This window comes from Monodon monoceros, unplaced genomic scaffold (assembly GCF_005190385.1).
Source record: "Monodon monoceros isolate NGI ecotype Baffin Bay Population unplaced genomic scaffold, NGI_Narwhal_1 Super_Scaffold_5, whole genome shotgun sequence".
NCBI classification, from domain to species: Eukaryota; Metazoa; Chordata; class Mammalia; order Artiodactyla; family Monodontidae; genus Monodon; species Monodon monoceros.
Genome location: NW_021703782.1, coordinates 67,172,623 through 67,244,711, shown reverse-complemented (window position 1 = coordinate 67,244,711; position 72,089 = coordinate 67,172,623). Strand labels below are relative to the sequence as shown.

The 72,089-nt window shown below is 37.6% G+C and overlaps 1 protein-coding gene and 1 long non-coding RNA gene across 5 annotated transcripts; both read right to left on the bottom strand.

Annotated features, from left to right (window-relative positions):
- Positions 1–22,984: 22,984 nt before the first annotated feature.
- ANXA1 (annexin A1) lies at positions 22,985–43,688 on the bottom strand. Of its 3 annotated transcripts, none has more exons than XM_029204023.1 (13): positions 43,676–43,688; positions 33,879–33,955; positions 33,676–33,784; positions 33,065–33,159; positions 32,108–32,221; positions 31,602–31,692; positions 29,935–30,014; positions 29,687–29,743; positions 28,044–28,137; positions 27,082–27,177; positions 25,891–25,949; positions 24,361–24,483; positions 22,985–23,331 (listed from the first exon to the last, which is right to left on the bottom strand). In XM_029204023.1, exons 2-13 carry the CDS (start codon positions 33,942–33,944, stop codon positions 23,275–23,277), a joined length of 1,041 nt encoding a protein of 346 aa, XP_029059856.1. In that variant the 5' UTR covers positions 33,945–33,955; positions 43,676–43,688; the 3' UTR covers positions 22,985–23,274. The 3 variants fall into 3 exon arrangements, with proteins under 3 accessions (XP_029059856.1, XP_029059858.1, XP_029059855.1); XM_029204025.1 differs by lacking the exon at positions 43,676–43,688 and adding an exon at positions 34,192–34,207; XM_029204022.1 differs by lacking the exon at positions 43,676–43,688 and adding an exon at positions 40,611–40,783 and having other exon boundaries at positions 22,986–23,331.
- Positions 43,689–51,933: 8,245 nt separating this feature from the next.
- LOC114884746 lies at positions 51,934–66,099 on the bottom strand. Of its 2 annotated transcripts, none has more exons than XR_003790890.1 (3): positions 65,970–66,099; positions 65,684–65,768; positions 51,934–52,024 (listed from the first exon to the last, which is right to left on the bottom strand). It is a non-coding gene; the product is annotated as an uncharacterized LOC114884746 (long non-coding RNA). The 2 variants fall into 2 exon arrangements; XR_003790889.1 differs by lacking the exon at positions 51,934–52,024 and adding an exon at positions 57,938–58,043.
- Between the last annotated feature and the right edge of the window lie 5,990 nt (positions 66,100–72,089).

The window sequence follows — 72,089 nt, the reverse complement described above, 5'->3', positions numbered from 1 at the left end:
GCACCCATGTTTTATATACTGTGCTCAGTGCTGGAAATACCAATATAAATAAATATAAATAGGACATACAATTCCTGCCTTCAAAAGTTTATAGTCTCCGGAGAAGAAAAACTTATGAACTGATGACTACTAATATTAAATGCTTGAAAACCCTTAATAAATAGTTCCTGAATACTTGAATAGACATCCTTCATGTCCCCATAATTTTCTTTTTTTTAACTGTTGTCTTCTTCTTTATCTCTTCATACAGCATTGTCAGAAAAGAGCAAAAGCAGTGGGTATAGGTCATAAAGTCACATGTTAGGAAAATCCCCCTTTTTTGTTTCTGCAGTCAATGTAGGGTCTATTTGGTCCATTTGTTTAGAATAATGCATTGTGAGACCAAGATTATAAATCTCACTTTGGGCAGACATATGGAAAAGAAATCATGAAAGAATTAACACCAATCCATCACCACTGCTAAAGAAGCAGCTTAAAAATCACTCATGGTGGGATGATAGCATCATGCTTATTAGTAAAGGAGACTGAGTCATGAAAAAATCACGTGGAAATCTTCCCCCTTTCCCAAATTATCTCCACTCATTAATAATAAAGGTCCCTTGGGAAAGTCCTCTTCAGTGATCAGAGATCAGTAAAGTGCTACCTAGGTCCATATACATTAAGTTGAGCAGTCCTTTGCCAGATTACCCATGATTCCTCATATGGAATTAAGTTAAACAGCTAGCTAGCTAGATAGACATAAAGATATATATTGAAGGATATTATGAATTCTGAATTCCTTGCTCCCCATCAACAACAAAGATAAAATAAAATGACTTTAAAATAATTAGGAGTGGGCTTCCCTAGTGGCGCAGCGGTTGAGTCCGCCTGCCGATGCAGGGGACACGGGTTCGTGCCCCGGTCCAGGAGGATCCCACATGCTGCGGAGCGGCTAGGCCCGTGAGCCATGGCCGCTGAGCCTGCGCGTCCGGAGCCTGTGCTCCGCAACGGGAGAGGCCACAACAGTGAAAAAAAATAAAAATAATAAATAATAATAATTAGGAGTTATTTTCAATTTAGCTATATTTTCACCAAAGGTCTAGATAGGTCTTGTTAGGGGAGTAGAAGGAAAATAAATATACTATTACATACAATATCATAAGGGAAGTTATATAGTGACCATGATCTCAACTAGTGATCACAATTTGAAGCCATCGAATATCAGGAGTTGGTAAGAGAACAAAGAAGCTGCCGCAATGAGGGCTTGAAAGGAAGGCCATACTTCCCTTGAACAATGTAATACTCCGTTGGTCTGATACAGCCTGCAATTTATGCCCTGGAATTAGGCATTGAAGGAAGGAAGACTTGAAACTCAACTCAGAGGTTTCTCGAATGAATCATTGATAAGGAGATACTGTGTTTATATGGTTATGGTTGCCATGTTGCTATGGCTGCCCTGTCTAAACAAGGGACAAGGTAAACAGGAAGCTTTTCATTGCCCTCCCATCTCCTTCAGCTTCAGACAGCAAGGAAATTGAGTTATCTACACCCATGAAAGCTTTCACACAGACACATACACAGCACACACACACAGAGGCAAGAACATTTTAAACCCCTATAGTACCTATGTCCCTGACAATTTTCAAAGGCTGTCACTGGTTAAATACCACAGATTAACAAGTGGAGATGAAATTTGTATTACATCATATTCAATAACTATGCATCATTGCCAAGGACAAAAGGACAGGAATCTTTTTAGAAAAATACACTTTAATTTTTTTCTTAATTATTTGTAATGACCTTTTAGAAAATAGTAGTAAATTAACTGTCCCTTTCACCTCTTTGTTAGAATCAATATCCCAAACTCAGAAACACTACACATCTTACATTTTGTAGTATCTTCTGGTAGTACTTCTAAAAGGAAAGAGGTTTCGGGTTTTCTGTGTTTGTATAATTTGGGGGATTTTAAATGGGTGCATTGAAGCAGGGAGAATAAATAATAGGTTTAGCAACCCCCGCCTATTTTGAACTAACTAAAAGGGAACGTCCTGAATTAATGACCATGTTGAAGTCAATGCTATCTTTTTCCCTCCTGAGTATGTTCATTACCTCACACTAGGCTAATAAAATGTTGCCTAGAAGCAGTCATTAGAGAAACTACTTTACTAAATAAGAATGTAAATAAGGATAAGTCACAATTTGTAGTGTATCGATTGTTTTAAGGGAATATTCCGAAGTACAATTTACATAAACCAATTAAAGGCAACCCTAACAAACTAGTTTACATGATAAAATCAATCCATGGGCTCTTATAACTAGAGAACTAATAGTCCAAGTGTCGTTAGACATTTACATAGCAAGCCTAATACAAACGTTTCATTTCAATAAACACTATACATCTACAATCTTGATATTACACCCATTTTACTTATATTGGCCAAAGAAAAGGAGCACTGACAATTCTCCATACACAGATATATACATATACCCATCCTTTGTTGATATTTAGCGCAGGAGAAATGAAAACCTCATGCATATTTTCTCTTGTTATCTAGGGCCTATAAGAATACCATAAAGGGTGAAAAGTAGAACATCTAGAAAAAAAAACCTAACATACTGATCACAAATAAATGGCCCCTCTGGAAACAAAACAAAGATAAATAACAAAAATAGTCTTTTTATCTCCCAGGGAATAATAATTTAAAATACATTTTTAAGATGTAAAAATCATGATATCAAAGACCAAACCAAAAAAAAAAAAAGAAAAAACTGTTGCAATTGATAGTTATGGTCAAATGCTGATGAATCAATTCAAGGTAAAGTAGAAATGAGAAGACAATTAAGACAGCATCTTTAAAAACACGATTCTACTAATCACACTAGGAGGCCAGACAGCAGGCAAATGCCAAGAAATACGGGTCTGATGTCTGCTCTTTCCCGGACATTTGTGTTCAAGAGTAATGTAATTTTTTAAATGTGAGAGATAACAGTGCCTAGTCAAAGAAAACAATACATTTTAGGTGTGTAAGGAAGACTTTTCCTTGACAGACAAAGATAGCAAACACTGTTACTGGACTGATTCAGGATAACTTACCACCAATTCTATAAAAAAGATAATTTTTAAAATCATACAAAAATATATAGTTCTTTATTTTAGTTTCAGCCAATCTCTATTCATCAGTTATCAATAAGGAAAACACGTGAATTATTTTTGTCATTAGAAAACACTTAAATTTCCTCCACTGCTCCTTTTACTGTTTTTTTTTTTTTTTTTTTTTTGCGGTACGCGGGCCTCTCACTGTTGTGGGCTCTCCCGTTGCGGAGCACAGGCTCCGGATGCGCAGGCTCAGCGGCCACGGCTCACGGGCCCAGCCGCTCCGCGGCATGTGGGATCCTCCCAGACCAGGGCACGAACCCGTGTCCCCTGCATCGGCAGGCGGACTCTCAACCACTGCGCCACCAGGGAAGTCCCCTTTTACTGTTTTAATTGGAATTTCAGAGGATCGTATGCAGCCTCCAAGCCAACATCAAAGATGCAAGAGGGGAAATGATTTGCTCGTCTCATAAATATTTGGAAACAGGGCTTCAACTAGAATTAGCTATCTTGATTGTATCTTTAAGAGAACTTAGTGGAGTGCATGTTTCTTCGGTGCAGAGATAGAACAATAGCTGACAGAGACAATAGCAGCTCCTGTTTCCTTTCTTTTTCTCATCAATGTCACAGCATCGTCAAGAATTAAGTATCGTGACACAAACCACATTACAGTAATCAGCTGCCCAACACGATGGGTCTCTTACTCAAATGGAGAGAGTCCGAAGAGAGTACATCTTGAGCCTTTCAGAGTAGTTAGTCCTTGGCTTCTCTGCTAGGATGGTAAAGGAGAGTCAGGCTTCATTAATGGCAACTCTGATAAAATTGCTGGGGACATGGGGACTTCAATTGTAGAGACGTGGAGTAAGTCTACCAGTTTTTTAAAACCAACATCTAACAAAAACCAACATCTAATTTCTGAAAATATCACATATGGCATGTATCAACCTATGACATGTGGCCAATAACAACAGATATAAATTTAACTTGGGAAATTAGATATGAAAGGCATACTAACTCATTAATAATGTGCATTATTCAACTCTAGAGACAATACATGAGTAATTAGGCATGACACAGTCAGTGGACAGTTTCGACCACCAGTGCTGTCATGATCAGGGGCGCAATGCAGGAATTTACCGTGGGGGAGATGGAGGTGTACCTTTTGAGTTGTTGGGGATGTGTTTGGCAAAGGTTTTCCAAGAGACTTGATAGTGAGAGGAGCTGCCTTGCCTACATGTCAAGATTACACAGGAATTAGGAGGCTGGTAGCAGGGAAGAAATAGAGCTTTATTACTGTTGAGAGATATATTTTCATTGGAAGGGAAGTCAACAGTGGATAAATAATATTGTTTAAGGAGTAATAATGTTGTCATCTACTAGAACTGGTTATCATCCGTGGGCAATGCCCAGCACTGGGTAACATAGAGAGAATGATAGAAATGACAATTATAGTCCTTCCATCAAGAAACTTACAGGGCTTCCCTGGTGGCGCAGTGGTTGAGAGTCCACCTGCCGATACAGGGGACATGCGTTCATGCCACGGTCCGGGAAGATCCCACGTGCCGCGGCTGGGCCCGTGAGCCATGGCCGTTGAGCCTGCGGGTCCGGAGCCTGTGCTCCGCAACGGGAGACACCACAACAGTGAGAGGCCCACGTACTGCCAAAAAAAAAAAAAAAAAAACTTACATTAGGCACTCTTATATTAGAGATATCCGCAAACTAAAAGAGACGATAAGAATGCATAGCAGTATGCATAAGATATAGTTACCAAAAAATGTGCTGAAGATAATTATCATTATTGTTTAAAAAGGAAGTTTAGCATTCATAAGAGACAAGTCAAGAAAGGCTATAAGGAATTAAAATAAGAGCGGGCCAATTGAATTTCCAAGTGAAAAAGGAAAGACATGCATGCAAGGAGTGAGGTAAAAGTAGGTGTAGGTAGTAATGATCACACTCTTTCAGGAGGATGTTGAGTAAACAGATTGGACTGAAGCATTGGATTCTAGATTGTGGACTTCTTGATTGTCATGCTGAAATTGATATTATGTTCTAGAACAGTGGTATACGATAGAACTTTCTGTTATGAGAGACATGCTTTATATTGGTGCCGTCTGATGTTGTAGGAGTATGTGGCTATAGAACACTTGAAATGTGGCTAGTGTAACTGAGAAATGGAATCTTAATTTTATTTAATTTTAATTAATTAAAATTTAAATTTAAGTGGCCACATGAGGCTAGTGGTGTCAGTGTTAAACAGCACAGCTCTAGAGAGTAGGGAATCACTGCAGGTTTTAATGTAGGTTTTAAGCAGGGAATGACAAGATAAATATATTTTAGGCAGATTAATTTGGCAGCAGTGTTTAGGAAAGTCAGGGGAAGAATTAGTAGTTCTTCTGAGATTGCACTAAATTTATAAATCGATCTGGGAGAATTGACATCTTTAAAATATGTCTTCCTATCATGAACATGATGTCTTCTTCCATTTATTTCGGTTTTCAATTTCTAAGTGTCTCTTAACAGGTTTTATAAACTTATGGGAACACAGTGCAACAGTGCATAATAACAAAAGTGTGGAAACGACTCAAATGTTCATCAAAATATAATATGTGAGTAAAATATAACGTAATAGTCTACTGCAATAAAAATTAAAGAGCTATAGCTATATGCCACATTATGAATATTAGATAAATGAAGAGACAAAATGATATATATAGTATTACTCCATTCAAAAAGGGCACAATAACAGGCAAAGCAAAATATTATTACTTATATGCATAATAAAATCATAGAGAAAAACAAAGAAATGATCTACTATAAAAGTCAGAATAATGATTTCTTTGACATGGAAGGGATGCAGTTGCAACATAGGGAATCTCTAGGGTTATTATTAAACCGGTTATTTCTCAGTCAAGGTGGTTTGTGTAATAGGGTAGTTGCACTGTATACATTTAGAGATAAGTAAAGACATAGTAACCATACAGATGAAGTTATTATTTACAACAAAAACAAACGTTGCTCAAATGCTTTGCGGTTACTGTCCACAAATTTTCTAGTTTTAATTCTATTACTTATACTGACATCAAAGCTATAAATACCTTGTTTAAGCATTAAAAATCATAGTTAAAAAATTTTGCTACATATTGATTATAATTTGTCCCACTTGACAGTCTTCCATTGTTCTATTTCACACTTGTATAATTTCATATTGATGATGAATCTACTCTTATTGACTGGTATTAAAACTTCCAATAGTGATAAGATTCTGAAATCTGCTGAGCTGGCTGAGGCAAAAATAATGATAATCACAGAATACTTGACTATTTTTTTAAAAATTCACTCCTCCCCTTCAAAACAAAACAAAACAAAATCAAGCCTTCAAAATAAGTATGCATATTAAAAAATAAAAAGAATGTTGATTTGAGTCAGTGTCCAGAGTTCCCTGTATTTTATAAATTTCTAAAGGATATAATCCACATGAAACTAACATTGGCATATGTCACCTGGATGGTTTAGGAAACAGTATAGCAAATGAAAGAGAGATTAAGATTTTTAAGGGTTATAGAATTTGAATACAATAATCTCAGGGGCAGATAGAGGATTTAGAAGAGAAATCTTGCTTGCACTCGCTGAAATTTTCCTCTATTTGTTATTTAGTCACTCGCTGATTCCTTTAATAGCTTTTCAGCGGAAGAATTAAAAGAGAAGACTAGAGGATTGTTAGGGGAGTGACCAGAATGAGGGGGTGGGGTAGCTGCAGCGTCTTGGGAGAGAGGAGAGGATTCTGAAGAGGTGGGATGAGAGTTATTAGACCCAACTATGGAAAGAAAATAAAAACATTCTGAATCCCGGAGGCCCGAGCAAAGGAAACCTTGGGGAGATTTTCTGGACCTGAAAAGGGATAGGGGCTGAGAAACAAAGGCCGGGTGCAATTTCCTGACGTGGAGGAAAACTGCAATAAGAGCCCACAAAACAATTAATCCTGAATGCTGAGAAATAGGTACACCAGAGGACTTGTCTTTGCTTTATTCTAGATTCTGGATGTGAGTTCATGGTCAGCAAAAGCATCGTTCTCCTCAGCCAGTAACAGCACACAGCTAACATATTTGACTCCTTTCTGTTTATATAGCTATAAATAGTTACACATATCTTTATATAGTTTCAAAAAACCTTACCTTTATTTCAAATGATGTTTTCACAAGAATCCACATTGTCTCCTGATTAACTCCTCTGCCACCATTAAGAAAAGTTATACCTATAAAGACTTCATGGTGTAAAATTTAAGTGGTGTGAAAAGAAAGTGGTGTAGATCGGCCCCTTTTGAAAGCTTCTTTTTTTTTTTTGCCTTCATTAATGGATTTAACATCATTAAATTGCAAAAGGCAGGACAGAAAGGTGATGTTTTGACAAAATGAGCTCGGTTGTTTGGAAGCGGCCCCTGAAGCAGTAGCTCTGAACTGGGGGCCTTGTGGATTTCTTCATAATGCAGATAAAACTTCATGATATATTTAAATCCTTTTCCGCAAACATTTCCCTGATTTGTTGCCAAGCTGTCACTGAATTTAGTAATCCAGACAGATTACCAGAGGTTCTATTTTTAGGGTCCTTCTGTTACTGCGGCAGTTGCAGCTGATCGGATTACAGCTACATCCTACCCATGTAAAATGCATTGATGCTTCAAGAGAAACCTGCACTCCACTCCCGTAATTACAATTACGGCTCATTGCTGGATATTTCTCTGAGTTTATTTTGTAGCTGCATTGTGGCCAATCCATTATCAACTCATGAGATGGTGTGTTTTCTTTTAGTTTTGTTCTGTGCCTTTCAATACTAGCTTACTATTGTGTGTATGTGTGTTTTGTGGGGGGAGGGTGGGTGATGGAAAATGCATGCTGTGGGTCACAGAGGACATGTATAATTTCTGATTCTGAGGGCAGGAAAATGTGTAACGCAGACATTACTCTCTCCTATAGATGACAATATCTCCATCTAGTGGTCAAAATGAGCTTAACCACCATATTATCTTCATTGTCAGAGGAGGAAAGAGGCAAATTTGCCTCAGAAAGTAATTTGTATTTTACCTTTACCTAGAATATAAAATTTTTATTAAGAAGAATAGATGTTCATTAAGCCAAATTGGACCCCTTCCTGCAGTCTTTGCAAGGGAAAAATAATTCCATTTACTTCAGGGAAAGTTTGGCCTCCAGAAACGACTCTCAATATCCAGGTGTACAAAGTTGTCAATAATCTCTTTCATGATTTTTTACAAGGCTTTGGAAGGGAGACGGTTACAAAGTGTAATGAAATAACAAGTTGAATTAATGTCACATGGATTCTTGTATTTGTTCTAATAAGTAAGTTATCCAACAAATTTCTCATCTCCCCATATAACTATCTTTTATTAATTTCATAATATTTACACTCCAGTGAATTAGTGTATATTATAAACATATAAGCAAGTAAATTACATTATTTTCTTGGAGGCATAAATGCTAAAGAAGAATGTTAAGATTTTCCCGTTCTGTAAGTTATTGCAACCTCAATTAAAAATCTCTTGTAATATAAAGTCAATAATTTAAGGCTGTCTTTTACAAATGTTCTTGATTATGTTATTGTTATTCACTTTTGCAATCTCAGGATTGCTTTTAATTAATCTTCCAACTCCTATCAAGTTACACAGCTTTTAGTAACAAATTCATTTACTTAAGTATAGTCCTCAGAGAACCAAGATGGTGAAGACGGCCGATGAGCTTTCAGCAGAGCTCCACCAGGTGGCAGCACTCGTGTGGACATGTTTCAAATCCTGGTCTTTGTACTCAAATTCCCCCTTTTTTCGTGTGCCACAGGATGTTGATCTCTCTAGAAGTACTGAGTAGGGTAACCTAATGCAAAACCGTCAGATCTTTCAAGTCAGAATGCCAACTGATTTGTGTAAAATTGAGGATATTCCTTTCCTGAGTCTGTAATATCAGAGTACACAGAGATCAGAGACAGTTATGAAAATAAATACAAATACATGGGCATGTACATATGTCTATTTTCTAGTTCTGTGTGCTGAGCAGCCATAAAAACAATCACACTCCAGTAGCTATGCACATCTAGTGACCAGATCTTGGTTCCTAAAATCATTCTCCTTAAAAAGAAATGAGAAATGGAGAAATGAGTGATTCCAGAGCTCATTTAGGGAAGTGTAAGATGAGCCTAGAGCATATTTTTTAACCAGAAAATATGGAAGTTCTCAGATAATGATAAGGACATGTCAAAATGACAGAGTCCAGACTGAAGAGGCTCCCATGGTCCAACATCAGACAATATGTACATCAAAATAAATTATAGTATCAATAGATTATAAGAAATCAAGGTTATGATTGTTAAAGATAAACTGAGGAACTCTTCCAGAGCAAAGAAAACTAAAGAGACAGGACAACTAAACACAACGTGTGATTCTAGGTTGCACCTTGGACCAGATATTGGGTGTTGGGGGGAGGATGGCTATAAAAGACATCAGTAGGACAATTGCAAAACATAAAATAGGTCTGAAGATTAGATAGGAATATTGAATAATGTTAACTTCCTGATTTTGATACTTATGGTTTTGTGAGAAAATATTCTTGTTTTCAGGAAACATATGCTGAGATATTTAGTGGTAAAGCCTAAAAGCTGCTTTCAAATGAATCAGAAAAAAGTGTGTGTATGTGTGTGTGTGTAAAGAGAGAGGACAGAAATGAGGTAAAATGTTATAACTGTGGGGACTGAGTAAAGTGTATATGTAAATTATTTGTACTATCCTTACAACTTTTCTATAAGCCTGACATTTTTCAAAATAAAGCAATTAAAAAATTTAGTGTCTAGAAAAATAATGTTAACACAGTTCCTGGCGCATACAATCTTCATAAGTGTCAAGCTTAGAACTCATTATTTCCATAGAACACTGTGAATTAATCATGCAGTATGATGAAATAAAGTAATATGTCCCTGCCATTCAACATTTAATAATTCACAAGGTGAAAAATAAAGTATCCATATGTTATGTTTAAGTTAGAGGAGACACTTTTAAATGATGCTTACAGACTGTCAGTTTAAAAAACTGAAATGAGGGCAGTATTTTTCCTTCCTTCCTTCTTATGATCTCCCTGAAATAATAGTAAATATACACAAGAAGAATAAATCACAGTAGTAAAAGAAAGAAAAGATGTCATCAACCAGCCACATAAATGTTGCATTTCTGTAATATAGAAAACTGGTAAAATCCTATTGATGGATATATTAGAATAGAGAAAACGACTCAAAACATGTGCAGGGGAAGCCTGAAAAGATAGGAACAATTTCTTTCTAATGAATCCCAAAGTGGCCAAGCTCAGCATTATCAAAAATGGGGAATGTAGGGGTGCAGAAGTTGTCAGAGGAATTAGTAAAAGGGTGAGTATAGAATGGCTGAGCCTCTGTATGGTCATGCTATAAACCCCCAAACAATGGCACAAAAGGAGAAGGTAATCTTGTGGATACACCCTTCGCTAGCTCCCTCTTGGGTGCAAATGAGTGAGAATGTCAACCATAGGGGAGAAGGCCAAGAGATTGCAGAGTTGTTGCCAGTTAACCTCTTGGCCAACCCTAGGGCCATATACCTCTAGGCTTTTTGTTATGAGCAGAAAATAAATTCTTAATTTTTTAAGCCATAATTCATCAGGCTTTCTTTTATCTGGAGCCAAAAACATTCCAAAATTTATTCAACATTTAAATGTGCCAATGCAATCATTAGAAAAACTCACAATAATAATATATGTAATTGACAAGCATTTGAAGGAGTAGGTGGGGCTGGGGAGATGGAATAAGAAAGATCTTCATGTTTCGCAGGAGAGATGTTAACAGATACTTTCTAAAGTTTATAAATTAAGAAATAGATGTATAGGTTTGTAATACAAATTATTGAGTTAAAACATATTAAAAGATAAATATTCAAATGGATTTACCCATAGAAAGTGGTGCATTCTCAAACAATAGAAGAACAAATTAGGAGAAAAGACTCGACTCAAATGCCATCGTTTCAAATAAAAGCAAACAAAATTTTATGTTAAGAATATGAGATGAGAGAAGATACCATATAAGGTGATATATCATTTTCTTGATTTAATAATGTAAGGTCGGATCTTAACAAACGGCACCGCGAAACAGAGGAAAGCTTCAAGTGAGCTTTATTAGGGAGTGCTCCAGGGCGAGGTTCACTGGTCCGAGAGAAAGGGGCCAGAGAAGTCGCACCCGGGCGAGGGTTGGGCAAGATTTTATAGGGGAAGAAGGGAAAGGGGTGTGGTGAATCTGGGAGGGCGCAGGGTATTCCTTATTTGGTGGTCTTTTCGGGTATCCTGGGGGACAGTTAGTCCCGCCCCTCGAAAGGCGGGAAGGCTGGGCCGGGTGCAAAGTCCCCAGGTCAGTTTCTGCAACTGGGTGGTCCGGAGAGTTTCAGTGTGATGCAACCTGTGAATCTGATTGTGTTCCCCTGCCTCGGGCCAGTTGGCCTTACATCCCGACATCTTTGGTGTAATGGGGCGGGGCGGCTTTCTGATCTCTGGCTACTTCATGCTGAATGGGGGCGTTGAAAGGGGAGTCGGGCGACCAGAGGTCCGAGGCTTAGGGGAGACCAGTGGGGGGTTCTGTAGGAAGCAAGGTGTAAGGACCGAGGAGCATTTGGTTTGTGGCCACCCGAGAGACTTCCTCCATGCGCCTGCGAAGGAACCTAAGAAAACAGGGAACAAGCATGCTACGAAGAGGGTGCGGTCCGGGTTTGAAAGAGGGGTGTCAAAGAGTCCCTCTCTCGGCGGGCTGAGGGCCTCCACGACTTGGGGGCAGGAGTGGGAAGGGGAGGTCCCGGTATCGGAGATAGGCAAGAGGGAGGCCGGGTTTAGGCGGTGGGGGGGGGGGGGTTGAGGGAGATAGAAGGGTTTTCAATGAACAGTAGGTGGAACTCCTGGATGTGGGAGGGGCCCAGGAGGGAGAGAGACTTGTGGCCTAGGAGGTTGACCAGCCAGTGGGAGGAAAACACGGTTAGTGGGTGGGCCAGAGTCAGTTTGAGTGTTTGTTTGGTCAGTTCGGCTGCTGCTGCTAGGGCCCGAAGGCATGGTTGCCGCCCCGAATGGTTGGGTCTAGCTGTTTGGAGAGGTAGGCCACGGGGCGGTAGGAAGGCCATACAGCCTGGGCAAGGAGTCCCGTGGCTATTCCGGCCCGTTCATCCACAAAAAGGTGAAAAGGTTGGTTTGGGTTGGGCAGAGAAAGGGGAGGAGAAGATATCAGAGCGTTACGGAGGGTGAGAAAGGCCTGTCAAACGGCGGAAGGAGAGGTGAGGGGTACTTGAGGGGTTTCTTTAGCGGCTAGATATAAGGGTTTAGCGAGCAGAGCAAAGTTAGGGATCCAGACTACTGGGTGGAGAGGAATTATGGCCTCATTGATTAGTCGGAGGTCCTGGACCAGGCGATAATCCCCAGAGGCCTTGCGGACAGGCAGGATGGGGGTGTTGCAGGGAAAGTCAGTGGGGATAAGGAGTCCCTGGTTTAGGAGTCTGGTGATAATAGGTTGTAGACCCCTAAGGTGAGTCTCAGAGATGGGAAATTGGGGCCTTGATGGAAATTTGGAGGGGTCCTTTAGGCAGATGAGAACGGGGGAATGGTGTGTTGCTATTATGGGCTTAGAAGTATTCCGTACTTGGGGATTGATTGGGTTCGGTGTGATTGGAAGAGGGGGATAGGAGGGGGAGGGTTCTAGAGACAGGCCGAGAAGAGGAAGCAGGAGTTGGGAGGAGGGGACCTTAGGGTCAAGTCTAACCAGCTGGAGGGAGGCCCCTAAGTGGAAAAGGACATCTCGGCCTAGCAAGGGAACTGGGCAGGATGGTATGAGTAAGAAGGAATGAGTAAAAGGGAGTCTTTCGATATGACATGGGAGTGGAGCGGTCTGGAGTGGGAAGGATGGTTTGCCATCAATACCCATGACCGAGATCTGGGAAGGAGAAACTGGCCTGGAATAAGTAGGCAGGACCGAATAGGTAGCCCCCGTGTCCACCAGAAATGAGATGGACTTACCCGCTACCTGTAGCGTTATCCTGGGCTCGGCGAGGGTGTTGGGGGTCTTCGAGTCCGGGCGCCGTCAGTCGTCAGCCAATCCCAGCAGTTCGAGTGGTAATGCCGTTGGGTCAGCCTGCCCCCCGCGTGGAGACGCTGAGGGAGGGCCAGTCGTAGGGCAGTCACTCTTCCAGTGGCCCGTTAGCCCGCAGCTGGGACAGGGCTTAGAAGGAGGTCGGGGATTGGGACATTGGCGAGCCCAGTGGCCTTCTTTTCCGCATTTGAAGCAGGCCCCCGGCGGGGTTGCCTTTTGCGGACCCCGTGGATGCTGTGATCCATGGGAGATGGCCGGCCTTAGGGCCGCTACAAGAGCTTGGGTTTGGAGGGCCACCTTCTGGTGCATCCGAGCCTGTCGGCTGGATTCTGCCAAATCCTCACGGCCATTGTAGACTTTAAAGGCCATCTTTACCAGATCTCGAATAGGGGTTTGAGGGCCGTCTTCTGCCCGTTTTAATTTCTTTCGGATGTCCGGGGCTTATTGGGTAATAAAATGGGTGGCTAGGACCGTTGCCCCTGCCGGGGTGTCGGGATGCAGCCGGGTGTAGAGAGTTAAGGCCTCTGTAAGGCGATTGAGAAAGATAGCTGGATTTTCGTTAGGTTCTTGGGTTATCTCTTTTAGTTTTTCAAAATTGACTACCTTATGAGCGGCGGCCTGCATGCCAGCCAGGAGACATTGGATCATGAGGTCGCGTTTACGGCGGCCATCTTGGCCATCCTGATAAGGCCAGCCTGGATCGGTGCCAGGTACGGCAGTCCCTCCGACAGGCATGGAGTTGTCGGTAAGGTGAACCTGATCTGCATGGTTTCGGGCAGCAGCTTGAATTCTTTCCCTCTCGTCAGGGGTCAGAGTAGAAGATAGGACTAATCCTTCCGCACCCGCTACCTCCCTCAGAGGGCAGAGGAGATTTGGATCTTGGGAGTCGTGAGGGCGTGTAAGCAAGGGGCGTGGGAGGAGAAACCGTTGAGGGAGGCGGGGGAGCGGTGGGAGGGGCCGGAGCGGGTTCGGGAGGAGGAGGGACCGCTTCAGGGTAGGGTGGAGGTTGGAGAGTTGTTCTGAAGGGGGGAGTGGTAAGAGATTCGGGAGGGTCGGTTAGTGGGGAGGAATCCAAGGGGATTGAGGTTTTGGATGGAGATGTTTTTTTGGCAAGGAGGTTTTGAGAGGTAGAACAATTGACGCAAAGGGAGGGGAGGGAGCGCAAATACCAAAAAACCTGGACCTCAGACCGTTTGCCCGTCCTGCGGCAGTAATTATCTAGATCACGGAGGATGTTAAAATCGAAAGTCCCCTCAGGAAAATAGCGAGGGCTGTAAAATTGGCTAGGAGACACCCCAGGGGCGTCTTCGGGGATCTGGTTTCGATTGTGAGGTTCCCATGACCCCCAGTCCGTCCCTGAGTGAATGGAGACGGAGAGAGGAGTCCCTGGTCTCAGTCTCCAATTCACTGCAGGTCGGAGGGCGGTCAGGCGATTGGGACGTCTCTACAGTTGCCCGAGGCCCGGAGAGAGGACGGAGGAGTCTCTGACACGGCCGCGATTAAGGACAGGGAGTCCGGTGGGCAGGGACTCTGGGGGTCGGAGGGAACGAGGGGGACTTACCCCGTTTTCTGCCGGATCGGGTGGATGAGTAGAGGTTCCCTGGTTGTCTCCTGGGGGAGGGGAGGAGCGGCCCGCGCGGTAACCCGCGGGACTTGGTACCCCTCCCGGGTTTCGGCACCAAATGTAAGGTCGGATCTTAACAAACGGCACCGCGAAACAGAGGAAAGCTTCAAGTGAGCTTTATTAGGGAGTGCTCCCGGGCGAGTTTCACTGGTCCAAGAGAAAGGGGCCAGAGAAGTTGCACCTGGGCGAGGGGGTTGGGCAAGATTTTATAGGGGAAGAAGGGAAAGGGGTGTGGTGAATCTGGGAGGGCGCAGGGTATTCCTTATTTGGTGGTCTTTTCGGGTATCCTGGGGGACTATTAGTCCCGCCCCTCGAAAGGCGGGAAGGCTGGGCCGGGTGCAAAGTCCCCAGGTCAGTTTCTGGAACTGGGTGGTCCGGAGAGTTTCGGTCTGATGCAACCTGTGAATCTGATTGTGTTCCCTTGCCTCGGGCCAGTTGGCCTTACAAATAACATGTGAATATTTATTTGTATAAGTTAAAAAATACATAAGTACGTACAATGATTATTTCCCATGTGTCTGTTTTGCAATTTTTTTCTCAAGAATGGACAAAAGAAAGGGAAAATATTTTTTTTTCCCTCTGCACAGTTGAGAAAGAATAAAATGTTCACAGTGTAAGGAAAATAATTTACTCAGTCTTTGAGAATAGATTTTAAAGATCCCTGGAAAGAAGTAATTGAATGATTATCTGATTTCATATGCTGTCAATGGGTGCTTTTTTTTCTCCCTCACATTTCCATTTTCAGTACTCTCTTTTCATTACTTCTCATTGTGTCAGGTACATACCCTCCGTTTGATGCTAATGGTCTTAAACATCTGAAAATCTTCCTTTAGAGTGTGACCTGACTTTAGGCAATCTACAGTAAATCCAAGAGTCCATTGACACAGCACCGAGAACAAGAAGCAAAGAGTATTTAAAAGCAAGATCATTTATCCAAGGAACAGGAATGCTTTCTGCCAGCCTTCCGTTTTCAGATTACTAAATTCTAAATGGAGTTATTCATTCTTATGTGACAGTTTATGATGTTAATAGCCAGCAAAGTGCTTCTGCGAGTAAACATTACTGTTTTCTCTTGTGTGTTTGTTTCCTCCCCAGTGATAAGCATTGGCAGCAATCAGTGCCCTCACTACGTTTCTATTTGTTACCAGCACTGATGACTCTGGCAAAAGGTTGCTGTACCTTATCCCTTCTCTTGCAGACCCATTCACTTCTTTATCAGGACTAAAATTCACTTTCAGGTTGAAAGTGTGGAGCTTTAGTTCCCCAGGGAACATCCAAGTGTTCAACAGGTCACTAGATGTGCAAGAGTAGATCTCTGGAGAATCAATCCCTAACACGTTAGACTTAAAGTTCATCAAAATACGAGTGAAGGATAAAAACATACATGTGGATGACATCATGTGACCATTAGTGAGCCAAGTATACCACCTTGGGTAATACCAATGCTGCAGACTGAATGTTTGTGTCCCCCTCCCCCCGCCAAATTCCTACGTCGAAGTGTAATCCCCACGGTGATGATATTAAGAGGTGGGGCCTTTGGGATGTGCTTAGGTTGTAAGGGCAGAGCCTTCATGAATGTGATTTAGCGTTCTTATAAAAGAGGCCCCAGAGAGACCCTTTGCGCCTTCTGCCATGTGAGGTTACAGCAAAAAAGAGGACCTTAAAGGAACTAAGAAGAAGGTTCTCACCAGACACTAAATCTAGACTTCCCACTTCCAGAACTGTGAAAGATAAATTACTGTTGTGTATATAACCCTCCTAGTCTATGGTGTTTTGTTATAGTGGCCCAAGGGACTAGAACAACCAATAGCACTTAAAGAGTAGGCAGAGGGCTTCCCTGGTGGCGCAGTGGTTGAGAGTCCGCCTGCCGATGCAGGGGACACGGGTTCCTGCCCCGGTCCGGGAAGATCCCACATGCCGCGGAGCGGCTGGGCCTGTGAGCCATGGCCGCTGAGCCTGCGCGTCCGGAGCCTGTGCTCCGCAACAGGAGAGGCCACAACAGTGAGAGGCCCGCGTACCGCAAAAAAAAAAAAAAAAAAAAGAGTAGGCAGAGGAAGAGGAACCCATGGAAGAGGAGGGATGGACAGAGAACCAGAAGGGACCAGAGGATTGAAGTCATGGGAGGAGGGGAAAGCATACAAGAGCGTGTCAAATGCAGCAAAGGAGCCCAGGAAAATAAGGACTAAAAATGGTTATTGTATTTATTGACAAAGTCACTGCTGGTGGGCCAGGGTCATTTCAGCAGAGTACTGAGGAATAAATGAGCAGGAAGCAGCAGTACCAGCCGCCCAGGTGAACTCTTCTATGTAGTCTGGACAAGAAGGATTTATGTGATTTTTAAAACTTTCCACTCCATTAATCAAGTGCCATGTACAACTGACTTAGGGAAAATGGATAAGCTAGCTTTCTAACCCTTTACTTCAAATAAAATTATCAAACGTAATATATAAAATCACTACTGCTTCCCTAGTACACATATAGCTTTTTCCCACTGTTGATAATTCTTTTATATTCTTTGAAAAGTGATTTTCCATATTTTCCATGCCTGCAGCTTATGTCTCCTGGCTAGACTATAAATCCTGTGGAGAAATAGAACATGCTTTCTAGTTCTTTTACTTTTTTTTTTAACAGCTCTTTGTATATACAATCGGAAGGAAGTTTATAAAGTTGATCACTAGATGGCGGAAAAGATCAAAAGTTGAATGAAACTGGGGCAGAAAACTTCCAAGAGTAATAATTTTGAAATAAATTATGAATTTGCACATTTGAAATCAATTTAAAAGTTATATTGCCAAATACAATAGCAAATACATATCTGAAAAAGTATGGTGACATACTCTCTGTGCTTAAAAAGAGGGTTATCTTCGGGAAAACAATAGAAGTATTGAAACCAAATTATTAAAAAACAGAACCTAGTAATGACATGCCTGTTTGTATGACAACTACGCCTCTACAACTCCCCAGAGACAAACTTACAAGCTTTTTACATTATATGAGAATCACGCCTAAAATATTAAAGCACAATTCTGTGCCTTCTGTCAGAAAACATGCATTCCCCAACGAGTAATTTCTTCATTTAGTATTTCAGCATTCTTCATTCCAGTATTTTCTTCATTTTTCAGGAAAAATTGGAAAATACAAAAAATACAAAATAATATTAGGATGAAGCACAATAATTCTCACTGTATTTAATTGCACTTTTGAAAAAAAATTAAAATAATTTCACAGTTCCTAATTTTTGTGCCAGCGTTTTATTTTAGAAAAGGTATAGAGACTTCCCTGGTGGTCCAGTGGTTAAGACTCCTCGCTTCCACTGCAGGGGCCACGGGTTCAATTCCTGGTTGGGGAAACAAGATCCTGCATGTCGGGTGGCGTGGCCACAAAAATAAATAAATAAAAAAGTATAGTATTTGTTGCTATCTTTAAGCATAATTATCATTTTGCTTCTTTGCTTAATGTGAAGAGTTATGATAAAAACATTTTAGTTATATAGCCTTTGCACTCGAAACAGCACCATTTTTGTCCTTTGATCAGAGATCAAGGGAGCCTTGACAACTACATGGACAGATTCACCTCCAAGAAAGATCACACAAGTAGGATGGTTTAGTGAATTGCCCAGTGGATCAGAAAGGTCTCCTCTCAGCTCTGTTTTGATGTCATTTTTCACTAAACAGTCCCTGCAATGAGTCACCTATGACTTAATTAGAGTGGGTAGCTTATGCTTATGGTGGCACCAGGTGCCAGGGACGTATACTGGACAAGACACTATTTTTGTTTTTATTTTGTTTTAAGATAAAAGAGTCTTGACTCTTTTAAGTGAAGGTAGGAAAGAATCAATAAAGGGAAAGATTTAAAATACAAATAAACAAAAATCAGCCTCATGAAGTATAAATGCTTACCCATTGGATACATTTATATGTTTTCTATGCAATCCATCCAAACACAGAGAAGCAAGAGGAAACAATGGTTAACTGTATCCATAAAAAAAAAAAAAAAAAGAAAAAAACTTTACTGATTTTACTGCAGGGTTCTTTTAAACAGGAAGTCGAATTTGTGATTTTATATAAAAGTGGGGGTTTTGTGGTTTGATTTTTTATTTTTTCAGAAAAAGATACGAAACTCACTCCAAACATAAATTAATATTTACTTGTACATTTTAAAAGAAAATCTTAGAAAAACTATCATACATGACTAGGTCATAAATTTCATGTGTCCTAGCTTACATGTAGAGCAAACGTACAAACCTCTTATTTTGTCTTTGGTTAATCGGGTCTTTCTCCCATGCTCCCAAAGAGTGGAAGAAAAAATTAATTTTGAGCCCTATCGTGTTTAAAATCCAATAATGACAGTGCCTCTAGGAACATACGGCTAGTATGTCACATCCTAAGTTAACCTCCAATGTCACGTTCCCCCCAGGTAGGCAAGAGATATGAACCAGCAAACAGAAGGGCCAGGAGACACTGAGCCAGAGACCTCAATCCTTCCCTCAACAATGACACCCTTCCCCATGGTACACTCCAAAAATTCTTAGAGAGTAGCCAAGGGAAGAAGAAGTGGAAGAGAAACTAAGAAACTATGCTCTTTTTTCTAGACAGAGGAAGATCTAAAAATAGATTATTAAATCAGAACAAAATTCACACCAGATGGCACTAAAAGTTCATTTTTTTTCTTCCTTAAACTGAGTTTGAAGGTTTTTGAAGAAGAATAGATTTATTTTTAGACAACATAAAAGAGTTACATTCAGGGTTGGCTTCACGGATACACAACCTGTGCAGTCACATAGGGCCCTGCTCAGAAGACCCTACATTTGGTTCAATGGTCTGCTCTCAGTGTCTTGAAATTCTTAATAATTTTTGACAAGGACTCTTACATTTTCATTTTGCCATGTAGCCATGCTTGGTTATATTTTCTCTGCTCCTTCATATTATGATGCAACTTTAATTTTTTTTATCCCACTAGAGACAAACCAATAAGGATTTTTTCTTTCTTTTCATTTGAAAATTAATGGAAAACTTGGTTTTTCTAGGACTATATAGAGAAGTCTTACGTGTGCTTTTCTGATGTTTTTCTTCTATGGTAATACATTTAGAAAGACTAAAGTAGAGATCTGAATATGGAGAATTTAAAAGAAAAGGTATACATGCTAGATACACCAGGATAAACATATTTAAAGTATAAAAGTTGAGACATTTGAAATTAATAGTTGGTTTGCATGCTGACAACACAAAATTTCCAGTGGTCACGATCTTCATGAAAATGGAACAGCAATAATTGCTTCCACTCAGAAGCAAGAGACTTGAAGTTTATTTCCGTTAGATTAGACAAAACGAAACAGACTTCTTTCCAGATGGGTTGTTTGGTAGATGACTCAGCTTGGGACTAAGCCTGAATTTCTATGGACTCCTGTGGTGGGCCCAAAAGAAAGAAGAAAAGAAAAACTCCACCCACACAGTGAAATTTTTTTTTTTTTTTTTTTGCGGTACACGGACCTCTCACTGTTGTGGCCTCTCCCGTTGCGGAGCACAGGCTCCGGACGCCCAGGCTCAGCGGCCATGGCTCACGGGCCCAGCCGCTCCGCGGCACGTGGGATCTTCCCGGACCAGGGCACGAACCCGTATCCCCTGCGTCGGCAGGCGGACTCTCAACCACTGCGCCACCAGGGAAGCCCTATTTTGCATTCTTATGAGCAATGAATGAGATTTTTCTGTTACTCCACTTGGAATGGATTTTGGCCATTCAAATAAATGTGTAGTGGTATTTCATTATTTTAATTTTCCATTCACTAATGACATATGATGTTGACTGTCTTTTCATATGCTTATTTAGCATCTGTGTATCTTCTCTGGTGAAGTGCCTGTTGAGATCTTTTGCTCATTTTTAAATTAGGCTGTTTTCTTATGTTGAGTTTTAAGAGTTATTTTGTGTGTTGTGGATACCAGTCTTTTATCAGATATTGTTTTTTCAAAGATTTTCTCCCAGTCTGTGGCTTGTTTTCTCATTTTCTTAACAGTATCTTTTACAGAGCAGAAGTTTTTAATTTTAATGAAGTCTAATCAATTTTTTCTTTCATGGATCATAGAGAGCTATATATTTTTATCTTCTAAAATGTTTTTTTATATCTCTACTTACTACATACTCTTCAAGTGTGTATCCACTTACCTATTCTAGCGCCTAGAATTTAGTCAGGAGCCTCTCAAGTAGTTTTTGACAAAATAATTAGGCTAGCTAGCACCTTTGGAAAGTATCATCATACAGAGTCCTAGCTGGAAATGGCTGGCACATCAAGCTGGGAGTTTTGTGATAGTTTTAAATAAGGGACTATTTACAGAGGTGGGGGCAGGTTAAAGGAACCAACATGGAATGTTGCAGCACCCAAGGGTCAGCACCAGCAGGAATTCCAGGACCCAAGTGACAAGAAAGCAAAGTGTTGAGAGCTTGGCCAACCAAAAGATGTTATAATTGTAGAAGAACACACGTTAATAAATCTGTGTAGAATCAGGGAGGAGAGCAGAAGGATATCTCCTCCTGATCTCCCATCTTCTACCAGCTCCCCCAAAGGGCTGAATTCAGCCAGAAGTCAGAAGGTAAGAGAGCCTGCAGGGTAAAGTGTTCAGAAGTCATCTTCCAGAGGAGAGCAGAAAAGAGCAGATAATGGACAGGGATGGTTAAGATAGGCAAAGAAGAATAACTAGGTGAGGCAGTTTCTTTAAAATTAATTTGGAAGAGGAAGAGTGTGTATGCAATCTTAACCGGCAGAAATATTTGTACCACCTTGACCTTGTTTAGAACAGTGATAACAAACGTACCTGGATAAATCCATCCTGTCTCAATGAACCAGCCTCAGGTTCCCTCTCAGGTACTTCTCCTTCTCAATCCAGCACACAAGGAAGGTGTCATGTATAATAACAAAAGAACTAAAAAAATCAGCGCTGTAATAAGCAGCATATCTCAGTATGGCCAGCCTCAGTTTGGCTAATACGTTATGGGCCAAGTCATCATGGTTGTTCCGTAAGATGCGTGGGACAGGTGTCCATGGAGGAAAGTGAAGGACAGTAATTAAGGAAAGTAAAGCTACAGTCAGGTGAACGAAGGTGACAATAGTCAGAAATTCAAATACCCAACTCAATTCTTTTGGGAATGGATAAATTAAATTACCACCTATGTGGTAAGAATACTCCGAGAGGAAAATAACTGATTTTTTTTTTTTTTTACGAATGTGCAAAAGCAATTTAATGGAAGAAAAACTACCTTTTCAACAAATGGTATGAGAGCAACTGGATAGTCATAAGCAAAAAAAAAAAAAAAAAATTTTGACCAAGGTATGATCTCACACTTTACACAAAAATTAATTCAAAATGGATAACAAACTGAAATGGAAAATGGAAAACTATAAAACTTTTAGGAAAGACAGGAGAAAATCTTCAGGACCAAAGGTTAGGCAAAGAGTCTGTAGATGTGACACCAACAGCAAAATCAATGAAAGGAAAAATTGAAAAATTGAATCTCATTAAAACTTGAAATGTTTCCTCTGAGAAAGTCTTTCTCTATTAAGAAGATAAGAATACAAGCTATAGACTGAGAAAATATTTGCAAACCACATATTTGACAAAGGACTAATATGTAGAATACATAAGGAATTCTCAAAAGTCAACAATAAAAAATAAACAATGCCAAAATACAAAATAGTGACAATATCAAATGCTAGTGAGGTTGTGGAGAGGAGAAACTAGATTACTCATACATTTATGATGGGAAAGTAAAATGGTACAGCCACTCTGGAAAGCAGTTTGATCGTCTCTTAGAAAATATGCAACTACCATTTTTTAAAAAGTGAGGAATTTTTATTGCTGTTGCTATTTCATCTTTATACTGGTTCATGAAATATAGCAGAATATCCAATTGTTACAATGCTGATGCAATAAATCCATTATTATACAAAGATACTCTCTCAATAATCTGTACCCAGATGGTAAAATGTATGAAGTTCATTTTCTAACTCTGTGAATACTTTATTTTGTTTAATATGTAAAATCTATTTCATTAGAGGATTATAATTTAGAATTCAGGCTCCTGTCCCTTGATATCAAATTAAACAACTGCATCACACGCAAAAGAAAATCAGAATAGAAGAACCAATGACACACCAATTGTCCTGTAAAACCATTTTAATTTCTGTGACATAAACATCTTTCTCAAGCAATGTTACTAGAACAACCTCTTTATGGGGTTTTATAGTTTGGAGTAAATATATTTTTAAAAAACTTATCTCTATTATATAGAGTTGAAATAAAAAATGATTTATAGGCTATACTTTTTAGGAAGGAGTTACTAGGCTATATTCCTGTTGAAGAAACTTTCCTATTTAAATCTATGATATGGAATGGAAAGATATGGTTAATAAGTCTTCTGATCAAAAAGCTTGAGATCATCAAAGGAATGTTTAGTCTCCTGTACAGAGAGACACCAGGATTTTTTCATAATCTCCCTTGGTTTCATCCTGTTGATAAAAAATAAAGTATACTTAATGCTACCTGAAACCATAATCAATAGAAGGTATTTTTAAATTGTAGAATAATTACTGTATTAGACTTAACAGTTGTAGAACATACATCACAGTACATCTATTTTCTAGGATCTTGGATAAGAATATTACTTATTTAATTAAATAATATAATTCATATAGCAGATAACTGATATTTTAATTATTATATGAAAAGCAATAGCTTTCAAAATTCAGATTGCAAACTTCTCTGAATTGATCATGTTATATATTAGAGCCATTATTTTCCAAGAATGAAATACCACACAGAATTAAGTATAACACAATATAATTTCATATCACCTCTGGCTTGCTCAACCAGAGTGAAAGTTATAAGCCCATGATATTCTCACTTTTTCTTGGTAGATTTTAGTTATCCAATATAAATGCCAAATTGAATTTAAACAGTCACTTATCTTTCATTAAGTTCAAAACCCCTTGACTTGTCTTTTTTTACTTCTTAACTTGAACATGTATTTTATATATTTCACATATGACAAAATTAAGGAAAAAGTTAGAATAAAATGTTTCAAATCCTCTGATCAGTATTCATTGATCATAAATCATTATATAAATCATAATATCTCTCTACTAAAATATTTTGATTGCTAAATGTATGTATGGGAAACTGTTTCCATGACTATTGAAAAATTTGCAGAGTCTTTCATTATAGAACTCACTAGTAGATTTTACCAGTGATAGTTCAGTTTACTTTAAATTATGTATCTTTTTTAAAAATTTTTATATTTTGGCTGTACCACATGGCATGCAGGATCTTAGTTCCCTGACCAGGGGTCGAACCCGCACCCCCTGCAGTAGAAGTGCGGAGTCTTAACCACTGGACCGCCAGGGAAGTCCCTGTATCTTAATATAACAAATTAATCTTACATATGAAATTTACAGATACAATAAGTCAGCCTTTCTCTTTGAAGAAGCTGCAAAAGTATTGTCATTTGTGGGGTTAGCATTATGAAAATCACAACATACCAGGATGGCTTGGCAGAGAGAGATGCCATACAACTTCTGATAGCATGCTTTGATGTCATTCATGTCGATTTCAGAACGGGAAACCATAATCCTGATCAGTGTCTTATGACGAGTTCCAATACCCTGTCCAAAACAAATGATGGTAAGTGTCCCTCATGTTCAGAGCATACTCTTAATAAGGGAGGATATGGGTTTGAATGTGAAGCTCTTTTGCTCACCTATATAGTTTCTATGGAGAAACTATCACCACATTAAAATACACACACACACTTTACACAAGTGGTAATAAAATGACACAAACCAAACTGTGAAATCTGCAGCATATATACGAGCTTTCATAACCTCCTAATTGGTCTTCTACCACCCAGTCTTTCCTCTGTCTAAACTATTCAATAATTACAAATGAAGTAAACTTTCTAAATTATACGTCTGATCTTCCCATTCATCTATTTAAAACCCTTCAATGGCCTTCTGCTGCTTTTAGGATGAAAACCAATCATTTTATCTGGGCTTACCATGCCCTGCCTAATTCTACAACTTCTTCCACCAGGCACCATCACTCTAATTATGTTTACTATCCTGAAAGAGACATGATATCTCCTCCTCCTGGACCAGTCTTGCTTTATCCCTTCATCTCATCCACTTCTGCTCTCCTCTGGCTATTTCCTTTTCAAATATCAGGTCTTAGTTTAGCTGAGAGCAAGGCTACATTGATTTCCAAAGTCTGGGGCACAGGCCCCTCTTCTGCTCTTTTACAATACTAGGTTTTCATTGTTACCCATCTAATTACCTCACTAGATAACAGCAGGCATGGGGTCAGAGACTGTACTGCCTACTACTGATATCTAGTAGCACAATGCCTATCACTTCATAGGGACTCTTTCCTATTAATTGAATAGTTAGATCGCTCTCTGAAGACTTCCTTATTTTGGAGTGGCAAAGGAAAAAAAAAGACAATTTCATAACTTTTCACAATACAAGCATGGAGGTGACATCCTATATAATAAGATGCATGCTAAATGATAAAGTGAAGTGGTTAAGGTATCTCAAATACATCTTAATAACACCTTCCACTTCAGTGATCTTAGAACAAAATTTAAAAATCTTAGAATGACATATAAAGCAATGGCATGGAAGACAGAATAATAAAAAAGATAAATGAAGCTTAGAAAGGGGGAGATTGTGCAACTTACAACCTTAGCAGAAGTAGGTTACTAAAATCATACATTAAATGAGGAAGTATATAACCCTTCCTCTGCCAACTGAAGTTTTATTTAAATCATGAGTAATGTACAAATTACATTCAAGCTCACCTTACTATCTTACCTATAAAAGAACATAACAAATCTAACAGAGAATTTTATTCTAATAAGGAAGTATATTACCTCTTGCATTGGATGGAAAAGTAATTCTTTTTAATGGAAAGATCTCAAAATAAGTGTAATTTTCAAACAATATGAGGTTTTCTGTTCTTCTTTCCATACACCATAATTTTTTTTCCCTAAGCAAATCACATATGTTGAAAGTTACCTTCATGGCCTGATGAAGCTTCTCAGCAAAGAACATTGATTTGCTTGTGGCACACTTCACTGCAAGAGAGGTATATTTTAGTTGACATATTTACCACCAAAAAAAGAAAGATGCATGTGACAGAAACAAGAATACAGAGTTTTGCAAGCAAGATTCTATTCTCCATCCCTGTTCCTTACCCCTCCTACCAATATGGGATATTTGGCTTATAAGAAGCTATTTTCTAGATGGTGACTTTGAATATTCTGTCCTCTGACAACATCACTTTTTTCCTATTATCTTAAATCTACCCATTAGCAACTTCAGTATTTCATGCTATCCTGAGTATACTCTTCATGGAAACAGGGAAGCTAGTAGGTGTTAAAGGTCATGCTGGCATGGAAGAAATGGTTCTGCATGTTGTAATAAGAAAAAAATTTTAAGTGGAACAAGACAGTCTTAAAATATAAGGCAGCTGCCAAATATTATAAAATACTAACAGATGTGTCAGTTGGTATGATTCTCTACCTTGATACTCAAAGTGTGGTCTATGGACCAAAAGAATTGGCATCAACTAAGAGCTTGTTAGAAATGCAGAATCCAGGCCCCACCCCAGACCTACTGAATTAGAATCTGCATTTTAACAATCTTCCCAAGGGATTCATATGCACATTAATGTTTGAGAAGCACTGCTTTAAAATGCAGGTTTCCAAACCTTGACTGGTCATCTGAATAAAATGGGAAGCCTTTAAAATCCTTTTCTTCTGAAGACCTTTTCAGAAGCCACCAGGGACCTACTGAATCAAATCCTTTGGACTTGCCCAAGATTACTCAGTTAGCAAGTGACAGACCAGAATGTGGATCTGCATTTATTTAATTCCAAATCCTATGCTCTTAATGACCATTTTGAATTTCCTTTGTTCCATGCCCAGCCTGGTGTATTGCATGGTAGTATAAGTAAGGTGCTCAGTAAGTACTGTCCACCTGCCCATCTTTCTAAAAAAGGAAATAATATCTGTTACTACTAACAAGGCCATTGTGTAACATTAGCTAAATATTTATTGCCATTATCTTACATGTTGCCTCTATTTGAAATATAAATTACATCTGAGTTTTTGTTTTGTTTTGTTATATTTTATTTTGTAAATTATGGGACAGCATTGACAATGCAATTTCAAGTTAGAAAACTCTTCCCCCTCCAGGACTACATACCAATAACTGTGAGGCATTTCTCGATGTCACCTTTCAACTCCAGGTCCAGAACTTTGTTCATGTCATGCTTACTGTACTTGGAGTACTTCTGAAACACTGAATATTAAATTTAAACTAAGAGATGTACAAAACATCCTATTCTTTAGCAAACTTGAGCAAAATCAGGGCAACTGAGTCAAAGTATTCCTTAGGAGGACTGAACTTCAAATAACACATTTTAAAGCTAATTATTCAACAGAGCATATTTTGGATACTTCATCTTCTCTGAGGAATGTAAATTCCATGGCTATTTTGGTGCTTCTGTATATTTGGGGGAAATTTTTGCAAATGTTGACATTTATTAGAAGTGGCATGTGATTGACATCCATAACACTACATCAGAGACAAGTGCCATAACAAATGGATCTTTCCTTATATAAAGATCTGTGTAGTAGATTTCTCTTAATTTTAACATTAGAAATCGGAGTGCTGTTATAAAAATAATAAACTTTAGGTAATCGTTATGACCTTCCCTTTGCCTTGACTTCCAGAAGTCAAGAGGTAAATCCTGTGATCAAAGGCAAGAACTCTTTTTCTGGTTTTTGTTTCTGCAGCATCTAGATACTCTTTTCTTCACTCAACCATGAGTTTTTTTTGTTTTTCTTCATTGTACTTTCATTTGTTCTGTTGTATGTGTATATGTTGTCAGACCTATTCCAAATATTTTAGGGAAAGGAAATAGTAAAAATAACCAACTAATGTTCTACATGCCAAAGTCATAAAATGTGTTTCAAATACTATAAAATGGTGGTGGTACAAAGCTGGACAAATGCACAAATAGCAAGAAGGGGTCAGGAACACTGCATCCATTTGGTATCAGATTGACAACGATTAAGATTTCTCTCTTTTCTTTCTCTTATTTGTCCTAAAAAACCCCTGCATTTTCTATAAACAATCGCAGGAAACATTTGTTTTATTCTTACCTCTGCGAAGATGGGAAGGGCTTCTGGTGGTAAGAATGGTGGTGAACACATTAACATCTGTCCCTTTTCTTTTTTCTCCTGCTTCATATAAGGCCTGTCAAGAAACACAGAAATAAACACTTGGCTATCTGTTAACTTGCTGTCTGCACAAGAATGTTAGATCTCTTCAGAGATTTTGGAGGCAGCAGCTGTTTTGTGTCCAGTACAATCAGAGTAGGCAATGCTAAAATTTTAAGTTCCTTAAAGATGGGAACCCTATTTTGTCAAGTATTTTCCACAGTAGCTCTCAAGGTGCCTTGCGAACCCGAGAGACTGAATATATGTTTGCAGAATAAATGTTTGTTAAATAAAATTGCTTTAAGATTGCACTCTGTATCAAGGCAACTCCAAGGGACTGTCTAATTTTTAATTTTACTTTTAATTGTTCAAAGTAGTTTTCAGCAAATGGTACTGGTAAGTCAATAATTCAACCATTACCTAGATCTTGAATTTTGATGTTAGAATTTCTGTACTCAAATTCTGACTGTGCCACTTAATAGCTCTGCAATCTTAGATAAATAGTTTCACCTTATTAAACTACAGATTTTCCTCTTTTGCAAATGAAAAAGATAATCCCTGCCTTATTGTCACAAACATGCTCTATTAACTTTGAAATGTTAATTACCATCCTCTTCCTGGGTCACACTAATCCATGTAGCTGCCATAAATATACATCTAAGAGCCCTGATAGCCTTAAAATGGAAAGCAAATTCAGAAATATCACAAGCAAATAAGAGTAATTTCTTACTATGGGCAACTATTCAAATGCTAACTTTGGTTCTTTGGTATGACTGCACAATTTCTATTAAAATGGTCAAATTTCCAACGGGCATAAGAAGTTATTCTTATGCCGAGCAAACATCTGATATATATGCATTCATTCAACAAAAGTTAATAAATGCTTATTATGTGCAGGATAATGTACTGGTACAGTGAGTGGAGGTGATCAAATAAGTTTCCATTCTTACTAATTCACTGTGATGAAGTTGTAGAGAATACTATCCCATGAGGAAGGCATATGTAAATAATAGCTGTCTTTTTTTTTTTTAACAAAAATTCCAGGCCCTAAAATAACACAGTTTTTCTAATGTTGCCAATGGATTGATGTATAAATAAAAAGCAACCTCGCTGAAACTATATATAACAATATGTTTGAAAGCATATAAATGTTATAATTTTTATAATTTTAATGTCATTACAATAATACTTTTACAATATAAACTTACACCTCTAAACCAATGTTCACTGTTAAAAGAATATTAGATGTGCTTATTCTTTCCACTTTACTTTCTTATACCTGGTAAAATAAAAATTCTGTTTTCTCAACAAAACAATTCTTGGGAATAACAAATCAAATTCTCATTGTTCTCTCTCATTCCTCTCCAGCTTCATGAATAGTGCAATCTACTGAAAACATAAGGACCACATTTCCTCTCTTTGACCGCTTGAAAGCAGGAAGGTAGGCATCATTCAGGGAATGGACATTAGGTACTATTGTCCTTTTGGAGGATTTCAGATTTGCTTTCACGTGGTACCTCACCTCAGGTAGGACCTATTTGAAGAAGGAAAGTGGATTCTAGGAGTATTTGTGTGTACTTGCTTACCCTGGCATCCGTATCAGCCAAGTCATCATTCATGGCAAGATCCTCACATCGTTCACCCTGAAAAATATCCCATTCTTTTGTAAGTGGTTTTCTAGCATGTAATCACATGATTTACTTAATTCCCTTAAAATCAGATGAGTAATATTCTTTGCGGGAAAAGGAATGAATTGCTCATTTCTAGAGAGACGAAATCTAAGATTTTACTTTTCATAAAAGAAGAGGCATTTCCTGAACTATCTGAGTTATACCTTAGCAAGAGAAAGCAACGCCTTCCGATAATCTCCAGATGTGTCTGAGGTGATGTCTTTAGCCAGATCTCTCTTCAGTTCTGAGAAATAAGAAAAGTATATTTTGTATTAAACTAGTGATAAGTAATGGTGATAATAATAATACCTGACATCTCTATATTGGCTCACAATTTGCAATGCCAAGTGTTCAATGACTTATGGGACACATTTCAAATATTATCATTTTTAAATAAAAATAGAGGAATCAGAGCAAGCAAAATTTTTGATCATCAAATTTATTGCCTATAAGGCAACTAAAACAATTTGGATAATACTGTGAAAAGCTATAGCCCTAAAGCTTTTGCTAACGAGAATAAATTGCATAGGTGTACATTATTAAATAACCAATTCTGAAATAAAACATACCAGAATTTAAGCAATGAGATGAATAGAACAGTTATTTAAAAGAATAAACCAGAGGAACTTGCTTGAACACAGAGTATTTATTTACTTAAAAAATGATAAATATCTTATACGTAATATATTTTAGTTATGCATGTATATGTGTATGTATACCCGTCTACCTTAGATATAGATGTAAAACTTTTCTTTGTTAAACACCCATACTTAACTTGCAAAATTATGCCGTATTGGCAAAAAATTAACTGAATTTATAATTCACTAGAAGACAGAACAATTTAATAAGCTGTCATTGAACTATACATTGGGAATAATTTATGGATATTTACCTTTGTAAACTATGTTTTATCAAAGAAAAAAACTAATAATAATGCCCCTCTTGATGGTTTTCACTGATAAATGGATTTAAGATAAATATTGATACTGAGATATGAATTGCAGAAAATGAGGTTAAAAGCTTCCTTATTCTGGTTCCTTTATTAGATTGCTGTGAAAATAATACACAAGGGTTATTGTATTCTCTATGTTTGGTATTAAAATCAAGCAGAAATATCCTCCGTGGTGCTACATATTAAGCTGGGAAAACAAAAAAGCTGGGGACTTAGGAAACTAGAAAAGGAAAATAGTAAAGGCCCAGCACTGCCCAGGACCCACTTGCAGATACCCTTTATAGTGTAGCGCATGCCACTGAAATGAGATGTTTCACTGAATAGATAACATGAGCCACTGCTGGTCTTTCATCCCCATGGATCTATCTGGACGTTGAAAGTAAGTGAGTCATTTATGCTCATAATGGTAAAGTTAGTTTCCATCAGAGAATTATAAGCACCAAGCTCTGTACTTTTTCAAGGACAAATGTTTGGGGTGTTTTGTTGTTATCTTTTCAAAATGGAAGACAACGGGACATTTTTATGAAATAAACCTCAGAAAGATAAGAAATGTTTTTAGGAAATTCTTTAAATTCAGTTCTTTGAACTGAGTTTTCCACTGCAATAATATGTGGCCATTTGTCCCAAAGGGACATTTTTTATTAAAGTGCAAACTTGATGAGGGCTGAGACAATTGTGTCCCTTATCTGAACCCCAGCAGCTCTAATGTGTCTGGTAACAGTATGTGCGTGTGGTAGACATGTGGTAAACAATGAAGAAATATGTCAATATGTAGTTTCCAAAGTCCCCATAATTAACATCCACACTCAATTTTTTTTTGAAGTATATCAGATTTCCTTTCCGACTAAGGCACTTGGGTTCTTGGACATTAAAACTTACCTTCTTTATAGACTCTGTTAATTTCTTTGATTTCTCTGTTAGTTCTTGATGCCAGAATTTCATTCAGAGTGTCTTCATCAGTTCCAGGGCCCTGAATTGAAAAAGAAGAATAAAATGTAGAAAAATCTTCATTCAAGAATATCAACTAGTTTTTGTATCCCCAAATTTGTTCAAATCTGACATTTAGTAAATTTCTCACAGTGTTTAGTAAATATCCACAATATTTAATAATTACAATAAGGTCTACCTATTATAGTGCTCTAAAAACAAAATGGGTCTAAAGCAAATATTTTGGGCAAATACGTAAAAAGAGAGATCTATGATATACAATAACATCATGAAGATAGTGGAAATAACATAGTTGTTAACACCAACATTTATTTATTTATTCATTTTATAACCACTGATTGATGGCCCTATACTAGTTGTTGAGAATACAGTAAGAGGCATCAGTGGATTAGACATTCTCTTGAGGAAAGGAGTTTTGCTTAAATTAGATGATTTACCCGCATGGCAGCACGGAGCTCATCAGCATCAAACTGGGCTGGAGTTTTCAACAGAGCCAAAGCAACTGTCTCAAGGTAACCTGTGAGGGCTTTCTTCAGAGCTTCATCCAGGGGCTATAACAAGGAGAAGTTATAACCTTCTAGTAAATAACATGCAGGGTTATAACAGTAATGTGGTGTTAGCTGATCTTTAGATAGTCTTACTGAGTCCTAAACCCAACCATTTTTTAGAGCTCCTTCCCTTTACATAGAAAAGGGTACTTGATATTTAATATCTTAGTCTTTTAGATCTAGAGTGATTAGAATGAAATTTACTGAATTCATTGATAATTTTTTAAAGGACAGGGTTCTCAATCCTTTATACAGGGAAGAAATCACAAAGCTCAAAAGATAGGGGTTGTGTATTAACAGAAACAGTAGTAAGAATACTTTAAAAATAATGTATTAATACCTTTTCCAACCATTGGGATTTGCACTGTTCAAATAAGCACTATAATCAGACATCAAATAGTTTTCTAACTGCATTCCTTAAAAAATTGCCCATTTTTTGTATAAAAATATAAAGCTTACTTTTAAAATAGAATTATATGTATAAACTTTACATTCAGACATTAAACAGTTCAGTTTAAGTTTTAGCAGAAGACACATTTCAATCAGAACCTATTTCTTATTGCCAGTAGTAATCGTGATGTCTGTTATGTTCAAGTTAAAGGCTTGTCTCCAATACAAAACACCACATGACATGTGCAAAGAATCAAGATGACAAAACAATATATAAAACCAGGAAATTTGCTAGAATTGATTACATTGCAACCAAGAGGATAAATACAGTAATCTTAGTTGTAATGGAAAAACAGTGGTTAGAGACTGACAGAACTAGGCAACTGTGCTTCAGAATCTATACTTAAACATAAATATGACTGAAATTAATTATCTCAATTAACCACTCCAACCTACCTTTCCTTTTTCCTGGAGATAGGCTGCTTTGATCTGCTGACGCTGGGCATTGTTTCTCTTAGTCAGAATTTCAATGATGGTTGCTTCATCCACACCTGGAAATAAAGGGCCCCTAGACTTCTAAAATCAATTTTCTTCATCATCAACAACCGACATAAAATGGTTCATTACCAAGATGCTTCAAAGGGAGTTCTTAACAAAACTAAGAAGTACAAATTTTACCAGACTGGGATATGGATGCGATACTGCATATCAAATGGAAGCACTTGGGATGACATTCCATTCACTTGAATGAGAGAGGAGAAAGAAATTGTTCCTGGCCCTCAGTGTTGCAGTGTTTGTTTCCTAGATTAAACCCTAAATGTGAGCAGAGGTGTTGACTTCAGCATTGAGCCTGTTAGAAATGAGCTTTGTGAGCATATCTGTTATAGAAGTAGATATTCTACCGATTTGACCAAAATTTCCCAAGTGCTGAGAAAGGAAATATATCTTCATTGACAAGGAAATCTTTTTATCTTCAAAACAAAAGACTCTTTAAATTGCACAGGTCTGTTTTTTAGTAGCCATTCTGAAATGTCTAGGAGGGGACTGTTTTAGGGAGACAGAATTACCTTTAGCTGTGATTGCTTTATGCAAGGCCTCAACATCTGAGGATGGATTAAAGCTAGGGCAGGGGCTCACTGATGACCCAGGACCACCTTTGGATCCTTTCACAGTTTTCTGTGAATGAGAGAGAAATAAATTACTGTCCATTCACTTACATTAGTTTCTATTTTAATATTTAACTAAGTTCTTTTATTGTCACTTGACTTACAATGTATTCCTGCTCTTCATTGTCAATAAACCAGGCCTGCTTGAGAAATTCATTTACCATGGCCATTTTTGAAGGATCTGAAAAGAAAACAGGTCGATGCGTTTACAAACTACAAACCCACCACATATACACACCACTCCACCCCTTTACATACACAAGACATAGAGCAGCCTTGCCTTTACTTTCCAGGATTATTCTTTGGAGCATCATAAAATGCTAGATTTGGGTTTTTTTAAAAAGAGAGTCTACTACCCTTGAACAGAAACCCATAGCCTCAGAAACGTAGCTCTTCCTCAGCATATTCAGAACTCACTTTGGGGATCAGATGGCTTCTATAAGTAAGCATATAGGCTGAAGAGAGGAGCTGGTGTTTCACTTCACTGCTCTAAATTTACAGACCACCCACTGTATGCCAAGCACTGAGGGTACAAAAACATTGAAATATCCCTTGGCTCAAAGAACTTGAAGCCAGTGTGTGCTCTCCCTAAGAAAATTCAAAAGCTAAGAACAATTCTTAGAGGAAGTTCTTGGTGGCCGGAGCCTCTCTTGAGAATAGTTGAGATTAGCGGAAAAGTTAAAGAGAACAAAACAGAGAGAAACTTGTCACATTTGGGAAGTTGAAAGAAGTTTACTAGAGCAAGAAAAGTTAACAGAAGCCCAAATTTAAAAGTTTAAATATATTTCCAAAGGTTTGGATAAACATTAATGGATTTTTTAAAGAGAAAGTTATATTTCAGAAAGGTCATCATGTATCCTAGAGAATGGCTAGGAGATGTGCAAGAGGGAAGATTAGAGACCATTTAGTAAGTTGTGGGAGAATCTATGTAGGATTAATGAGGACTTGAACAAGAGTAATGGGTAGAGAAGGAGCATAATACTGACATTTATAAGGTAAAATAATCTGAGTAATCTGCGGGAGTGGATTCAGACTCAAAACTCTATAGAAAGATAGTCAGGTGATATTTCTCCCCGAAATAATTCAGTTTTCTTTTCCATTCCGTGGTATAAAATTATTTCAGTACCTGGAGTAATCACTACATTCACATTTCTTCCTATTTGAGCTGTCTAGATACTAGTCCTACATGTGTTTTTTTTACCCAACATAAAAAACCCAGAAAAGGATTATTTTATAACAGGTGCCTTGCTCTAACAGGATTCATTAGAGTGAAATTGCACCATGCATGCCCTCTTTTGGAAAACTCTATCTTAAAGAAAATTGCCTGACTTGCTGTCGTGGTTCAGCAATATTTTTATTTAATAAAACATGTATATTTTTAAAACCTGAAGTACGTTAAAAATTAATGCATTCTCTGAGTTATCTACAAAAGAAGCCATCAATGACACTTTTTGTCTAGGGATTTTTTTTTTAGGAGCTCAAGCTCCAGGTCTACAGTGATCTATCTCTCCATACCCTTTTGTTTATTTCTCTGGAGACAGCTATCATGAGTACATCTGAAGGAGGTTGGAAGGATAATCTTAGCAGTTTTAAATTCTTGCTATGAAGCTAAATGACTCATGAGGAGTAAAACCCATAACCTGATTCCTTAATGGCATGTTCAGGCAGTGTTTCAGTCCACACCTGCTGAAAAATGGCTGTAGTTGCAAGTAATGAGATTAAATACGTGAGAGAATTAATATCCAAAACAGAAACTATCTCCACTTAATTATCATGGGGATTGTTCAAATTACTGTTGTGTCATCTGTGAGAAGAACCAATATATTGTGCACTCACTGAATCTCTTCCCCTCAAGCAACTGATAAATTTAAAGTTATTTCCTGAGGTAAAGTCATGGTGTACAATTTTGCACAAGGTTTTAGTTCCTATTACACTATAATCTGGCGCAACTGCTGTTGGCACATAGTGTCATTTTCCTTTTGCTTAATTGGCATATCCAAAACCTCTTGCAATTTCTGGCAAGGTTTCAGGTATTTAAAATGTCCATTTTTTATCATCTCATCCATGCCCTTTATGAAGTAGAATCCTCAAAATGAGTGATATGATCGGTCACTTAGCAAAGTACTTTTCCCTCAATTATAGAAATATGTGTTCCAGTATTTCCACTCTTTTCAATTAGAAAAGAAAAACTTCAAAAGAGATCAAAGAAGAGATTAAGGATCTTGTCAAAAGTAATTTAAAAAATGAGCCTCACAACTTCAAAATAAATTTTATGGAAACTTTACTTCACAATTTTTTCACTTAAAAATGCTTACATAGGGCTTCCCTGGTGGCGCAGTGGTTGGGGGTCCGCCTGCCGATGCAGGGGACGCGGGTTCGCGCCCCGGTCTGGGAGGATCCCGCGTGCCGCGGAGCGGCTGGGCCTGTGGGCCGTGGCCGCTGAGCCTGCGTGTCCGGAGCCTGTGCTCCGCGGCGGCAGAGGCCGCGGCGGTGAGAGGCCCGCGTACCGCAAAAAAAAAAAATTAAAAATGCTTACATAATGCATCAGTTTCTTAAAAAAAAAAAAACTTGAGAAAGCCTAGAAAATGATATTGCTCTATTAATTACTTGATACAAAATAACAAAAACAAAGGGGTTGAATAATTTGTTTGACACAAGGGTATCCATAGAGGAGACAGCTTTGTGACATATCCTCTGTGTTCCTCGATTTTAGTCTGAAACCATTTGGATGGCCTGAAGGTATGATCTGGAATATGGTCAAGCAACCTGAATAGAACCTTCTCAGGAAAGCAATTAGAGGAAAACGGAATCTCAATTCAGCCAAACAAGATCCACTAGCTCTCAGCAAAGCTTAAAGACACAAGGATTGTGGCAGGATGTACAAACCCTCAAGGAAGTACTTTCGATCATGCACTGCTAGTTAAGTGCTCAAACGCAGCTACATGTTTTAACAGAAACTTGAATAGTTGCAACACACCTTACAAATACCACAGCAAAAATATTTTGCTCAGGTTGTATTGCTAAACCATTCTGTGTGTTCAATACCTAACCTCTGTATGAAAACCAGCATTTTGTACTTGATTAAACCCATTCAGTAATTTGAAGGTAAGATTTCTTAACTATAAATAAATCACAAACATGCAAACATGTTTTATAGATTGCCACATGCTATACAAATATTTGTCATATATTTTTACTATTCAGAGAATGATCTAGTCTATGAAGTAGAATTGTACAGTAAAAAAAGAATTTAATAACCCTCTGAGTTCACAACAGGTTTTATTTTTTCCATCTTTCTTTTAAGTTGCAATGTTTAGAACATGTACTAGGTACTTAAGAGCTTATTTTATTAATTTTCCTTGGCTCAATATATATTTAGTCTGGCTACCAATAAGCTCTGAAACCAAGTTTATCTCAGTCTTTAACATCATCGAATTTGAAGATGAAATTGACCATTTATACATAGGCTGACCTATATGGAAATTAATAATATTCCAGAATTCTTCTAATTAATCATCTGTGAACATGCACTGCCTACCAATCTCATTTATCTATGAAAAAATGTGTAACTTTTTAGGGATTAACATTTTTTTGTATGTGTCCATAAAATGAGAGGAAGAGCTCTCTTCCTCTCATTCAGCAATAAAGTAAAGAAGGTAAATATGCATAAAAAGATGCTAGACAGAGAGGGAGCCATGCTTACTAAATGTAAGAGAAAGGTATTCCAGAAATGGTACATTAGCAATTGTACCAACTGGACAGTTTGAGAAAACTATGGCTTATTGTATGAAAGATAATTTCCTGATTTTTTTAAACTGCACTATGGTTGAAGTATCTAGAGACATGGGGATATCATATCTGCAGTGTTCTTTCAAATGATACAGAAAAGAAAAACTACATAGAGGGTGGAAGGGGGAAAAGGAAGAATTAATGAGAAAGCAAATGTGGTGAAAGGTTAACACTTGGGGAACCTGGGTAATAAGTATATGGTGATTCTGCGCAGTATTCTTGCAACTCTTCTGAAGGTTTGAAATTATTACAGAAGAACAGTTTTTAATAACTTTAAAAACCACAATTTCTATCTCTGTCAGCTTCATGAAAGGCTACTTCCAGAATTTCTGACAGAGGAAACTGAGTTTTGTGGTCTATCATGCCTTCCTCGAGACAAGTGGGAAAGATCAGAGGTCTGCAAAGACAGCAGCAGAAATTTGATCCTTGCAGAGGACAGCATCATTATTCCCATTTTCTACCTGGGTAAACAAAGTGTAATTTCTTGTGGCAGTTTTCTAGATACTAGTGGCAAGCATCAAGGCATACATAAATCCATGCCTTCTGATTCCAAAATATTGTATATGCTTTTAAACTAGTGACCAAAAAGATGATGACAAGATCAATGTTATTTTTAATAGCTTACACTTAAGAATCAAATTCATTCACAGTTAACCCATGGAGACTGTGCCAGGTTTCACCCCGGCCCGAGGGAGTTTATTCTTCAACACTTTGGCCTGTGCATAGTTTTTTCCCTCGAATATATATTTCACAAGTCTTTCCCACACCTACTCGTTTGAGAAAACGCAATTAATCTGTACAACGGCATGACTTACGAAGAGCCACTTTATGAAAGGTAGTCTCATGAATGTTTTGCTTCTAGACTTTTGAGTAAGGTGTTTCCTTTGCCTGGAATGCTGTTTCATCCTCCATGTCCAATTCCCTTTGCCTAAATGATGCTTCTTGGTGAGGACTCAGCCTACACCTCATGATATCCTCCAAGAGGCTTTCCTTGGTCCAGCACTGAGGTGAGTGACCAACCTTCTGTGTGCTCCCGAAGCATCCTGCCTTTACTCCTACACTTGTCCCTATTGTTCTGCATTATCACTTTCTATTTACTTATCTATATTTATAGCAGCATTCCATGGGGGCAGTGATAACCTACCATTCATTATGAACCTCTAATCCCTGGCAGAATGCTTTGTACTTAGTATGCTAATAAACATTATTGAATGAACAAATATTTTACCAGTGCTAATTATTCAGGAAAAATATCTATACTAATTTAACAAATATTTTCTATCCACAACTATAGGATGTAAAAATAAGAACTGAGAAGCTCTGAGCCCTACTTTGACTCTCTTTAGCTGGCTGTTTGCCCTCAAGAAAACATTTAACTTCTTGGCAGTGGGGGAGAGGGCCTCCATTTATAAAAATAAGAGTGTTGAAATACACAGTAGCTAAGATTCATTATAGCTCTGAAGTGCCAGTCTTAAATTTCACCTCAAGCAGATGGAGGTGGAGAAAATTAGCATAATGAATGAAGGTATTATATAAATTGTATCTGTTCTGATCTTTCTGATAAAAATGTCTCCCATTTTAAGGAAAGAGGAAATCATTTACTGAAAAAACGGCTTTTGGTTTATCACTGAAAAATAATACGTCCATGGCTTTAAATATGTCATCAATTAATGGGTCTAGAGAGGATTAAAAACCAGCTCAGCAAGCTAACATCAGTAGAAACCAATCTTTGCAGACCATTTGACTGAAAAAGTATTTAATAACCATGAAACTCTAGCTGGTTTCTTAATAATATTATTATTAACAGTTTTGTCAACATCCATCAAATGTCAGATATCTGCCAGACGTGGTTGAGCCTGGGGCTACAGGGTGGTTAACATAACTTCTGGAGAAAAGGCCATTTGGAAATTATGAAACCAGCATGTGACCACATTTGAATCGTTTTGCAATGTGCCTACCAAAATACATTCCTGCAAGCAGGGGAGAATATTACTTTTTCAAGGTCCATACATAATTTTAGACACAAACAAGGCAAGAAAAAGCACACCTTTTTTGATTAACTAGCACTAAAAATCATATGTTACGTCATTTAACTTAATATTCGGAATGAGCTAAGAAAAAATTCTTGAAGGAACATTTGTAATAAACAATAGCCAAATATATGGTTAGGATTCAAAATCTCTCACTTTTGCACATATATCCAACACCAGTAAAAACTCTACTTTAGATATGCTTTTTGCTTTTCTAAGTTTTATGGCCATTAGCTCATTCAGCAATCAAGATGCTACTAAGTGGAATATTTTTAGAGGGCCGTACAGGCATTCGCAAGAGATAACTTATCTGACACCACCCAGGAGGAAATACTTCCTTTCCCCTTAGGTTTTCAAATCAGCACTTGAAAAGCCTCTCTAAAACACAGAGACTACAGGAGAAAGAATGTGGCCACACCCTCTCTAAATGAAATGATTAATAAGTGGATCCTCTAATTTACTTACACCGCATGAGTGAACATAACATTAATTTCAAAATGTTAATTACAAAAGCCATAATTGCCACTATGAGGTCTGAATCTATTTTTTTGTTTTGCTTTGTTTTGTTTTACAAAAGAAAAAATAAATTATTTAAGTTCTGCTATTTTGAGATAGATCCCTGAAACCTATGTCTGGGTTCTTCTGGCCTGGCTCCCCACAGACACCACCATCCTTCATGATTTCCATGTAAAGCATACACAGCTCTTGGAGACTCATAACTTGTAGGAAAAAACACATTCTTTCCTTCTTTTCCATGGTAACTCACCAACAGTACAATAAGCCAGTATTAAGCAAAGTTTCCTTGTTTTTAAAATTGTATTTCTTAACTAAGTAAAAATAAAACTAATTTACAATTTCTGATTCCTAAAATATAAATAGCCAGTGTAATTTTACATAAAGATTTATCAAAGGTGTAAGTGCAGCTAGCCATAAATTACACAGAAGTAACATTAAACACTGTAATGGGAAAAGTTTTCAAAACAGCCAAAACTACCTAAATGTAAAACCAAGACTTACCTTTTTTTTTTTGCCTCCGTCCAAAGACCTAAAGAGAGATTCTTCTCTGAATGGCTCACGCTGGAAGTGGAACCTTGGGCTTCTGATTTTATAGAATTTGAAAGGAGACCACACCTAGCAACCAGAAGTTAGTAACGGGCTGCCTTTTGTTTGAAATACTGGGTTCAGTCTTGCTCAAAACAAAGTGAAGCAAGCCTTGCAAAATTACTCACTAAACCAACTCAGAGCTGACAGCACAAAAGAAAAAAAAAAGAAGTACAGATTTTTTTCCCTCTTCAGTTTGCACTGTTTTTTTTACAGGGGAGTAGAACGCAAGAGATTTTCAAGTATGCAGTACTATCCGCCTCAATCCTGATACCAATGATTGGCATACTTTTTTAGTCAAATGAATTGTGAGATGAAAAATCATAAACTTTAAAACAAAATAAAACCCCCTTTGGTTAAGTCCCAGCTTCATCACTAATTACTATGTGATCTTGGGGACATATTTAACTTCCCTGAATTTGTTTCAACTTTTGTGAAATAGGGATAATATCTTCTAGGCTGCCTACTTACTAGAATTCTTATGACAATAAGAAATAATAATTAAGAAATTAAGAAATAATAGGGACTTCCCTAGTGGTAGAGTGGTTAAGAATCATCCTGCCAATGCAGGGACACGGGTTCGAGCCCTGGTCCGGGAAGATCCCACATGCCACGGAGCAACTAAGCTCCTGTGCCACAACTACTGAGCCTGCACTCCAGAGCCTGCGAGCCACAACTACTGAGCCCACAAGCCCTAGAGCCCGTGCTCCGGAACAAGAGAAGCCACCGCAATGAGAAGCCCGCGCACTGCAACAAAGAGTAGCCCCGCTCACCGCAACTAGAGAAAAGCCTGCAAGCAGCAAAGAAGACCCAACACAGCCCAAAATAAATACGTTTATTTTTAAAAATACAGTATATATTTGTAAATTTTAATGTTATGCAGTACTGGATAATCTTCTATTTCACCAGCATTTTTCCTGCCTTCAAAATAAAAGATGTTTTGTGCTTGCAGACATCTTGTTGATATAAATAAGAAATATAAAAGAAATAAAGCTCCAGGTTGTCTCAAAATTTCAAACAAAGTTAACCCTAGAAGTATGATCATTATATGACATTCACAGAAAATATTGGCATTAGAGGAAGGCTTATGTACATTAATTTTTTATAGAATGTTCTATATAAACTTTAATACAAATAGCTACTTGATATTCTAGAGGATTTTTTTTTTTTTTTTTTTTTTGCGGTACGCGGGCCTCTCACTGTTGTGGCCTTTCCCGTTGCGGAGCACAGGCTCCGGACGCGCAGGCTCAGCGGCCAGGGCTCACGGGCCCAGCCGCTCCGCGGCATGTGGGATCTTCGCAGACCGGGGCACGAACCCGCGTCCCCGACATCGGCAGGTGGACTCTCAACCACTGCGCCACCAGGGAAGCCCCCCTTTCCCTTATTCTCGCTCGCCCTTCTGTCGGTGCTTACCCCTGTGGGAGCACTTACCAAAGCAATTTAAAACTCTCCGTTTACTTGTATGTGCCCCCTCTAGACAGGCAGCTCCTTAAAAGTGGGAGCAGAGTCCCTCTGTCTGCATCCTCAGAGCCAAGTCAGAGAAGTGTCTGGCCCACAGCAGCTGCTCGATAAATATTTATTAAATGAAAGCAGTAATTAATTAGCCGCATCCAACTATAGTGGAAAGAGATGGATCCCTCAAAGCATCAAACACAGAAAAGCACCTATCACCATAATCAGGCACAGAGTGGGTGTTCAACACAAATGTGTTAAATGGATCAGTTAGATATTTCATTAGCATCTATACAACCCATCGTCTTGTATTTCTGATACACACAGATTAAATGGGCTTTTGTGGTCTGGACGTCAGCCCCAGCTCTTAATAGGAAAAAGCCTTTCACGTTCCAAATAGCTTAAGAAGAAACCCTTGGAAGAGAACCTGTTGGTAAGCAGGGGCTGAGAGTACAACAGTGAAACACTGTTTATCAAATTTAGCTTCTATTAATCTACTTTAATTTCTTTTTGCTAAACCCGTAAGTGGATATCTACTTGTCTCTTTAATAAAATTACAAATATTTTCCCTCATTATTTTCTTCCTGTATTCTATCCTTCTTTCCTTTATCTTCATTTTTTTCTCTCAACTAAACGGATTCAATGTTTTAAGAGCTATTATAATACAATAAAGAGATGAACAGAATCATTGACCAAATAATTAGGACAAGGTAAAAAGCAAAGCAGTATATAGCATAAATAGAAACAATTCATATTTTTAAAATAAGATCCTAACAATTGGGCTCTGTGCCCTTGGAACTACTTCATGCTGAGTTCTGGAACATACACTAAAAGTGATCAGGATGCAAGTTGGATTTAAGGGGGCTACCATTTCCAGCAACATGTTAAATAACCTGCATGTGCGATTCTGACCCTTACAGCACCCTAAGGGGAGCATTTGACTCTCCATACTCAAAAATTACCCACCTAATACACCAGGAATACAGACAGGCATATGCAAACACTTAAGGTCACTTCAGAGACACTGCATCTGTCATAGCCAAAAAAGCCAAAAGACAAACTAAGAAAACTGTGGTCTGCAGGTATGATGTTCAGTCAAGTCCATCCTCAACAGTGAAGCTTTTGTCACTTTCTGGAAGATGACTATGTAGGACAGTTTTTATTTCGGGAGGGGAGGGTTTTGAGGGTTTTCTTAAACAGCTTTGTACAGATATAATTCACATGACATATAATTCACCGATATTAAGTGTGCAATTCAATGGTTTAAAGAGCTATGCAGCCATCACCACAATTTTAGAACATCTTCCCCCAATTTCTCCACATCCTCACTAACACTTGTTATTACCTGTCTTTTTTTTTTATTCAAACAGAAAGTCACAAAAATTATAATCATCCTCATCACTTCACTCAGTCCCATGTAATTAATTTTTTTTATCTTGATCTTTTGTTAGCACTTTTATGAATTCATCAGTTTTCCATTAGAGTTCTGAAAATGCTTATTCATTCAGTTCAGCAGTATAGTCAGTTACCAGAAACCTGTACTTGTCAGAGTCTTTTCCGTGAATTCCTTGAAGATGAAACCCTTTTATAGGAACATATTTGCAAAAGCATCAGAGTCCACCCAGAGCTGTCTGTAAATGACAAAAGACGTAAAAATGACCACGGTTAAAGATGTGATGAAAGTTCATAGTAATGCAACTGACAAGGAAATTTAGTTATTTCTGAGATATACATTTTAAAGTAATAACTAGAATTATGACTTATAACATTATACCAGAACATATAAGATTTTTAGAAATTTCATGTAACGTCTGAAACATTTATATTAACATATTGCCATACAAAAAACCCAAAGAAAGTTTAGTATTAGTTGTTTTGTTTGTTTTATTATAATGCAGGTTCTTATTACTCATCAGTTTTATACGCATCAGTGTATACATGTCAATACCAATCACCCAATTCAGCACACCACCATCCCCACCCCGCTGCGGTTTTACCGCCTTGGGTCCACATGTCTGTTCTCTGCATCTGTGTCTCAACTTCTGCCCTACAAACCGGTTCATTTGTACCATTTTTCTAGATTCCACTACATGCGTTAATATACGATATTTGTTTTTCTCTTTCTGACTTACTTCACTCTGTATAACAGTCTCTAGATCCATCCACGTCTCAACAAATGACTCAATTTCGTTCATTTTTATGGCTGAGTAATATTCCACTGTATATATGTACCAAATCTTCTTTATCCATTCGTCTGTCGATGGGCATTTAGGTTGCTTCCATGACCTGGCTATTGTAAATAGTGCTGCAATGACCACTGAGGTGCATGTCTTTTTTTTTTTTTTTTTTTTGGTACACTGGCCTCTCACTGTTGTGGCCTCTCCCAATGCGGAGCACAGGCTCCAGACGCGCAGGCTCAGCGGCCATGGCTCACGGGCCCAGCTGCTCCACGGCATGTGGGATCTTCCCAGACAAGGGCACGAACCCGTGTCCCCTGCATCGGCAGGCGGACTCTCAACCACTGCATCACCAGGGAAGCCCGCATGTGTCTTTTTGAATTGTGGTTTTCTCTGGGTATATGCCCAGTAGTGGGAATGCTGGATCATATGGTAATTCTATTTTTAGTTTTTTAAGAAACCTTCACATTGTTCTCCATAGTGGCTGTATCAGTTTACATTCCCACCAACAGTGCAAGAGGGTTCCCTTTTCTCCACACCTTCTCCAGCATTTGTTGTTTGTAGATTTTGTGATGATGCCCATTCTAACTGGTGTGAGGTGATACCCCATTGTAGTTTTGATTTCCATTTCTCTAATAATTAGTGATGTTGAGCAGCTTTTCATGTGCTTCTTGGCCATCTGTATATCTTCTTTGGAGAAATGTCTATTTAGGTCTTCTGCCCATTTTTGGATTGGGTTGTTTTTTTAATATTGAGCTACATGAGCTGTTTATATTTTTTGGAGATTATTCCTTTGTCCGTTGATTCATTTGCAAATGTTTTCCCCCATTCTGAGGGTTGTCTTTTCGTCTTGTTTATGGTTTCCTTTGCTGTGCAAAAGCTTTGAAGTTTCATTAGGTCCCATTTGCTTATTTTCCTTTTTATTTCCATTCCTCTAGGAGGTGGATCAAAAAATATCTTGCTGTGATTTACGTCAAAGAGTCTTCTTCTTATGTTTTCCTCTAAGTTTTATAGTGTCCTGTCTTACATTTCGATCTTGAATCCATTTTGAGTTTATTTTTGTGTATGGTGTTAGGGAGTGTTCTAATTTCATTCTTTTACATGTAGCTGTCCAGTTTTCCCAGCACCACTTATTGAAGAGACTGTCTTTTCTCCATTGTATACCTTTGCCTCCTTTGTCATAGATTAGTTGACCACAGGTGTGTGGGTTTATTTCTGGGCTTTCTATCTTGTTCCATTGATCTATGTTTCTGTTTCTGTGCCAGTACCGTATTGTCTTGATTACTGTACCTCTGTAGTATAGTCTGAAGTCAGGGAATCTGATTCCTCCAGCTCCGTCTTTTTCCCTCAAGACTGCTTTGGCTATTCAGGGTCTTTTTGTCTCCATACAAATTTTAAGATGATTTGTTCTAGTTCCATAAAAAATGCCATTGGTAATTTGATAGGGATTGCATTGAATCTGTAGATTGCTTTGGGTAGTATAGTCATTTTCACAATATTGATTCTTCCAACCCAAGAACATGGGATATCTCTCCATCTGTTGGTATCATCTTTAATTTCTTTCATCAGTGTCTTATAGTTTTCTGCATACAGGTCTTTTGTCTCCCTAGGTAGGTTAATTCCTATGTATTTTACTCTTTTTGTTGCAATGGTAAATGGGAGTGTTTCCATAATTTCTCTTTCAAATTTTTCATCATGAGTGTATAGGAATGCCAGAGATTTCTGTGCATTAATTTTGTATCCTGCAACTTTACCAAATTCATTGATTAGCTATAGTAGTTTTCTGGTGGCATTTTTAGGATTCTCTAGATATAGTATCATGTCATCTGCAAACAGTGACAGTTTTACTTCTTCTTTTCCAAGTTGTATTCCTTTTATTTCTTTTTCTTGTCTGATTGCCGTGGCTAGGACTTCCAAAACTATGTTGAATAATACTGGTGAGAGTGGACATCCTTGTCTTGTTCCTGATCTTAGAGGAAATGCTTTCAGTTTTTCACCATTGAGAATGATGTTTGCTGTGGGTTTGTCATATATGGCCTTTATTATGTTGAGGTAGGTTCCCTCTATGCCCACTTTCTGGAGAGTTTTTATCATAAATCGGTGTTGAATTTTGTCAAAAGCTTTTTCTGCATCTATTGAGATGATCATATGGTTTTTATTCTTCAATTTGTTAATATGGTGTAGCACATTGATTGATTTGTGTATATTGAAGAATCCTTGCATCCCTGGGATAAATCCCACTTAATCATGGTCTATGATCCTTTTAATGTGTTGTTGGATTCTGTTTGCCAGTATTTTGTTGAGGAATTTTGCATCTATATTCATCAGTGATATTGGTCTGTAATTTTCTTTTTTTTGTAGTATCTTTGTGTGGTTTGGTATCAGGGTGATGGTGGCCTCATAGAATGAGTTTGGGAGTGTTCCTTCCTCTGCAATTTTTGGAAGAGTTTGAGAAGGATGGGTGTTAGCTCTTCTCTAAACGTTTGATAGAATTCACCTGTGAAGCCATCTGATCCTGGACTTTTGTTTGTTGGAAGATTATCAATTTCAGTTTCAATTTCATTACCTGTGATTGGTCTGTTCATAATTTCTGTTTCTTCCTGGTTCAGTCTTGGAAGGTTATACCTTTCTAAGAATTGGTCCATTTCTTCCAGGTTGTCCATTTTATTGGCATAGAGTTACTTGTAGTAGTCTCTTAGGATGCTTTCTATTTCTGCGATGTCTGCTGTAACTTCTCCTTTTTCATTTCTAATTTTATTGATTTGAGTCCTCTCCCTCTTTTTCTTGATGAGTCTGGCTAATGGTTTATCAATTTTGTTCATCTTCTCAAAGAACCAGCTTTTAGTTTTATTAACCTTTGCTATTGTTTTCTTTGTTTCCATTTTATTTATTTCTGCTCTGATCTTTATGATTTCTTTCCTTCTGCTAAGTTTGGGTTTTGTTTGTTCTTCTTTCTCTAATTGCTTTAGGTGTAAGGTTAGATTGTGTACTTGAGATTTTTCTTGTTTCTTGAGTTAGACTTGTATAGCTATAAACTTCTCTCTTAGAACTGCTTTTGCTGCATCCCATAGGTTTTGGATCGTCATGTTTTCATTGTCATTTGTCTCTAGGTATTTTTTGATTTCCTCTTTGATTTCTTCAGTGATCTCTTGGTTATTTAGTAACGTATTGTTTAGCCTCCATGTATTTGTGTTTTTTACATTTTTTTCCCCTGTAATTCATTTCTAATCTCATAGTGTTGTGGTCAGAAAAGATGCTTGATATGATTTCAATTTTCTTAAATTTACTGAGGATTGATTTGTGACCCAAGATATGATCTTTCCTGGAGAATGTTCCTTGCACACTTGAGAAGAAAGTGTAATCTGCTGTTTTTGGATGGAATGTCCTATAAATATCAATTAAATCTATCTGGTCTATTGTGTCATTTAAAGCTTCTGTTTCCTTATTTTCATTTTGGATGATCTATCCATTGATGTAAATGAGGTGTTAAAGTCCCCCACTATTATTGTATTACTGTCGATTTCCTCTTTTATAGCTGTTAGCAGTTGCCTTATGTATTGAGGTGGTCCTATGTTGGGTGCATATATATTTATAATTGTTATATCTACTTCTTGGATTGATCCCTTGATCATTATGTAGTGTCCTTCCTTGTCTCTTGTAACATTCTTTATTTTAAAGTCTATTTTATCTGATATGAGTATAGCTACTCCAGCTTTCTTTTGATTTCCATTTTCATGGGATATCTTTTTCCATCCCCTCACTTTCAGTCTGTATGTGTCCCTAGGTCTGAAGTGGGTCTCTTGTAGACAGCATATAGATGGGTCTTGTTTTTGTACCCATTCAGCAAGTCTGTGTCTTTTGGTTGGAGCATTTAATCCATGCACGTTTAAGGTAATTAGTTATATGTATGTTCCTATGACGATTTTCTTAATTGTTTTGGGTTTGTTTTTGTAGGTCCTTTTCTTCTGTTGTGTTTCCCACTTAGAAAAGTTCCTTTAGCATTTGTTGTAGAGCTGGTTTGGTGGTGTTGAATTCTCTTAGCTTTTGCTTGTCTGTAAAGGTTTTGATTCCTCCATGGAATCTGAACGGAGATCCTTGCCAAGTAATCTTGGTTGTAGGTTCTTCCCTTTCATCACTTTAATTATATCATGCCACTCCCTTCTGGCTTGTAGAGTTTCTGCTGAGAAATCTGCTGTTAACCTTATGAGAGTTCCCTTTTATGTTATTTTTCGTTTTTCCCTTGCTGCTTTTAATAATTTTTCTGTGTCTTTAATTTTTTCCAATTTGATTACTATGTGTCTCAGCCTGTTTCTCCTTGGATTTATCCTGTATGGGACTCACTGCACTTCCTGGACTTGGGTGGCTATTTCCTTTCCCATGTTTTGACTATAATCTCTTCCACTATTTTCTTGGGTCCTTTCTCTCTCTCTTCTCCTTCTGGGACCTCTATAATGCAAATGTTTTTGCATTTAATGTTGTCCCAGAGGTCTCTTATGCTGTCTTCATTTCTTTTCATTCTTCTTTCTTTAATCTGTCCCGCAGCAGTGAATTCCACCGTTCTGTCTTCCAGGTCACTTATCCGTTCTTCTGCCTCAGTTATTCTGCTATTGATTCATTCTACTGTAGTTTTCATTTCAGTTATTGAATTGTTCATGTCTGTTTGTTTGTTCTTTAATTCTTCTAGGTCTTTGCTAAACATTTCTTGCATCTTCTTGATCTTTGCCTCCATTCTTTTTCTGACGTCCTGGATCATCTTCACTATCATTATTCTGAATTCTTTTTCTGGAAGGTTGCCTATCTCCACTTCAGTTAGTCATTTTTCTGCGGTTTTATCTTGTTCCTTCATCTGGTACATAGACTTCTGCCTTTTCATCTTGTCTATCTTTCTGTGAATGTGGTTTTTGTTCCACAGGCTGCAGGATTGTAGTTCTTCTTGTTTCTGCTGTCTGCCTTCTGGTGGATGAGGCTATCTAAGAGGCTTGTGTAAGTTTCCTGATGGGAAGGATTGGTGGTGGTTAGAGCTGACTGTTGCTCTGGTGGGCAGAGCTCAGTACAACTTTAATCCGCTTGACTGTTGATGGGTGGGGCTGGGTTCCCTCCCTGTTGGTTGTTTGGCCTGAGGCAACAGAACACTGGAGCCTACCTGTGCTCTTTGGTGGGACTAATGACAGACTCTGGGAGGACTCACGCCAAAGAGTACTTCCCAAAACTTCTGCTGCCAGTGTCCTTGTCCCCACGGTGAGCCACAGCCACCCCCCACCTCTTCAGGAGAGCCTCCAACACTAGCTGGTAGCTCTGGTTCAATCTCCCCTGCGGTCACTCCTTCTTTCCCTGGGTCCTGATGCACACACTACTTTGTGTGTGCCCTCCAAGAGTGGAGTCTCTGTTTCCCCCAGGCCTGTCGAAGTCCTGCAATCAATTCCCACTAGGCTTCAAAGTCTGATTCTCTAGGAATTCCTCCTTCCGTTGCTGGCTCCCCAGGTTGGGAAGCCTGACATGGGGCTCAGAACCTTCCCTCCACTGGGTGGACTTCTCTGGTAGAAGTGTTCTCCATTCTGTGAGTCACCCACCCAGCAGTTATGGGATTTGATTTTACTGTGATTGTGCCCCTCCTACCATCTCATTGTGGCTTCTCCTTTGTCTGTGGATGTGGGGTTATCTTTTTTGGTGAGTCCCAGTGTCTTCCTGTTGATGATTGTCCAGAAGCTTGTTGTGATTCTGGAGTTCTCACAAGAGGGAGTGAGAGCACATCCTTCTACTCCGCCATCTTGGTTCCTCCTCCCTATAGACTTTCGAAGGAAAATAATTCCCTTAGTATCTCGTAAGGGTCAGGCCAAAGTAAAACAATTTTTTTTTGTTGTTTTGAAGGTCTAGACACATCTGGAGCAATATGTTTCAACTGTTAAATCAAAATCATTAGTGAATTAGGAAGTCTATGTACTATGTGCTGACCAACAGTAAAAAATAAATAAATAAAACAAAATAAAATAGAAAGGAGTAGAATAGAATGAAATGAACAATGAGGAAACTATCAGCATGTTTCACATATTATACGGTATTATTTTGTGAAACCTTGGCTTAGAGTGTTATGTGTGTGCATGTGTGTAGAGTGAATAGTGTAAAGATATAAATGTATTCCAACTGAATGTTGTACTTAAAGTCTCACAAAGACTGAAGGTGACTACTAAAGTGAATATACCCAAGCAAGGTAGCAAATATTGTGTGTGGCTAATTATATAATGTAGAGAATGCAATTATATCATGAGTCATGTATACATATGAAAATCAAAGTATTGCTTGTATTATCAAAAAATTGAAAACTCAGTTATCCATAATCGAGAAACAGATATGAAAGAGATATAATATGAATGAATTATATATATAAATGTATAAATATATAAATATATATATATATATGTATAGAGAGAGAGAGAGAGAGAGACATGATGACATGAATACATCCTAAAAACCTAATGTTGTCCAAAAAGAGCAGTGGCAAAGGATAAGTATGATATCACTTAAGAAAAAATTTTTAAACATCAAAAGTATATGTTTTAGAAATGTTTACATATGAAATAAAATTATGACAGCATGATTGTCAGATAAAGGTTAACTCTGAGGAGAAAGAAACGTAAGTGACATAGGGCATGCATTTTTCACCATACTTATATCTTTTTATTACTTTTTAAAAAAGCATTCTGAAGAAAGTAACATTTGTTAAACTCGAGTGTTAGATACAAAGGTGTTTTTATAGCCTTCTCTGTAACTTTCCGTATGTTTAAAAATTTCAAAATTGTATGTGATAATGGAATCTGACATTGCGTCCGACTTTTTTAGTGAAACTTATATTATGAGATTCATCAATATTATTGTGTACATTATTATCGTATGTATTATTGTCTTTTCACTATTCTCCTTGCTGTATGGTATTCCTTTGTAAAAATATATCGCAATTTATTTATCCATTTTTCTCTAGTCAAATATTGGAATGTTTCTAGTTTCTGGCTACTACAAACTGTGCTACTACAAACATTCTTATACATATATTCTGGTAGTTTTACTAGGTCATGGGGTTTGCATACATTCTACTTTAGTCAATACTGCCACAGAGTTCTCCAAAGCTGTGGAAGTTACACTCCCAAACAGCAGTAAATGAAAAATCCAGTCTTTCCTTATCCTTGTCAATATTTGCTATTGTTTTTTTCAGTGTAACAATTCCGGTGTTTTGAGTGGTATTACCTTGGAGTTTTAATTTGCCTTTCTTCAGTGACTAATGAGTTTGAACACCCTGTAACATGTATGTTGAACATTGGATATGTTCTTTCTTAGACTCCAGTTCAAGTTTTTGGTCCATTTTTCTAATGGGTCATCTGCCTATTTCTCACTGATTTGTAGGAATTATTTATATATTCAGGTTCTTTACACAATGTTCACAAACAGGCAAAGCTTATCTATTTTAGTTTTTCAAAAATATTTTAAATTGAAATAAATTTACTTATACACACACACACACACACACCACCACCACCACCACCACCACATGCACAGAGTAATTGGTCTGACCTAAAGAGGTGGTTGCAATTCTCAGTCCTGGGAGGAACACGAGAGCTTTGGGTCTTCTAGGCCATACAGTGTGCTTGAATCTGCTCAGATGCCTCCATGTTAGCGTGGTCACTGAAGGGCATGACTTTCAGGGGCTGACTGCATAGGACATGAAAGAAGTCAGCACCAATTGCCATGGTCTCATGGCCTTACAGCAGGTCCCCACTACTGACCTGGTCATCAGCAATTGAGATCATTGGAATCAAGAACAATGTGGTGCCCATTCTCATTTCACTAGATTTCCCCAAACCTTGCATTCTGGTGTGACCCAAGCATAAGAGAGAAAGTGCTAAACATGCACTGATATTAAATTTACTGCTAGTCTCAGGGTGTAAATTTTGAGGTAAAAGTTAATCTAATTTATAACTTAAAGAAATATTATATTTCTCCTATCCTCATGTTGTAATTCCAATAGCTACCAAACAAAAAGAGTTAACATACTTGTACTAAGATCTTATATCTCTGCCTCTCTACATTTTCTTTTGTGGGTGAGAAATCATAGATAAAACAGAAACTCAAATTCAATGGTGGCTTAGTATCTATTACTGTGTGACTTAGGAAAATGAGTGAATAATTTGGTGGATCAATTCTTACATTCCTACTAGCAGGATCATGCTAGGATTAGTAACTTAATGTTTCACAAGTCTTTTTTATCCTTGAATATGGTATCCCCATTCCTCTCAATATTAGCCTAACAAAAGAGAATAAGATGGTCACATTGGCTATTGTAACTAATTTTACCCCAATAAATTTTCAAGAAATCTGGGGGGAGAAAAATTAAGATGTGTGTTAAGGTCAAGAGGTCAAAGTCTGCCTTCTGGATTCAAGGAGAGCAAAAGAGCTATTTAAATCCAAAGTTGTGAAATTTCGGGTTTTCTAATGCCAGCTTAATTACAAAACATTTTGTACACAAATTCTCCTATAAACTTTAGTAATTTGTGCTATCATAATGATTTTTCTTTTATTCAATATGTCAACCTACTTGCAGCAAAACTTTCTAATGGAAAAGAAAAAATATATAAACTCATTGCATGATGATATTAGTTTGAGTAATAGATATTTATTCAAAAATCCAATTGGCAGGAACACTTATTCACTGCTGGTAGGAATACAAAATGGCACTGCCCTTTGGAAGATAGCCTGACAGTTTCTTACAAAATTAAACATCGTCTTAGGATACAATTCAGTGATCACACTCCCAGATACTTACACTAATGAATTGGGAAAATTATTTTACCACAAAAATATGCACACAAATGATTGTAGCAGCTTTATTCATAATTGCCAAAAATTGATAGCAACCAAGATATCCTTTAAGAGCTGAATGGATAAACTGACCATTATACAACCATACAATAGAATTTTACTCAACAATAAAAAGAAATGTGTTCTCAAACCAGGAAATGACATGGAGGAATCTAAAATGTGTATTGCTAAATTAAATAAGGCAGTATGAAAAGGCAGTATACCGTATGATTTCAACTATATGACATTCTGTAAAGGCAAACTCCAGAGAGTGCAAAAACATCAGTGGTTGCCAGGAGTTTGGGGGAAGGGTAAGAGAATGAGTGGGTGGAGTGCAGGGGATTTTTAGGGCAGGGAAATTTTTCTGTACTATCATAATGTTATATACAAGGTATTTTGCATTTGGCAAAATCCATAGAACTGTACAGCATGAAGAGTGAGCCCTAATGTAAACTCTGGCATTAGTTAATAATAATGTATCAATAGTGGTTCACCAGTTATAATAAATGTACCACACCAATGCAAGATATTAATAATAGAGGAAACTGAGGCCAGGGGAAGAGGGATTTTATGGGAACTCTATACTTTCTGCTCAATTTTTCAGTAAACCTTAAACTGCACTAAAAACTAAATTCTATTAATTAAAAAGAAAATCTCAGTTGACTATATAACAATAGAGTCACATCCTTAAATTGAGTAATGATGTTATTTTCAACTTCTATTTGAACTCAATAGATTAAACAATTTAAAACAATTCTTCAAATGGAAACAATTAGAAAAACTGGATCCCCATTTCATACCATATTAAAAAATAATGTCCAGAGGGGTCTAAGATTTAAATGGAAGTAAATATACAAATAACATACATAATCTTTGGGTTGACAAACTGTTATCTATGCATGGAAATCTAATATGATTAACAGAGGGAGATTTTTAATACACACATAAAAATGCACATGTGGAAAAATATAAACAAAATCAGTAGGTTCTCACTAAAAGTTCAAATTTTGTTTTCATGTATCAACAAGACTGATATCTATATTATACCAGGAGCTCTTATAAATTGTTAAGGAAAAAAGACAAGCAACCTGAGAAACAACAAAAATGAAGGGAAAATATGAATATTCAGAGAAGCAAATCCAAATAGCCAAACAGGAAAAGTTGTTCAAATGCACAGTAGTGAAGGAAATACTGTTTAAAAAAACGATGAATATCTATCTATCTATACATATCCATTAGACTGAAGATGGTTTAAAACTTTCTATAACATCTTAACTGGCGAGACTATTTGAAAAGGGATATACCCTCATACATTGCTGGTGCTTATTTGTTTGGAGAGCAATTTGACAATAACTATCAAAATAAAATAAATACAGAAGACGGTATGTCAGAGTAGCAGGAAACAAATGAAGAGAAAGTAATCTGGAAGAAACAACAGCAAGAGGAGAAATGATCAGGAAGGAAGATGTGGGTAATATTGCCAAGGCTACGGAATGGTCATTTTGAAGGAGGATTAAAAATGGGCCTTAAATTTGGTAATTAAGAGAGATGATGGCCTTCAGGATAAGAGTTTCAGAAGCAGAGTAGAGAGAAAGTGGTCTGAAAAGAGCATAGAAGCTGAGAATGTGAAGTGTAGGCAACTCTTAGACCTCACAAATGGTGGGAAAATGAGAAGCAGCAACGTACTCATTGTGATGTATTTTTAAGTGGAATAGTAAATTATTAAATTAAAGAAATTAAAGAGAGTTGAAGATTAATTATTAACGAAAGAGAGTTGAAGATTAAAACCAAAACCAAAACCGAAAACAGGCTAGCTATTGTAATAAGCTTCCACAAGATTTGGGAGGACAGAAGAACCGGTACAGCAAAAGAATTACTACCCTTAGGGATGAGGGATAACCCTTCCACTAAGGATATTTTCATATCCTCCTTTCTAGTTGAAGATTTGATGGGAGGAAAGAAAACACCTAGTCCTCGGGTGGGACAAATAATTAGGAGGGGTAGAGATAGAAAATCAGTGGCAAGAAACCTCACCGATGTTCAAAGGGAAGAAAATATGAATACAAAAAAAAAAGAATGCAGCCACCTACAAGCCAAGGAAAGCAGCCCGGAACAGGTTCTTCCCTGATGGCCCTTAGAAGGAACCATCCCTGCCAACACCTTGGTCTCAGGCTTCTAGTCTCCAGATATGTGAGAAATTAAATATCTGTTGGTTAAACCACCCAGTCTACTTGGTACTTTGTCACAGCAGTCCTAGCAAACTATTACAGATTTATTATTTATCTAAGGACACCCTTGGTTAGATGGCCCACTAACAGTCCCCATATAATTAACAGTTTTTCCTCGTAGAGAATTAAATGAATTAGCCAATTTTGAGTGTTGATTATTGGTTTTTTTTTTTTTTTATAGCTCCCACTAAATCTGTAGGCCCAGCTTTCAGAGATAATTTACACATATATTATAATGGAGAGAAGACGTAATGTACGATGGATTTGTGTGCGAAATCTCTCTTTGTTCAAAAGGTATTCCTTCTTTCCTCCTCCTTATTCCTCTCCATTGACCTGGTCTGGATGATGTAGCAGAACTGGGACTAGATGTTCCCGTGGTTGTAGGAGAGGCAGTGGCTGGGTCCCAATGCCTCCCGCCACGGGTTGCCCTGTCATCCCTGCAGAACTGTGGCTAAAGAGTACCAACGAATCCCTTGGTGTGCACCCCGCAGAAAGTGCAGGTCCTGCACTGCTTGCAGTTGAAAAGGAAATTTACCTCACCAGTGGAGAGTAAAACACAAATTTTCTTTGCACAGTTTTGGATAGTGGTGGACATTAGAATAGCCTTTGACTGTTGTCTCTTAGTGTCCTGAAGTATTGATTATTATGAAGAATTTAAAAGCCATTTTGTCTAGAGTATATGGTTATCTGATTTCAACAAGGTCCTAAAGCAATTTTACTTTCCTCTTTCACTTTGCTATTGCAAGACAGATGTTACCGTAGTTTAACAGTAGCGTTTTGCCATGACATACCACATTTTTTTGACATGCATAACAGTGGCAGGGGATTTAAGACCAATTTTAATAACTGAAGGATTCAAAAATGTCTTTCAATGCCATAATTGTACAAAAATATTGGATGTGACCCCTGTGTAGCTAGCTGGTATATAAAAATCATTTTTAAAATTTTTATAAAAGATATTTTATAGTTTTTATACATCCCTACTACAAAAGGTTGTGAAATTGCCATAAAATAAGTATCAAAATATAAGGTAAAAAAGAGAGGAAAAGCTGCACACTTTTTATAACCAAGATCATCTTTAAGCTCAAAGCCAAACATGCAAATTCTAACATTTTCCCTAAATCTGCTACATAACCAGGAGTCTTTTGGAGAGACTAAAAATAAGCAAAATGTGAAAAAGAAACAATTCTAAATTCCATGCATGATAGCCAGGTTCAGAAGAACCCCAAGAAATTTAAATTCAGCTAATGGGTTTATAGTAAGCAATCCAGAGAATTAAAGATCCTTAGGCAGCTCTTCCTTCCATTTGAACCTATATCCTGTTAACTGGTTAAGGTTTTGCATTTTTTAGAGGCTGTGGCAGGTGCTTGCAATGTGCATATTTCAGTTTAATTTCCATCTGGGTGAACAAGAAGTTAGCTGCCTGGAGCTGAGGCATATTTACCGTGGACACAGGTAAATTTGCTCAAACTGCTCTAAGTGTAAAGAGAATAAAGGCTTAGTTGAGTAAAGAGAGAGCACAAAAACTCACTGGGATTAGAAATGATGGGTTAGACAAATATTCTTTGTAGCATTTGATATTTGCAATATGGAAATGAAATGCAGATCAGAAGAACTGACTCTTGGACCTCTTAAAACGCAGTGTCTCCTAAAGTTCCTTTAAACAAAAACATCTAAGTTACATTTCTATGTAGCTTGAGTGTACTAAGTTTACTATCACTATAAGGTATTTTTTAAAACTCTATAGATGGGGTTTTGTGAAAACTAGTACCGCATTGAAGAGAACTATTGTATCGTGAATGTCACTACCATACAAGAGATTTGCTGAGAAGAATTAATGAAGAATCCATTTTGTGAACAAACCTGTTTTGCAGAAGGAGTCAGCGCAGTTCAGAATGTCTAACTGTGGTTTGATGAATCATGACTTTAAAATTTGCCACAGGGTGAGGAAGAGGGGGAGGGAGACTTGCTGGGGATTGCACGATCCTGCCGAAACTTAAGTAAGGAAAAGAAAATGTCTTTCCTTTCCTTGAATTACTTGTATTTTTCTTTACGAGGCAATTCGAGTTTAATGTGACACATGCTTCAAACTGAAACATAAACTCTTAAAAATAAAAACAGAAGAAGCTTTTTTCAAGTTACTCATTTCACTCTAAGGAAAAATGGTAGAAAGGCCACATTTTTTTCCATGGGAGGGCACTCGGAAGTGCTTAAATACTTGTGTCTTGAAGAAGCTGCAGTGCTTAACAAATTACAGTAAAGTTATTTCTGCTACTGAAACATACTATTCTTTATTTCTGCTGGTCTCATGAAGGCTCAGAAAAGATTTTAAGACTCATTTCTAGGGCAAGGCATTCTCTGCCTTTGAGCTTCTCTCTGCGGAAATTCTATTCATATTTTAAGACACAGCTCAAAAGCCAATCCTCTATAGCATAACTTCAAATCTCTACAGAAAGGAGTGTTACTTCTCAGGAAAGCAAACAGCACATTGGTTGGATCTTGAATACAGAATCATTTCACTTGAATGTTTAGTGTACCTATTTTTATATTGTTGCTCTCTCCTACTAGATCAAGTTTCTGCAGGATGCACTCTTATTCGTTCTCTAATTGTCCACAGGGCTGTGCAAGTTGTAGGGGCACACACACTGAAAAGCAAACATTTATTCAATTATTTAGCAAAATAATTCAGCTCTACAGTCACTATGTGTGAGCTCTCCAACAAATGTTAGCAATCACATGTACTAGGTCCTCTTCCAAGCACTGGGGACTTGGTGAAAAACAAGACAAAAATCTACCACCCTCACAGAACTTACATTTTAATGACACAAGTTGTATTATGTCAGAGAACCCACTCCAAAAAAAAAAAAAAAAAAAAACTTACACTTTTTGTCCCTATGGAATTTTTAAATAATCTACTCATTAGAGTGTAGACTTTGAAATTGCACTTTTGCCTTATGAGGTAATTGCAGCCAACAGATCATAAATGGAAAATTGTCTGATAGTTTAGGTCATTCTCTTATAATCATAGCCAATATCTTTGATTAAAAAAAAAAAAGAACTAGAGTAAGTTGATAACATAAGGCAGTAAAAATTTAACCTTTGAAAGCATCTAAATTCAATTCTCTGCCCCTTGTGGATATACTGTGAAGAAATCCCATCTATCCCTCCATAATATGGATCAGAAAGGGTTGTGAGAAAAGAGAACCTTGAAAAATCCAGGATTGGCATTGTGTCCAAAAGTGAAAGTCAAATTCAGGAGGAATAGCTTATCCCACATTGGCCAATAGAAGCAGGAACACACAGAGGAGGATCAGAAGACAAATCTACTCCAATAAAAATTAATTTAAAAAAAGACAAATCAACTAAAGCTAACTGTAGTAGCTCTCAACAGTAGAGGGGCAAAAGGCCAGACTGTTCAAAGTCTATGTAAAGGGCCAGAACAGGTCGGATGGTATTAAGGAATTACTAATACTTACTGAGGTTTGCAGTGGGCTAGGTAATGGCAAGTAGGCTTTACTAGGGAGGAGGGTAGAGGACTAGATTCAAGACACAGAGAGAAGGTTTTGGCAAGTTAAGCCTTGTGGGAGCCTCAGCAACTCACCCGGGGAAGATAGCATTAGAAGTAAGGGAAGCTTTTCAACTAGCTTGTCATCATTTTACAAGTAAATTAACCTCTTCTTAATGTAAATAATATCTGTGGTATTGTTGATTTGTGCTGTCAAATGTAAGTTCCCTGGATTAGTCAGGATTGCTAATGCAGAAACTGAACTCCAACAAGCTCAGTCAGAAAGGGGGAAATAGAGGAGAACAGGACTAGAGGTCTTTTTTGTAACTCAAGTACAGATCTAGCCCTCAGACTCTTAGAGCTAGGAATTTGCATGTTGTTTGAAGTTTCTGTCTCTTTCTCTTATCTCTGCATTAATCAGACTAGTTTTTCTCCTAATGGTGGGAAACTTAACAGACAAAATTCTTGTCCTTCACACTTCTCATCACTTCTCTATCAGAGGAGCATTGCTCCTTCCCGTCTGGGAAAAAAAAAATCCTGGAAGGGTTCCAATTGTCCTAGCTTGGCAGATACCTTATACCTTAAACCATCCACTGGGGACAGAGAGCTGATGTACTATGACTGGAGGACTTTACCAGAAATGGTTGGTTGGTTTTACACAAAAGAACGTAGGGTTATTCTTAACATCAATAAGAATGTTTCTCAGAACAAGCAACAAACGTCTGCAACATTCTTTCAGGGATGGAATCCACTGTCTTCCTTAGTATCTCCACTTCTATTGCCTGGAAAGGTTTAAAATCCTTAACTTTCAGCCTACAATGCATTGCCTTTATTTTCCCCTTGGTATAGCTGGAAAAAAGTCATCTACATTCTATACAGTGATTTATGGATAATAGGAAATTTTAAAAGTAAGGAAAGGCTCGACTCTCCCAGACTACCAGGAATTTGGCCCACTGTTCTGGCAGCAACCCTTCCCTCTAATAAATTCTATCTTTACATTAAAAAAAAAAAAAAAAAAAGTAAGGAAAATTTTTGTACATTTCTTCCATCATGAACAACAGGCAAAGAATAAATTCTCCCTTTGGTACTGACTTAATGTGAAAAAACAATCAAATCCTACTTTCCGTATAAGTAGCATCAAAGTTAATCGGTTTAATTATTTATGCATTTGCTGTTTTTGCAAATGTGTTATAAATTTGTAACCACTTGCCAAGAACAGATAAGGCCTACTTTCTTTTTACAATTGTCACAGAACCTCATTTCATTTATTCTTTATCGTAGTGAAATATTGTGAAGGTGGGGAAAATATAGTCCTTATCAATGTACAACCACCAACATGATCTTTTTGTTGTTCTTTCATTTTTGCTACTCTGATCACAAGCCTTTAGTTTATACAGTACATCACTATTTGCAAAGCCCCGTTATAAATTCTCTCATTTTATCATGGTTGACTGCCATGTATTTTCTTGGCTCAGCCCATTCCAATGTAACATAAAAAAGCCTTTTGGGCTAGAGATTGGCTGACTTTGAATAAGACGTGCATTGTCATTTAGGTATAGGCAGAAATAAGATGAAGAGTAGAACTGAATGTTCATGACTTTTCATAAGATGTACATTCAACTGGATAGCCCTCAAAGGTAGCAAATTTGAGGTAATGAAAGCTTATTAAAAGCATGTTTTTTGTTGGGAATTTCATGACTGGTTTGTAAGGCTCCCAATTGCTGCCAGTTTACTGCTTAGCTAAGAGGTCCATTTGTAGTCAGGAGGACAAGAAGTATCCAATTAAGGTTTACAGTCTACCCCAAATTCTAGAAGATTCATTCTAAAGATGGAGACAAAGAGTACTTAGGAATGTCCACCATTTTGCACTTAGGAAAAGCACAACTTTTCATGTGGAATGTGAGATTTATGTTCAGATCAGTTCTTAGAATACACACTAAGTCAAGGGTGAATTTCCCAAAGGTACTAATTCAAATCATTTTGTAGTTATAACTCTAAATAATGTATATGTCATTGATAGCTCCAGAAGAATGTTTGATTCAGGTTCTGGAGAATAGAAAGCAAATGCCCAAAGCCTTGGAAGATTGGTGTGCAATATAACATTTAAATTTCCTTTAAAAGAAAAAGTCTAAATCAAAAATATTTATTTTACTAAAAAAAGAAAGCAATCTTTTTATAAAGATTGGCACCTTGCTTTTCTTTTTTTATATATATTATTGAGAACATTAACCAACATCTCTCATTTTTAATCTTCTTTTTCTCCAAACGGTTGATATTTTCATATTGCTTTTTTGATGCCTGAAGGTAATGATCTACTTTCATATACATTCAGAGATTATAATTGCACTATTATAAAGGAAAATGATGATTTCAGGTAGAACTCTGTGGAAGAAAATAGATGTGTGTATATATATATATATATAATATATATTCTGAAAAAAAATAATAATATATATTCTGATATATGTATTCCATCAATGCTGAGAATACATATAAAAATATGTGAAGTGAAATAATACAATAATTTATATTTCTAATTGACAAGTTTAAACAACTGCCATGTTCATTAAGAGCCTGTTGTTGCCCTGGTTCTGTACCTGTCCTTCAAATGAAATCTTATTTCACAGGCTCAGGGAGAAACTCTTTCCCTCAATATCATTTCTCGAGAAAAACACAGAACATGTTTTATAAAGTAAAAATGTAAGAGCTTCATCTCTTGCTTTAATCTCTAAAAATACCTAAAAATGGGAAGATAATGCAATGGCTAAATATTATTTTTGTTTGCTTTATTTTATTTTGTTTTTTACCTTGTCCTCTGCAGTCAAGAGCTAAACCCTGAGGGCTTGCCTCTTCCTCTCCCATTCTATGTCCTCAGCTTCACATGTACCCTCAACCAAACAAGACCAATTTCTCTACCATTTCCCAAATAATCTCTGTTCTCACTTGTGCACATTTGCTCATCCTGTTCCCAAGTAAAGACACTCCCTTTTTTCCCCATAAATCTTTGCATTCTTTAAAGTGCAGCTGCAACCTACAGTATGTACTCCTGAACTTTCCAATTCATTCCTTTGAGTAATCAAATTCTTGTTTACATTAGTACTTAATAGTTCCATAGTCTTAGAAACTTCTTTAGAGCACCCACTGAGTTTTTAATGCTTCTTTAATTTAAACCTTAAAAAGATCCTGTTAGAAATTGCTACCATCTCCATTTTTCTGTTGATAAAAATGAGGTGAGGTTCACAGAATTTCAGATTATTTTTTTCTCCTAAAGGAAAAGTGAATTAAGTGACAATATTTAACTCAGGTCAGTTTGTTTAGGACTACAAATGACATTCCTGTCTACCACATAGAGCAGAGCTCAAAATATAGTAGGTGTTTGGATTGTTTTTCATACATTCCCTTTCAGAATTAGAAGGAAACAATTAGTCTAATTATGACTTAAGAGGAACTGAACTCCTTTTTAATGAATTTGATGTGAATATATAGTTTCCTGTGTAGTTTTCTATGTAGTTATGTGTTTGATATCTATTTCCCCCAACAGACTATAAGTTCTTTGATTTATTTCTTATTAGTTCCATTCCCTAGCACAGTGCCTGAAACATAGTAGGCACTTAGTACTTGTTAAATGAATAATGAATGATGAGATATCTCTATATTAGAATGAGATCATTTGTCTGAGGAATTCTTTAATAATAAGGAATCAAATAGAACAATCTGGTTTACTTTCCATGGCTGGGAAGCCGATAATATTCTTTTTTTTTTTTTTTTGCGGTACGCGGCCTCTCGCTGTTGTGGCCTCTCCCGTTGTGGAGCACAGCTCCGGATGCGCAGGCTCAGTGGCCATAGCTCACGGGCCCAGCCGCTCCACAGCATGTGGGATCTTCCCAGACCGGGGCACGAACCCGTGTCCCCCGCATCGGCAGGCAGACTCAACCACTGCGCCACCAGGGAAGCCCCCCGATAATATTCTTTTTTTTTTTTTAAGAAGATGTTGGGGATAGGAATTTTTATTAATTAATTAATTTTTGCTGTATTGAGTCTTCGTTTCTGTGCGAGGGCTTTCTCTAGCTGTGGCAAGGTGGAGCCACTCTTCATTGCGGTGCGCGGGCCTCTCACTATCGCAGCCTCTCCTGTTGCGGAGCACAGGCTCCAGACACGCAGGCTCGGCAGCTGTGGCTCACGGGCCTAGTTGCTCCGCAGCATGTGGGATCTTCCCAGACCGGGGCTCGAACCTGTGTCCCCTGCATTGGCAGGCAGACTCTCAACCACTGCGCCACCAGGGAAGCCCTCGATAATATTCTTTTAAGCTCAAAGGAAATCTACTAGCAGTGCTTGGACAGAATAAAGATGAGCCAATACTGGCTGTTACATAATACAACACAGGTCCTGTGACTGAGCAACAGATAAGGAAAATTTATACCTGTGAAATCAATTCTAGTTTCAGTTTCTGCATTATAACATTCTTTTTTCTCCCTTTCTTCATTTTAAAATGAAATTCTTTAGTTAATTAATGATATGATGACAGTAATGAAAAATGGCTTTCTTGTTTAATAACCCATTGTGGACACATTATTAACTAACAAAATTTGGACTGACCAGAATGGGATTTAGAAGGATATCATTGTAAGGAAAAAAATATTTGGATATAATTTTTAAAAACAGGACTGGGAGGTAGAGGAGAGTGGAGAGGAACATTTTAAGGGTGAAACTAACTGAGAGAAGCGAGGATAAAAGAAGCACTGTTAATACCTGCCTGACTTGGATAAGTTCCCGAGTAAATAAATCCTTTACATGGGACCAGTGCAGAGTTATTTGAAACTGAGTAAGGAGGCAATTCAATCCATCATGGTAAACCTGAATTAAGACTCTTTGTTTCTTTAATACTCTAGCTACTGCTCATATAAAGTACATCCCCAACCAATCAACAGGCTTTATCTACCCATGATTCTGAACTCTGAAACAAAAAGCTTTACAGGGCATTGTGCCTGGGTGAGCAGGTGGGAAGGTAATGATGCAACTGTCTTTATGGTTAACTAGCTGATTCCTTGTGGTTTAAGACTGAAACTCAACAGATTCCACCCTGTAGGACACACTCAGGCACGTATTTGAGATTCCGGGGACAAGCTTAAACTTTCCTCAAAAGAGCAAATGCAAACCAAGAAGCGTGGAGAGGGATGTTGCAGCCCCAGTAGAAATGTTTTACCTCCTATAGCAATGCTTTATCATTTAAGTTATAAAACTGAATTGGTTCTGTTCTGCTGTAATACAAATGTGTGTGTGTGTGTCTGCCTGTGTGTGTAACATTTACTCATTGTCAAGGTTCCTGGATTGCAGTAACTTAAATTTTCTCAATATTTTTGAACAGGTGATAATGGACAGCATTTCATTTGGAAAAGTTTAAACACACTAGGAAAGTGGACTCTGCTATAGAATCTGACTCAAAGGGGACCACAGTCATCACGTTATATTCATCTTACTCTGATTCCTGCATAGAAGCTTCATTGGCACTTTGCTGAACAACATTGCGTAGATTTTTCCAAGAATAATAAGGCAAATATTGATTCAGAAAGGTACGTTTACTCATGGTCATTTTTCAATTTAAGGCCATTTTATTTAGAAAAATACATTAGAACTGTACTTACTAAGACCAGAAACATTAATAATTCACTATATTTATAAGACATCTCAGATACAGTGCTTCAAACCACTTTGTTGGTTTGAGTGGAATATTTAAAATACTTATAAATATGTATACATTATATACATTATATATATAATGTTTGCTTATTTTTGAGTATAGATGATAAAGTTGTCTTCTTGCCAATAATCATGTTACTGTTCGAACGAAGTATATGATTGATCACCTGGAATTTTATCTTCTGACTGCCTGATTCTTGACAAAACCACCGTGCAGTCAGGGACATTAAAAAGTGGCTAGTGGGCTTCCCTGGTGGCGCAGTGGTTGAGAGTCCGCCTGTCGATGCAGGGGACATGGGTTTGTGCCCCGGTCCGGGAAGATCCCACATGCCGCGGAGCGGCTGGGCCCGTGAGCCATGGCCGTTGAGCCTGCGCATCCGGAGCCTGTGCTCCGCAACGGGAGAGGCCACAACAGTGAGAGGCCCGCGTACCGCAAAAAAAAAAAAAAGTGCCTAGTGTTTTCTTCTCAAATATGTAACTACAAAGTCTTTAAAATGAGATATAGAAGTGAAGTCCTATCTGCTACATTCATGAGGGGTGAAACTTTCTATTGGTTTTACACTTTAGGGCTTACAAAACTTCTGTCACATGTATTTATTCCATCCTCACAATTATATTGTGGGAAAGGTAGGGCAGGTGATATTATCATTGTACATATTTCAAAACTGAAATGCACTGAAGTTGAGATTTAGTTGAAGTGAGTAATTAGTAAATAGGAGAGTGAGGAATCTAGACCTTATACTTTCTTTGAGTGCAGACCATGGTGCCCCCTTTAATTTAGACATTTGGAGGCATAAAATTATCTAAAGTTCTAAATTACAGATTGACATAAATTATAGAAAGAAAATTATTGCTTGACGGTAAAATCAAAACATAAGACCAGAATGTGAGGTTTGTAGTGACTACAAACCTACACATACACTTACCATTTAATACTGATAGAACCACAGGCATCCATTTTGTTTCCCCTCTTTAGGAGGGTGTGGGAACCTCAAAAGCACACCCATATTTCTAACTACTACATCATCATTTAATTTCCTGTACGATTCTTGAAAAACCAGGTCTTTGGGAGTTAGCACTCACCGTGTGCTCATACTCTTCAAAGTTTTCTTTCTTTTTGAAACTTTTGTTCTTCTCAGTAATTTTTCATGCTTGACACGAGACAAAGCTAGGTGATGAAATAATGAGATGGTTTGATTAATTCATTGTCTTTATAATGAATGGAATGCAATGCAAAGGCATCATGCATGCCTAGTTTTTGTCTGCTCAAAACCTTTTCTCTGGGTTGATTGCTCTTGAACTCTACTGTTTTTCATGATTTTCTTTGACTTAGTCTCTGAAGTTCTTTTATCCTTGAATTACCTCTTACCTTTCAGTTTTTATGTTGAAATCTTCTTTCATTATGTCTTTCCTTCTATTCCCTGAAATCATTGAAATACTTAGGTTCCAATTTTCTTAGAGTTCTTTAGAAAATAAATAAGTTGACTCTCCAGACAACCTTATTTGTATTTTTGATTTCAAATAACTTATAATCCCTATAAAATTGCCAAGAATAAGTTTTATTGATTACAGGAAATGTAATACAAAATACCATTATTCCATCTTCAAAACAAACCAACTAGAAAACTACCAAAGCATGAACTAAGTCAAATACATAGATATCATGGTTTACTTTGATCTCACATGAAGAACAATCCAATTAAATAAACTTCAAAATACTCTGCCACTCTGTATGTGTGATGTATTTAAATAATTGATGATACTATTGATTGGAATTCTTGTTTTATTCATCTTTCTAGAAATTTAGAAAATTTTATGATGTAAAGTATTCTGCTTCCATCAATGACATGAATGATATAATTTGGGAGAAGTATTAAAAATTTCAACTTAAAGACCTTGCTAATTGTTGAAGAGCAAAAGATAAATTATTTCATTTTCATCATTCTCAAACTACCCATCTTAGATTTTAAAAAAATATCATCAAGATGATGACTTTCCCACCCTCACCCCCCAAGAAACCCTTACACTTTCTACAGATTCTGGGCTAAAAATATAGGAATGATTTTTAAGAAAAAAAGTTTAGGAAACCTTGTATTTCTTCTTAAGGAAATAAATTTGGGAAAGAAAAAAATCAACCAGTCTACCATGAGTTCATCACTTTCAAATGAGAGGAGATTTGGAAACTTTTGATGGGTCACCAGTAGATATTTTTCCCCTAACACTGTGGCCATTGGCTAATATTTCAGCACAATTTTGGGTAGAGGAGCAACGCAATTAAGAAATGTTCCAGGAAATATTCTGTGCTATTTCACATGATACATAGTTGATGCTAGGATGACATTACTTCTCTGAGAATATGACAAGACATATGGAAAAACAGGGAGTATCAATCTAAAAGTACCTCTTGAAGGTATTTGGATTATGGACGGTTACCTCAGGTGTCAGGTACACAGAAAGCTGCTTCGGTGAGCAAGAGGCAGAATGTATTCTACGTACAAATGCTGAGGCTTGCTACAACTGGTTCATCAGGGTGGGGCCATAACAGTCAACCAAGGAAAAAACTACATCACACACAAAATGCAAACATCAAGCCAGTTGTTGGCCAGAGTCCTGACAGAGCCTTTAGTAAGATTATTAAGAAACAGATACCTTGGCTCACCATAGAGTATACAATGTGAATCACAAATGCTCATCAGGATAGCTAATTTTTATTGACACTTTGTGGGTCATTTATTACTGATAGAGTTCCAAGTATAAAGGCTATTCTATTTTTTACTATTTTCTTAATGGGATTGGAAAAACTCACACATCCAGTAACTAATTTTACCTGAAATCCAGTGTGATGAAACATTGAGTTATGAAGGTCTTTTAATTAAACTATTTTATTTAAGCTATAATTCAAAACATTAGATAAAAACTAGAAATAGTAAGGAAAACAAAAAGAATCTTTCACAAAAATAAAACCATAATCCAGTTTTACAGAATCAGTCATTACAAAGTAAATCTATAAGTTACAGAATAAAGCAGTGGCATTAGGTGAAGCTTTAAAGCTAGAATTAATTAAACTACTTCCAATCATACCCATTTATTTTTCACTCTGTATTTCCTATATGTCTTATATGTAGAATCTGAACATTTTCCACAGAGAAATCCTCTTTTCCATCCAAAATCATCTTTCATCTTTTTTCTGCCTTCCAATTTTGCTTCAGCCCATCTTTTAAAGGCAAAAGATAATATTTATTGCACACATACACACTGTAGAGCATTATGCAAAAACTTTGTACCACGTATTACCAGAGATAATTCTTGTAACAGTCAGTGAACCAGATACCATTATTATCCTTACCTTACAAGAGGCCTCACATTGGTTAGATAACTTGCCCACAGTCTATATGTGAGAGAACTTGAACTTAAACAGGGGGCAATTATTCTCTAAAGACCAGGCTCTGAAAAGCTATACCACAAGCAATCTAAGTGCAAGCCTCTTTCTTATAGAACTTTAATTTTAATTTGAATACAGTTTAGTGTTACATGAACTTCGAAAGTTATGAGAAAATGAACTAAGCCAGAGGAGTAAAACTTCGTTTCACACACACACACACACACAATTTTATTTTTGGTTTGCTTATTTGTTTTTTACCATTCTTAAAGAAGTTTTTTGGGGGAGTGACTTTATGTCATTTCTCTCATCTATAAAAGAGAGATGGTGTCAATGTCATTTACTTTTTTGTATCCATGGACGTGATGTGAAAAAATGGTGATGTATAGTTAAGAATGGAGGCGAGAGTATACAGTGGAGAAAAGACAGTTTCTTCAATAAGTGGTGCTGGGAAAACTGGACAGCTACATGTAAAAGAATGAATCTAGAACACTCCCTAACTCCATACACAAAAGTAAACTCAAAATGGATTAAAGACCTAAATGTAAGGCCAGACACTATAAAACTCTTAGAGGAAAACATAGGCAGAACACTCTATGACATACATCACAGCGAGATCCTTTTTGACCCACCTCCTAGAGAAATGGAAACAAAACCAAAAATAAACAAATGGAACCTAATGAAACTTAAAAGCTTTTGAACAGCAAAGGAAACCATAAACAAGATGGAAAGACAACCCTCAGAATGGGAGAAAATTTTTGCCGACAAAGCAACTGACAAAGGATTAATCTCTAAAATATACAAGCAGCTCATGTAGCTCAATATCAAAAAACAAAGAACCCAATGCAAAAATGGGAAAAAGACCTAAGACATTTCTCCAAAGAAGATACACAGACTGCCAACAAACACATGAAAGAATGCTCAACATCATTAATGATTAGAGAAATGCAAATCAAAACTACAATGAGATATCATCTCACACCAGTTAGAAAGGCCATCATCAAAAAATCTACAAACAATAAATGCTGGAGAGGGTGTGGAGAGAAGGGAACCCTCCTGCACTGTTGGTGAGAATGTAAATTGATACAGCCACTAAGGAGAACAGTATAGACGTTACTTAAAAAACGAAAAATAGAACTACCATATGACCCAGCAATCCCACTGCTGGGCATATACCCTGAGAAAACCACAATTCAAAAAGAGTCATGTACCAAAATATTCATTGCAGCTCCATTTACAATAGCCAGGACATGGAAGCAACCTAAGTGTCCATCAACAGATAAATGGATAAAGAAGATGTGGCACATATACAATGGAATATTACTCAGCCATAAAAAGGAACGAAACTGAGTTATTTGTAGTGAGGTGGATGGACCTAGAGACTGTCCTACAGAGTGAAGTAAGTCAGAAAGAGAAAAACAAATACCATATGCTAACACATATATATGGAATCTGAAAATAAAAATGGTCATGAAGAACCTAGGAGCAAGATGGGAATAAAGATGCAGACCTACTAGAGAATGGACTTGTGGATACAGGGAGGGGGAAGGGTAAGCTGGGACAAAGTGAGAGAGTGTAATGGACATATATACACTACCAAACGTAAAATAGAGAGCTAGTGGGAAGTAACCACATAGCACAGGGAGATCAGCTTGGTGCTTTGTGACCACCTAGAGGGGTGGGATAGGGAGGGTGGAAGGGAGGGAGATGCAAGAGGTAAGAGTTATGGGGACATATGTATAACTGATTCACTTTGTTATAAAGCAGAAACTAACACACCATTGTAAAGTAATTATACTCCAATAAAGATGTTAAAAACAAAACTAAACTAAACTAAACTACAATGAGGTATCACCTCACACCAGTCAGAATGGCCATCATCAAAAAATCTAGGGGGCTTCCCTGGTGGCGCAGTGGTTGAGAGTCCGCCTGCCGATGCAGGGGACACGGGTTCGTGTCCCGGTCCAGGAAGATCCCACATGCCGCAGAGCGGCTGGTCCCGTGAGCCATGGCCGCTAAGCCTGCGAGTCCGGAGCGTGTGCTCCGCAACGGGAGAGGCCACAACAGTGAGAGGCCCGAGTACCGCAAAAAAAAAAAAAAAAAAAAAAAAAAAAATCTACAAACAGTAAATGCTGCAGAGGGTGTGGAGAAAAGGGAACCCTCTTGCACTGTTGGTGGGAATGTAAACTGATAGAGCCAGTATGCAGAACAGTATGGAGGTTCCTTAAAAAACTAAAAATAGAACTACCATATGACCCAGCAATCCTACTACTGGGCATATACCCTGAGAAAACCATAATTCAAAAAGAGGCATGTACCAAAATGTTCATTGCAGCACTCTTGACAATCGCAAGGACATGGAAGCGACTTAAGTGTCCATCGACAGATGAATGGAGAAAGAAGATGTGGCACATATATACAATGGAATATTGGTCGCCATAAAAAGAAACGAAATTGAGGTATTTGTAGTGAGGTGAGTGGACCTAGAGTCTGTCATACAGAGTGAAGTAAGTCAGAAAGAGAAAAACAAATACCGTATTCTAACACATATATATGGAATCTAAAAAAAAAAAAAAAAAAGGTTCTGATGAACCTAGGGGCAGGACAGGAGTAAAGACGCAGACGTAGAGAATGGACTTGGGGACACGGGGAGGGGGAACGGTAAGCTGGGATGAAGTGAGAGAGTAGCATTGACATATACACACTACCAAATGTAAAATAGCTAGCTAGTGGGAAGCAGCCGCATAGCACAGGGAGATCAGCTCCGTGATTTGTGACCACATAGAGGGGTGGGATAAGGAGGGAGACACAAAAGGGACGGGATATGGGGATATGTATATAAGTATAGCTGATTCACTTTGTTATACAGCAGAAACTAACAAAGCATTGTAAAGCAATTACACTCCAATAAAGATGTTAAAAAAAAAAAAGAGTGGTAAGATGATGAGAAACTTTGTAACATGAGAGCTAACAGCAGAGATTCTGGAATCTAATTATAGCAGAACAAATTTGATTTGCTACTGACTAGCTATATAACTTTTTAAAAGTTTCTTAATCTTTCTGTGCCTCAATTTCCCATCTGTAAAATATACATAATAATTAGTATTCCATAAAGTTGCTAGTTGATTATATGAGGAAAATCTGTGTAGAAATCTTAGCACAGTATGTGATACATAGACATTTCTCAATAAAGATTTATTTTGTTCCTCACAACAAATAAACTAAAGACTAGACCATAAAAATAAGAACAAAGCTGGTCCCTAATTAGGGAAGATAATTTTCCAAGATAAAATGGAGTTTTAAAATAAGACAAGTTTAGGTTTTCTTTTGTAAATAGTTGTTTTACCATTCTGCTTTTTTTGGGATAAAAGTGAAGTTATTTTGGAGAGTGAATTCATTTTTTGTACTTTTTTGATGTTCTCTGAACTTCTGTGTTTTTAAAGACACATGATCCAATTTTCCTAAGAGTTCATCCCTTAAGGAAAATAGATTAGAAGAGATCTTAAGAAGCTGAAAGAAAACAGGTGAATTATTGATGATTGCATTTCTCCTGACTGTGTTTATGAGCTTCCATTCAGACCAAGCAAAATGTTTATCATTTTATTATCAGAATACTACATGTCATAAAACAGGAATGAGGGGAGTTTTATAAGCGATTTAATGAAAAGCTCTGAAGAAAAAGCAGCAGCATGTTAGAAAAAGATGCCAATGATGCTGTAGGAGCAGAAATATTACTGATACTAGAAACCAAGGAGGAGAGAAAGACATGGGCTTCTGAAGCTGTAATGTTTAATACTGGAAACTCAAGGAGATACAAAGCCCTATGGCCAAGTGCTAAGCCTGTCACAGCATGTTCTTCTTTTGAGTCTGTGGCTGTCAAGGCACTTCCTTAGCTGGTTGCTATAGAAATAATTATAGTACAGGACGTTGAGAATTCAAAGCAGATGGATGTTAAAGTAGAAACGCTGTCATCTTTGTGTGTTTGCTCTAATATCCTTAGGATTAAAAAGGAAATAAAGTTAAAAGCAAAAAGCATCATTGCTTGAATTGAAAATTAAGAAATATGGGTTTCATAGCTTAATGAAGTATTTCATTTCAGCACAAAACAGT

Bases quoted from the DNA above. Each gene is read 5' to 3' on its own strand.
- ANXA1 (XM_029204023.1), bottom strand. From the start codon at position 33,944: ATGGCCATGGTAAATGAATTTCTCAAGCAGGCCTGGTTTATTGACAAT. The intron at 32,222-33,064 runs GTAGGTTGGAGT...TCCTTGTTATAG, and splicing joins ATCTCCAGGAAAAAGGAAAG to CCCCTGGATGAAGCTCTGAA. The intron at 30,015-31,601 runs GTAAGTTTTAAT...CTTATTTCTCAG, and splicing joins TAACAGAGTCTATAAAGAAG to AACTGAAGAGAGATCTGGCT.